Source organism: Callionymus lyra, chromosome 9 (genome assembly GCF_982586985.1).
Source record: "Callionymus lyra chromosome 9, fCalLyr1.hap1.1, whole genome shotgun sequence".
Taxonomy (NCBI): domain Eukaryota; kingdom Metazoa; phylum Chordata; class Actinopteri; order Syngnathiformes; family Callionymidae; genus Callionymus; species Callionymus lyra.
The window spans coordinates 17,517,501-17,575,867 of record NC_141826.1 but is presented as its reverse complement, the minus strand read 5'-3'; the positions used below and the strand labels follow the sequence as shown (position 1 = coordinate 17,575,867).

The 58,367-nt window shown below is 37.6% G+C and overlaps 2 protein-coding genes across 2 annotated transcripts; both read right to left on the bottom strand.

The window, feature by feature from the left end:
* Positions 1 to 2,543: 2,543 nt before the first annotated feature.
* Positions 2,544 to 15,743, bottom strand: kif3a (kinesin family member 3A). Its single transcript, XM_087798555.1, has 17 exons — positions 15,609 to 15,743; positions 13,045 to 13,315; positions 12,826 to 12,970; positions 11,897 to 11,981; positions 11,677 to 11,782; positions 11,032 to 11,171; positions 10,752 to 10,949; positions 10,495 to 10,669; positions 10,335 to 10,433; positions 7,374 to 7,530; positions 7,116 to 7,296; positions 5,883 to 5,993; positions 5,639 to 5,764; positions 4,670 to 4,723; positions 4,515 to 4,583; positions 4,296 to 4,426; positions 2,544 to 4,229 (listed from the first exon to the last, which is right to left on the bottom strand). The coding sequence occupies exons 1-17, from the start codon at positions 15,612 to 15,614 to the stop codon at positions 4,181 to 4,183; spliced, it is 2,103 nt and encodes a 700-aa protein (XP_087654681.1). The 5' UTR covers positions 15,615 to 15,743; the 3' UTR covers positions 2,544 to 4,180.
* Positions 15,744 to 15,957: 214 nt separating this feature from the next.
* sh3rf2 (SH3 domain containing ring finger 2) lies at positions 15,958 to 38,406 on the bottom strand. The gene is made up of 11 exons (XM_087799365.1): positions 38,258 to 38,406; positions 37,619 to 38,007; positions 32,936 to 33,145; positions 30,169 to 30,264; positions 28,507 to 28,911; positions 21,028 to 21,167; positions 20,747 to 20,917; positions 18,807 to 19,075; positions 18,450 to 18,736; positions 16,989 to 17,287; positions 15,958 to 16,918 (listed from the first exon to the last, which is right to left on the bottom strand). Exons 2-11 carry the CDS (start codon positions 37,964 to 37,966, stop codon positions 16,738 to 16,740), a joined length of 2,406 nt encoding a protein of 801 aa, XP_087655491.1. The 5' UTR covers positions 37,967 to 38,007; positions 38,258 to 38,406; the 3' UTR covers positions 15,958 to 16,737.
* Between the last annotated feature and the right edge of the window lie 19,961 nt (positions 38,407 to 58,367).

Genomic DNA, 58,367 nt, shown 5'->3' with positions numbered 1-58,367 from the left:
TTTACTTCACTTTATTACAACTTCATGGAAAAGACGAGAGTCAACTGAGGGGTTCTGTGCCATCTGTGGAAGTTCTCAGATAAGTGAAAGGTGCTGGTCAACATGAGTTGACTTCTTCCCACGTGTGTCATCGCTCTAACTGGGTAGAGGAAACTTTATGACTTAACCATCGCATCTGATAAAGCTTTTTTGTTTTGAGTCAAAGAATATCCCCTTATCTCTGAGAAAAAATACCCCGAAATAAACTATTAATAACCTGAACTTATTCCAGTCAACAAGAATGGAACTAGATAAGAGAATGTAAATGTGTTTAAATAAAACATATATATTAAGTTGAATTAGTGTTTTTTAACTCCCTCACTGTACTTTGTTGTTCTGTTTATTCTTTTTTTTAAATGTGCTCTGTACGTTTGATCTGATGTGTAGAATGGGGAACACATATCAACTATTGATAAGCTACTTATTTATATCTGTATTTACAGGAAACGTGCCACTTTTTAACAGTTGTAAAGTAACAACTCACTATTATTTACATTAGTTGTGTCAATATAAATTAAATGTATTCAATGAATTTGATATTATCGCCTCTTTTAAAGTGAAAAGATAAAATAAATATACTAGTATTAACAGAATCTATAGAACTATAGTAACAAAAAAGAGTTTAAAATGTGAATATTTATGCTGTAAATACTTGTAGATGAGTGTTTTACCATTAGTCGTAAATTGTAAAACATTGACTATGTTATAACAGTTGAAAGACTAAAAAGACTTTAGAATAGTGAATTACAATTACTATTTCTTATTTTTCAGTAATTATGATGCTATTACTCCTTCAAGAAACATCTTAAGATGTTTTTATTTGTTCAGGCTTTTCCTTGATTTTCTGGAACTCCTGTTGTGTTATCAGTTTTATCTTGACCTTTAAAGTATATACTTTATTGAATATTGTTTTGATTGTTAAACAGTTTGTGACCCTGGTCTGGAAAAGCGCTATATAAATAAAAATTACTTACTTTTCTTCTTAATCCTTTTTCTACTTTGTGGTTAATTATAAGCCAACAATTATTATTATTATATTAATGACTATATTTCTATTAACAAATTCAACCTGCATTAGTCTTAACTATGGAATTGTGCTGGTATTGATAAGACGGGGGACGCAGAGGAAAGTTTCAACCTCGAGATCAGATCTCTGCGGCTTACACGCCTATCTGACGCGTTTGTGGTCGTTGGTAATGTGAATAAAAAGAGTGGCATCACCACCTATGAACACAAAATCATCACTTTCTTTCACAAATTGAGAGCGTTGGCCATTTATCTTTCTTTGCACCATGACCAAGTGTACCTTTCTGAACCTCTCGCTGATGCTGATGCTGATGACCGCGTCGATACGCTCGGCGTCGTTGCCCTCGCCGCCGTCGACCCAAGACTTGTTAAGCCAAGTCATAGAAGAGGCGGAAAATGCGAACAAACATCAAGTAAGGATCAACTATTTGATATTTTATTTTAGTCGTTTCTAATATTGTTTTTGATTCAAACAGCTGGATGAGAAAGTCATGAAGGTGTACAACCAGACTGATCCATGCAAGGTTTGTTTTACTCAACCACCCCAAAAAAAATGTAAATGTTTCTAGACTTGACACAAAACCTCTTTGTTTCCACAGAAAGGCTTCTTCTGTCTGGCGGAGAAGGTCCTGAAAAAGGCGGTTTCCCCCAAAATTTCAACTCTCCTCCGTAAATTGGAAGTGTACAACGCGAAGGTGGATTTCAATTTTCATTCATTCTGACCCACTTTTCCTGTTCAAGCGTCTAATTTTCTAACTTTTGGTTTCCAAAAGGAAAATGGCGTCCGTCACGTCTGTCCTCGCTTCAACACCACTAGAACCATAAAACTGTCCAAGCTGGTCAAAGAGATCCACACCTGCGCCGTGATCGAACGGTCCGAGACCTCCAATAGTTAAAAGACTTTTTTTTATTTTTTTTAAATATTTTATTTCATAATTTATTTTAAATTGGTTATTTATTAGTCTTTTTCCAGTTTGCTTTGATTCAAATAAAATGTTATTCTTATATTGAATGTTACGACCTCCTTGTCTTTTAATGTTTGACTCATCAGTTGTTATTCAGCCACAACCACACCTAGTCGACATTTTAAAACGGTATAGAAACATTTACAGTCAAATAAACTGTTTATAACAGAGACTCTTATTAGCACCTGTAAATAAAAATAAAACAAAGAAGGTTCATAAATATTGAGGTAGGCAATTATATAGTTTATTCACCAATTTATTTTCTTTTTCTAATTTGCACTTCATGTTTTGAACCTCTGAATAAGATAAGATATTCAAATCAGTTTCTTTACATTCACACTTAATATAATCAGACAATCTTCGGATGTTTTTTCGGATCAAACTTGTTACATTTGAGTGTTTTCTTTTTTGCCCTAAAGGATGGATATATATTTTTTTTTAACTTGCTAGACTATATGAAATATGATCTTTTCTCATTCATTTGAACCCAGAACAGTCAAGAAATGGCAAATAAAGGTTTCAAATAATTTAATAAATAAAATATCCAGGGGGTTAGGTGCATGTAAATATCTGACAAACATGAGTCGGCCTCTACAAGAACCACTACGAAGTGAAATAACAAGCACAGAGAGTTTTTCGCATCATACTAAGGCATACAGTTTCTCGTTAGTGTTTCGACCTCAGAAAAGGAAACTCAAATGGCACTAAAGTAAAGGCGTTGGCATGCATGGTGTTCGGCCATGAGGGTGAAAGAAATGTCATGCTTGAAAATGTCAAAAGTTGAAAGGATTGAAGACTGAAATGTACGATAAGAGAAGATTGTTTGAGCTAAACCTGCTTAAACACAAAACATTTTAGACGTAAGTCTGTTTTAAATGTGTTAATCCACTTTTATTTATGATTTTTCTATTTCTATTGATTATAGTGTAACAGTCTGTGGAGAACTCTAGGTCCAAACTGAGTCAGAATGAGCAATTAACTTATCTTTATGGGAAAACGAAGCAGATGGTGCAGAGATAAGGGTTAAAGGTCATTGACGGACTTGATTAGAGTAGATTCAACCTCACTCGTTTGATTATAAAACAGCTCAAGTGTGGCTTGAACATGAATAAACTCTCCAAGATCAGCAATGTAAAGAGATATAATTGAAAAAAAATGATTGTTTACTTTGAATTTTTTCTCTTCATCTTCTTAAGAGTTGCTATGGCGACCACTGGAAATGTCACTTCTTCTGCATCCAATATGTCTCTGAACGAATCAGCCTGAGTTGAAAAGTAGAGTTCCTGCCCTAAAACTGGGGTGCCCCACACTTTTTTTCGGTTCCGCGAGCTACCTTTAAAATGACCAAGTGCAAAAGATCTACCTTCATCAGATTTGCTCGACTTAAGTTCAGTTTGAAAGAACCGATGATGTTCCTGTGACTCTTGTATTGAAGATTTGAAATGATCGTTCGTTATATTATAAAAACAAACTTTTAATACTTTCTCATTTTTTTTTGAATTGCGTGAAATGCCTGTCGGGAATTCTTGATCCATGTTAACTTTGCCGTGCGTACGCTGGAGGAGGGAGGAGCTCAGATTGGCTGCTTTGCATGTCAATCAAATCGTCAACCAATCAGTGCAATAACCATTTGATTGACACGCACAGCAGCCAATCTGAGCTCTTTTCCTCCATCATAATTTATCACACATGTCACATGAGCTACTGGGCACCCCTGCCCTAAAATGTGTGTTACACCTACAATCCTGTAGTCAAATCCATAAACCAGGGAAAGATAATGCGACTTAAGAACATTCCTCATTGACCTCTTTTGTGTTTACGGCGGATATTTTTAACATTTAACACTCAAATATTGACTTTTTCTTTCAAATATCTCAGGACGTTTAATCTAGTGGATTCAGATTTTATCACGTGATGCTGAAATGATGACCCCTCCCCGGGTTAGTAGACGTACAAACGTTGAAATGTTGGAAGAAATCTCCCACGAAAACCACTAACACAATATCTCGGTCCTATGACAGGTGCTCCCTTAACAACGGCGTCTCCACGTCGCCCTCGGCTGTACAGTGCGTTCACAGACATCTTATAAATAACCAGCGATGACATGACTGACTTTGTTCCAAACATCGGCGTCAAGAGCGACGGAGTCGTCACTGGAGGAGGGACTCGATCACAGCATCAGGCTTCGCTGATCTTTTCCTGTGACGACAACATTTTAATAGGATTGTGAAATAATAAAAATAAAGATAAAATGAGGGTTTTTACCTTCGGCCAGTCTTCGGTCGGCCACTTTTGCCACTTTTGGAAGACCTGGGCCTTTCTAGCTTCATCAGCGACTGTCGCATGCTCTCCTCGGTGTAGGCCAGGTATACGTGGGACAGATCCACCTCGAACGGCTAGAGGAGGAGAAACAAAACCACCACATAGGCTCACACTTCCAAACTTTAACTCTGAATACGTGAGCCCGGAATCAAGGAAACTCACGTCTTTTTCCTTCTTGTCCGGCGCCGGCGTCTGCTTCCTCATGTTGTTGCCGGTGTAGGCCACACATTTCTGAAGGGGAAACATCACCCAGATCACTTCAAACATGGGAAACCGATGGAATAGAACTTAAGAAACTCAATGAGAAGTTAGTTTACCAACTGCCATTCCCCGATGTCTTCATTCCAGTGCACATAATTGTCGATCATGTCCTGCAATGCAGCAGAAGTGAAGGTTTTTAACCAGCAACTGGAAACAATCCCCCACATTGATGATCATTTTCTTAATGACGCATTAACAAGTGGCCCAAAAAACTGCAGAACAACGTTTCAACGATCCCTCGTTTATTGCGGGATTATGGTTTTTATTTTTTAAATTCACAACTTTTATTTTAGCTTGCAAACCATTGACATCCCTGTCAACAACTCCCTCAGTAACGGTGACCCGAACAGCTCTCTAAATGCTTTGCCGCCCAGCCAACCCGATCACAGCCGTCGATGACTTTTGACATGGCAACATAATCGTAGGATTCAAATACAGTATCCACCGTCTCTAAATAGAGCAGTGTGTAGAAAGGCATCATGGGAGTTCACCGTTTTGTTGGCACCATAAGTAAGGTGGATGTGATATCAGGGCCACCAAATAATTTCTCATTTCTGTGTTGATGTTTATCAAGAGACTTTGCCCAAAAACTGTAAAATAAACAACTAAGAAATTACCTCTTAATTTAAAATGATTCGTCTTTAATTTTTTTAATCTACTCACTGACATTTCTATGCCCGACGTACGAATAAATATCACTCCACCTGCTTCAACCATGATGTAACACTAATAGACTAAGGGACTCATTCATTCCTCGTGCTATTACGATGTTTAATTCTGAGTTTGGAGGCAGGAGTGGAGTGAAAAGATGATTTTATTCCGTGTAAATTTTAGTACCTTTTTATTTGATCTATGTTCTTCATCTTTAGATCTAGATTGTGTCATCTTGCACTTTATTTTTATTGTTCGTGTTTCATGAATCTATCTATCTAGTGCCGTGTGCTGGAAAAACAATTTCCCGAAGGAGACCCCCTAGAGGGATCCATAAAGTTTATCCATCCATCCAAATAGGCGAGAAGTGAGACCTGATATTCTTTTGGGATGAAGTTGTCGATGATGAGCATCTGCAGCCTCAGATCTCTGCTCAGCTGTCGGATGTTCTCCAGAAGACCCTCGATCTCTCTGTGGTGCTCCTGCTGCAGATCAGCCATCTGAACAACAACCAATCATCCGTGAGACCCAGTTGATATTGAGGGTAACAGTAGTCAAAATGAACAACAAGAGTAATTCTCAGACACGGACAAGGTTTCAACTGTAGCTCGTTCTCACCTCGGATTTGGCCGCCATCAGCATGTTCCAAACCTTCTTCAGCTTCTTGGTCTTTCCTTGAGCTTCCTCCTGAAGGCTGGTGTACTTCTCTTCAATATCCAGTCGCTCTTGCTGTTAAAATGTTCAGCAGAATGCATTTTACTTTTGTGAAGAAACCGGTTTGAGTGTTGTAACTTATTTTCACTTACATTAGTTGATTTTTTCTTGATTAGTAACATTGTTGATTCTTAGCATTGATTAAAACCTGATTATTTGACATTATTGGTATTTTAGTTAAAACAGACGAAAAGGAATGAAATGTGTGATAATAATTGTGTTAGAAACCGGATGTTTTTTGACAGATAAAGACAGGATATAGTTTTCTGCGAAGCTGATTATGATCTAAATGTTTTTTACAGTAAATTAAATGGAAAGGAAGTGACTGAACCTCTTTATCATTATTTTTTTCTTATAAAAAGAAACTTTATTTTCCTCAAGTGACGCGCCTGCAAGCTTATTTTTAACGTAGTTTTTTCCACAAAGAGTGCTGTGGAATTGCTATTATTTTTTTAAATAATTGAATGAAAAATCTGAATATTTTCTAAATAAATAACATATATTTTTCACACATAGATTTAGACATTCTTATTCCAATAATTAAAATATTAAATATCTAAAATGAATGTTTTTAAATGTGTAGTCTTTTAAATTCAATATAAAGACGTCGGCGTAATGGTGCCAACATGATTGGCTAAAGGTTCGATCAAGTAGCTCGGTAATCTTTTGTAATGTCTGATGGCAACATTATACTATTATCTCAATAAAAAATTAAAAAGGCTATGAATTAAAAAATATTGAATTTAGAAAATGTTCATCAAAAAAATCATCTTTCAATGTTTAAATCATTGAATTCAATTATTAAAACAAAAACAATTAAATGCTCAACAATAATGTTATTTCCAAGGCCCAAAAAAACTAATGTTTTTGTGGTATCCCTTGTGTTATATCAGGGTCAAGGTGACCCGAAGGCCTGAAAAAACAAATGTGTTTATGGTATCCCTTGTGTTGTCTCTGTGTGGTCAAGGTGAACAACCTCCCTGGCTTCCAGAAATGCATATGCATTGGTGGAGGTTTTTCACCTTGACCCACAGACAACACAAGGGATACCACAAACACATTTGTCCTTCGGGTCACTTTAACCTTGAGATAACGCAAGGGTTAAATAAACGCCGTGATGTTGCGTCAAACTCTCACCTCTTTCTCCTCGAGCTCTCTGCGGAGCTGCTCCGCTCTCCGGCGCCGCTCTTCCAACTCACTGTTGGACTCCTGCAGGAGCTTCTCCTGCTCCTCGGCCTTCGCCAGGAGGTCCACTCCGCCCACGATCACCTTCTTCTCCAGGGCCGACAACTTATCCAGCAGCAGGTGATGCTCTTGTCTGGGAGGACGGATGAAGACCAGCAGAGATGAGTGATCGTTGCTTACAAACGTTCACACACACAGACGTGTCCTCACTGAGCTTTAAGAAGATCCTTCTCTCTTTTTTCCAGCTCGGCTCTCGCCTTGTTCCTCTCTTCTTCCTCCATGTCCAGCTTTGCCTCCAAGGCCTTTCTCTCCTCTTCAATCTTCGCCTGCATTTCCACCATCTTGTCGGGAGAAACCTTCTTTTTCCCTTCGAGGAGACAATTACAGTTGAAGCACAATCACTGAAAATGTACTTTACTTCTTAAGTATGGAAGTATATCAGTGTCTCTCAGAATATTGAATGGTTGAATTACACATTTGTTTACATTGAAATGTTGTTTCTGTAGCATTTCATTATTTTCTGGAATAGTTAGATATGAATTGACAGGTTTTAATTTGTTCTTGATTTTTTGTATAGTTGTTCCAAATAGAATATTTTCAAAATTAATGATTTAATTGATATACAATTTGTTTAATTAAAAAATATATATTTGATAAATTAAATATTTTTATATATATATATATGTAGCCTTTAGCTATTATACCAACATTTTTTAGACAAAAAAAAAGGCTAAGAATGAAATTAAAATATTCAACCTTTTAATCTACAAATTATTAAATTAAATTGTTTGAAAAATATTTAAATGCATAAAAAACGGTAGAAATTCAGAAACAAGTTTCCAAATTTGATATTAAATTCAATAGTGTGATGGCACTGAAACACTTCCATAGAGAACGACCTGAAAATAAAAACCATGAACTGATAAAAATTAATATTTTTAAGGATAGTTAGTAATTTCAGGGGTTTGGATTTATTAGCCTGTTAGTGAAGCGTCTGTCAATCATCGGGGTTAAGACAGGTTTGTTCGGGAACAATAACAATTATTAAAACATATGGTAGCGCTCGGCATGATTCATGGGTCTTTGTAGGGGGTCAGTCGGACCATGCAGATTCTCAGACCAACCTCTTTCCTCTTTAGTAATAGTTGGAAACACAATTGCATCAAGGAAAGAGAGGAAGGGGGGGAGGGGAGAGAAAAAGAGACAGAAGTAACTTATCACAGGAAACCCTGATATGACGTATATAACTTCCTACACACAGCCAGCGGAAGTTTCAGCTCATTGAAATTCAATTTACGTCATAATAATAATACAAATTATCATATTTATCAGAGCTTCTTGCTTTTATTTTCTTAAATTTAGCTGACATGAAGTTAAGGACTCATTTAGTTGGAGTTTTAGCTTCAAATGTCATACCAAAAGCAAAAATCATTTTCCAGTTAATGATGATCTATAAAAGACTGTTAGGTACAAACATTAAACACTATTTTCTACCTTGACACGAAGTGTTATATGTGTCCAAACGTGATTACAATCAAACATTAAACAAGCTAGAATTTAATAAAGACTAATACATGTTTGAGACAATGACACTTATAAATAAGACTGAAAAACCAGTTCAAATGGGTGGAATATGTGTTTGGCTTTAATGTTTGATAGAAGATTATACCACAGAGTGTTTTATTTTATTAACCCTTGTGTTATCTCAGGGTCACGGTGACCCGAAGGCCCAAATACAAATCGTTTTATAACTTGTGTTGCTTTAGGGTCAAGGTGAACAACCTGAACCACTGTATATGTATGTATGGAAACCTTGAGTCAGAGGCAACACACATAATAAGCAATAGAAAAACAGAACCAAGCGCCATAATCTTTACAGTATCTTTTTTTTAACAAATTTGTAATCCTCAATTTATGTTGTTGGTGAACCTGAAAGAATCATTAAAGAAAAACTTTCGTAACCAATGTATTTCAACCAAAATATTTTTTAAATTAGGGTCGATAAATGAAAAAATTATTTTAAATATTTTCTTCATTGCCAAAAAAACAGAATTATCCAATGATCATGTTGGACTTCAGAATATTCCTGCAGGGATACTACAAACACATTTGTTTTCAGTGGCCTCTTGAACCTGAGATAACACAAGGGAAAGAGAAACGTTGAAACCTATAAATGATGAAATGTCATGGTTTCTTAAATGTGGGGAAACTACCAAAAAACATGCGTCACGACTCACAGGTTCACTCACCGATTCTCATCACTCAAGGTGTGAAGCAGGAAAAAGTATTTTCTACCAACGCAGTCATGTTTACAAAAACTTGAATGTGTGACAGGTGACACTTGTTCACAATGGCCATCAACTGATTTCAGCATCAACCAGATTATTTGGAATCTACAGTGGCCCCTCGTTTATTGCAGGGCGTTGACGAAAAGGTAGTGACCACTTAATTTTGTAGACGTTTAATTTAACTACATTTGTTTCAAAATATTGATTTAAACTTGCCTAAACTAAACATTGCAATTGTGGCCCCTCTCAGTACGGATGACTTGAACACCTCTCCTTATGCTTTGCCGCCCAGCCAACCAATCACAGCTGTCGATTACTCTTGACAAAGGAACAGACCTAAAATGTAAATGCAGTGTTGTAGCTATTGATTCGTTGCCATCCGTTATAAGACCAGTTCGTAGAAAAGCATCATGGGAGATGTTTTTTAAGTAAGGTAGGTGCGGTAATTGATTGATTGATTGATTGATTGATTGATTGATATACCTTTATACACCTATTAGGATATACAGTACACATTTAAAAAAAAAAAAAAAAATTATAATGAAAACAGTCATAAGATAATAATAAATAACTACCAAGCAATAATGAATATAATTAAATGAACAACAATAAAAATAATAATGATTTATAAAACATTATAGATAATTCTAAATATCTGACAACAATAAACCTTTATATTTTTTAAATATATCACCTTTTTGTTACAGTTTTAACGTTGACAAGTTGCTTTGCTGTCGCTGACTGCAGCTTTCTACAATGTTAATGAATATTCTTAATCATAAAACATCAGGACCACAAAGGGTGACCCCTGAGGGACTATTTTACATCCATGTTAAAATGTAACCCACCAATTGAATGACCGCGTTAATAGTTACATATTCACCTCGTCTTCTCCTCCGTCCTTCTCCCGCTTCCCCTCCCTCTTCGTCGCCGTCGTCCACTTCTTCTGATCCGCTGGCGTCGGAGCCTGAGATCTCCTCGCCTGCAACAGCGTTCAAGTTCAGATCTAGTCGTAAGGAAGTGTCACGGGAGTTTCTCTTCACCTTCCTCGAGCTTCTTCTTCAAGTCCTCGATCTCCTTCTGAAACTGCCGCAGTAAAGCGTCTTTGGGATCCTCGTTGATTCTGGCCTTGTTCTTGATGTTCTTAGCCCGGTTAGCGTAGCGCAACGTGCTGATGGTCTCATCGTAGTTGTAGTCAGCGGGTCCTATATTTGCACACTGAGATCCACACGGATTTTAAAATCACTCCAAAATATTATTTTAAAGCGCAAGTCGTCAGATTGCATCGAATATATTTCACCATCATCGTCTTGGAGTTGCCTCCGAGCGAATCCTGCAGCAGTCGCGTGAGTTTGGAATTCCTGTAGGGCACGTGTTTGCTCTTGCCGTCCACCAGGGCGGAGATGACGTTGCCCAGCGTGGACAGTGAGAGATTGATCTTCGTCGCCTCCTTCAAACGCTGACCGGTCGCTCCCGTTTTGCCCTGCCTCTCAGATCCCTGATGACGCAGAGGAGGGATCGTGTGAGAAGCGGCAACTTCGTAGCGTCAAAAGAGATTCAGGAAATTATGCGGGACGTACCGCCAGATCGACCAGATGTAGCTTTCCCATGCGGACATGTTGGTTCCCGTCCACACCCTTCTCGCTGCACTCGATGGTGATGGTGAAGATGGCGTGGGAACGGGAGCTGTGTTCGTTCATGTTTGTAGCTCCGACTGAACCTAAAATACAACCAAACAAAATGAAATTTAAAACATGTTTTCTTGCCAAAACCATTGGTTTAAACAAATACAGTGGTACTTCATATACATATACATATATATATCTATATATATCTATATAGATATATATAGATATATATAGTGCAGAACATTTAAATATATCGTCACAAACTTCAACAACATCTTTAACACTATCACAAAACCTAGTATGGTGCCAACAAAACAGTGAACACCCATTCTCACGGCATTCAGTGACGGTTGATTGGTAGCTACATTTATATTTTTGAACTCTACGTCTATTTCGCCGAGTCAAAAGTGATCGAAAGAAGTGATTGGTTGGCATTATTAGCACTGAAAAGGGATGATACTGCATGTTAAATTTTCAAGATCAAGTCGATTTTTGTAGTTAAATAAAACAAGTGAAAAATGTAATGGTTACTACTCGGTGAATTTCATTTAATTCTAGGGGTTTTCTCTGCTTTATGAAGATCTTAAAAGAACCTACGGTTTTTGTGGCCCAGGGTCATGATCTTGTCCATGTCATCAGCGTTGTTCACCACATAACCAGAGAGGTCTTTGATATACACGCCAACGTCAGGTCGCTCTTTTACCTGCAAACCAAAAATATTGTAAACTACGGTCACAATCTTAAACTGCTAATATAATGAAAATCAAAGCTGTTACCATGTACATTCTCATTTACTGTACAAGTGATTTTTGTTTACCTCTAGCCTCTGCATTTGGTCCTTGCCCAACAAGTCTCGTACTTCTTCATTGTAAATCTCCAAATACGAAACACGAACCAGAAACCTGTGAAAGTACAAGAGCAGTATCAGTTTAAGAGAAGTTAAATTCATGATTTTTTAAATACAATTTAAGACTTTTTACCATATTTTTGAATTTACCCCTCACTTTACGCATCAATCTGTAAATTATTATTTTTATATAAAAAATATCACCCAATATTTTGATATTTTTAACCAACATCAAATGTTAGTTATCACATATTCACAATTTTTTAAGACTGAAACTTTGATTTAAGACTTTTATTGCCAATTAAAGCACTGTTTTTTAGATTCATGAATTCAATGCTCTTTAAGAGTTTAAAGGTTCACAAGAACCCTGCAGGAATATTCTAAAATCCAACTGGATCATTGGATGATTTTGTTTTGTTCGTTTTTTGGCAATGATGACAATATTTTATATTCTTTTTCCATTTATCAACCCTAATTTAAAATGTTTTTGGTTGAAATTCTTTGGTTACAAAAGTTTTTCAAAATTTACATTTATTTAAATAATAAAAATTGTTAAGATTATGGTGCTTGGTTCTGTTTTCCTATTGCTTGTTATGTGCGTTGTCTTGATTTCATTCTTTAATTTTGGTACTGACATATTATAACGCTGGCAATAAAAGTTTATGATTTTGATTAAGATGATAACAAGTATCTCTAGTAGTCCAAGATAAAATAAGTTAAAGTATTCCTTTATTCGTCCCACAGCGTTGACATTTGTGTTTGGAAAAACATTTTAAAAAAATAGAGAGAAAAAGCGGAAAAAAAAACAAAAAAAAACAGGAGTTTAAAAACAAAACAATAATAATAAACAGAAGTATAATCTTGACCACTCAACTGGCTGGAATGGGTCTTGAACTTACCTAGTATCACCCTCCGCCTTAGCAATGTGTCCAAAAATATGAGCAAAGGAGTTTGGGATTATCCCTCTGAGTTCCGGCACAGCTCTGACCCCCTCCATGGTGAACGTCTTGCCTGTACCGGTCTGTCCATAAGCAAAAATGGTACCTAAAGACAAATCATTATTAAAGACAAAACATATTTGACATGAAACCCCACAAAATAAATAATCATCTATTTACCATTATATCCCTCTAACACAGAGTTAACGATGGGCCGCGCTGTCAGATTGTAAACGTCCAGTTGTTTGCTGTCGGGTCCGAAAACCGTGTCGAATGTAAAGGTTTTCGGAGGCTCCTGTTGCGAGTCCAGTTTGTTGACGGTGATCGTTCCCCGGATCTCGTCCACGCTGACGGCCTGTTTGTGGCTGACCTTCTCTTTCTGATTGAGGGGCCGACATCGCACCACCACCTTGACATTGTCACTCACTTCCTGTCTCTCTTGCTTGTTGCTCTGCAAAAAACAGGACGTCGTGGAGTCAGTTATGGAGAGCCAACAATAATCTTTCTGTTCAGCTCTGTTACAACCAACTGTTAAAGGCAAAATGACTTCCATAGAGTGCATGAAGTACTTTATAATGACAATAAAAAGGAAGTGGGTTTTTTTGTGCAGCGTGTATATTGTCTTCAAATTACAGACCATTGTATTCAGAGTAAATTAAATGAAACATCTTCAATCATCTTTGATTCATCTCTTACAATAATTAATTTCCGTCACCAGCCCAAAAACCTCAATAAGTAGAGCATTATACAACTTGTTTTTGACATTGTAATTGTATGTGGTTACAGTAGAGATCTAATTGTGTTGCGGCTGCAGTAGCAAACTTGCGGTCCAGGCTTTACTTAGTAACGGCGTGTATTCTGATTACACGACTTGTCTAACAACGATGTAATCACTTTTTATACTGCATTTTGCATCCTCAGATTGTTTTCATCACAACGGAAATGTCATATCTACACTTAAAAACACAGAACAGCTCTGCACAAACTCTTCTACAAAAAAAAGACTGAAGAAAATTAACTTTAAACAATAAAGTACGTTTTTCTTTATGTTCAGTGTTGAGGCTTTAGTTGTCATAACAACAAAGAATATTTCTAGGAATGAGCCAAATATTGAAGAATGTGCTACTTTTCTTTTTTGTTTTTGTTTGGAGTTTATTTATATTGGGTATAATTGACACCAGAGTGTTATTCTAAAAATGTAATACCACTGTTTTTCTAATATTTGTTAAATGAGAAGAGATTTGTTTATTGAATTCAATAAAAGTCGGAATGATTACAGACACTAGTATTATCTTGATCTTTGAAGTATGTACTGTTTTGGGTATTGTTTTGATTGTTAAAGCGCTTTGTGACCCTGGGTTCGAAAAGCGCTATATAAATAAATATTACTTACTTACTTACTTACTAATGTATTTTTGGGGCTTTGGCAATTAAATTTCCTCAAGGGCCAAATAATGAATTGTGACTGTTATATGGGGCCAACAAGCCAAAAATAAGGAACAAAGAAACATTTTTTTGGATGGGGAAAAAATAAAATAAATAAAAGAACATTCTTAAATAAATCTTAGTCTTAATTGAATCATATACATTAATTAATATAGATTTATTTTACAATTCATTTCATTAAAGATTTTGAACAAATAGAAGAGGAAATTGAATGTTTAATTTATACGATTATTCATCAAATATGAAAAAACAATACCACTAAAGAGGAAAAGGAAAAGAAAAAATAAGACTTTAAACAGAGATCTTAGGTAGCCATCAGAAATGGTCCATTTTTCATTATTATTTTGACCTCATGCGGGCCACATAGGCGGAGTCAAAGGGCAGAGTGTGGCCCCAGGTCCGCACTCTGCCCAGGTCTGAATTGGATGAATGAATATATTTTTTATAAACACAACTTTGTTCTCAAGGAGGACAGGTCAATAGTCTTTTTCAGGAGTTAGGAATACGTATTAAACTGAGTTAGAAGCGCGGGAAAATCACTGATCCCATAAAACCCTCACACATCATCACATATCTAACCTTTTTATTATCACATTCAAGTTTTGTTTTAAAGTGACATCATTTTTAAAAATGTGTCTTATTTTTTGCAGGTTCTGAATATGGTCACCATAAATAAATAAAAATCATATTATATTCAATTATGAAATTCTTAAACCCAGTAATCCTACATTTGTAGAAATTAAGATTCATTTGGTTCATTGCATCGCTTCATTTACTTCTTAAATGTTTGCACCTTTGCAAAAAATTAAATATTGTTTGCTTTTTATTGACCACAATGTCTTTTTCGTACATTAACTGAAATATATATTTTTCGTGTTCAACAAATCATCCTGGAGAGAATAGAAGAGCTTAACGAATTATTATGACAATCGTTTAAATAAGGAACATGGTTAAATATACAGTATATATAAAATAAAGACACCTTTTCAAATTAGCCATCGGTCGCTATGTTTGGTTGCTAGGCAGGGGCTACACAAATGTTAGCATTGACCGGCTAGCGACAAGAAAATGACAAATGTATTCGATCCCATTTGTCGAAACCGACTTCGTTAAAGCAAACACCCTCACGGGTGAATGATAAAAAAGTCAAACCCGAACCGTGAACGTCGCCATTTCATGTGAACGAGCGATATCGGCGAAGCTAACCTGGCTAGCCACATAGCATCACATCACTGGCAGAAGGGAGTAACCCTTTAAAAAAACAACACGTATAGAACAACTGGCAACTGTCAACTTACCGGCATCTTAAGGCTACTGCGAGAAGCGTAAAGGAAACAGGAGATAGTATCTGAGAGTTTTGTTCATTTGATTTTTTCCTTTTTGCTATTAAAGGATGTTTGTCTCCATATCGTCGCTAGCCCGTCTGACTGAGGATGGGCGAGTGCGCATGCGTGGAAGAGATGGCGATGGAGGGATGCTGCAGTTAAAACATCAAGTTCCTCAGATCGAAGCATCTCTAAAGTAAGTAATATTTGTCTTAAAGAAATAAAAACCTGCTTGCAAAGAGGAAACATGGGCAGGGGAACGGCATTCAATTTTCAAATAATCCATGCATTTGTTTTTGTGACAAAAAAGGAAGCAAGGAAAGAAAATCCAGAAGATGTTTTATTTTTAATTTTTAAAATACAATATACATCCAGTGGCAATCACGACCAGTGCAATGACATAACACCCTATCATCATCATTCCGTGTCAAAGCATGGGCACGTTTGTTGTTCATTTTTTTTGTTGTGGTGGATTCAAAACACTTTTAAAATCATCTACTATAAAGAAGAAATTTACATTTTTTTCACGATGGTCCATTGTCTTTTTTTTAGACTAATTCAACCTTGGATTATTGCTTTTTAATTATTAATTCGACCCCAATGGAACCATTTTGTGCTCACAATAGACTCAATCATGTTTAAAATTCTCCAGATATAATAAGAAAATAAATAATCCACTGACGTTCTTAAAGTTTATTATGATTTCTGACACTTCTCCTCTGATAAATTAAGTATGTTCATGTAGGTCCTCATTCATCCAGGTCATGGAGATCCATGATGAATTAAGTTGACCCTGTGGAGTTCTGACAAAAGGCACTCACCTTGATGTGTAAAATTATGAACCGCGAACAGTCGTCCGTGGGAATCTTTGTGCAAAATCTCATCACATGTTTAATACATTTACATCGTCGGACAAAAAAAAACTCAAATGACTTCTTTAATGGACGGTTTGTTACAAACGCAGGGCACTTTCGAGTCCACAAACTTATTTTGATTATTAGTAGGAAACCAGAGTACCCTGAGGAAGCCCATACAAGCACGGAGAGGACTTTCCTCTCCATAAGTTACTTGGTATGTTGGCATCCATTGAACTTGAAAAATACTAGCTAAGCCTTTCTAATGCTTGAAGAACGTTACTGTGGAATAAACCAGTCTGTCCACTGCTCTCCTGAGTCACCAGACAACGTCCGTCAGGTCTCGGCCTGTGTACAAAGACCAGCTCTCCTTGGACCAGGCTGAGTTCAGAGTCCGTTTGGGCGAGATGCGTCTTGGCCACTCTGTGTCTGAGGAGGCAAAAAAAAAAAGAAGCAGATGTCAGATCAGCCTTTCTGTCGAGAGGCGACTCGAACATACCTGACTGGGCTGAACTGAGCCGACGCCGCCGACAGCAGTGGATGAGGAAACATTTTTTGGGAGTTTGAGTTAAGATCCGACAGGACGCTTTCCATACCCCTCCGGAAAATTGGGGCTTTTCCTTCTTTGAAGTTGATGCCCGGTCCGTCTCGCCCGAGGGTGAGTGACGGGGCCCACACTTCTAGAGAAGGGAGGGCGGAGTGACTGTTGAACTGAACCTGATTTCCCGACGACCAAGAAGAGGTTCGAAGGCGTGGAGTCGGCTCTTCGTCTGTCATGAACCTGACAGACTTGGTAGGCTGAGGAGGGACAAAAAAAAAGTATTGAATCTTAAGAGTGCAGTTTTGTTGTTTATTATTAGCCAAGAAAAAACATTCTAGTTTTGTGTCTTCTGGTCAATATCTTGAAAAAAACTGAAGCGTTTAACTAAATTCTAGGGACATCGAAAATGTAATCTGATGATATCGACTTTATCAATACATTAATAAATTCCGTCTATTCAAATGTACATTTATAGAATCACACATTCTGTAATGTATGTATCTGGTTAAATTTCAAAACAGCACAAATAATGTACAAAGAAAGAAATAATTGCCAAAAAAAAAACATGGAATGATTATGGAAAGGAATGTAGTAAATAATCTAAAGGCTTGGATTTATATGAAAAGCATGTACGAATCAAGCTGTGGAGGGATTTGAGGAAGAGTCTGCAGACATACATAAAACAAAGAAATAAAAGGTAATATTTATAAAAATATTTTATATTTGTACTTGTACTATTTGTAAGAACATGATAGTGTTGACCCTTATATTGCAATGTACTTGGTATGTGATATATTTACAGGAAGTATAAATTGGCATTTATGTGTAAATACCATGGCTTAGTATATAGATATATAATATACTACATCAGTTTATATTATATACCGTATATTATTTTATAAGGATAAGAATGTTGTACTTTTTTTTTATAATATCATGCTTACATCGCTACTTATGTTGCGTATATATGTTATGTAATGCTACAAGTGCTAATATACTATGCATTTATATGTATATATGGGTAGAAATATTTTATTATGTTTTGCGTCAAACTGTAGAATCGATTTTTTTAAAGCGTTTTAAGGGTTTTCCTTTTTGTATTTATATATATTTGAATATTGTATGAATGTTCAAAATACACTTAATAATTTATATTGAAATGAAGTAAAACAAAAGTCACAAAGAAAATCACAAATTTAACCTTTTTATTATGACATTAAAGTTTTCCTTTAAGTGCCATAATTCAAATAAAATAATTTGAAGTATTTTAGGCGATGCAGAATGGCTGCCTTGGTGCTTGGTTCTGTTTTTCTATTGCTTTTATGTTATCTTATTTCAATATTTTATGATATGTTTCTTTTGACACCACAAAAGAAACGCATTTAAGAACACAAACAAAAACTTTTACCAATAGATTACCCTGTCTGTGTTGTGTTTGTCCGGTCGGACGAGGATGGACTGCGGCCCGGTGGACTGATGTCTCTCACGATGATACACCGGCTCATGACTGAAGTCGCGCTCTTTCATCGCAGCGCCAGCAGGGCGCGCTACAGGCTCGCTCATCCAGCCCAGCGGTCTGCCAGGGTTCGACAACACGCTGAAGTTCTTCCTCCTCTGTGGCGCCGGAGAGTAACCGGACGCCTGGACAAAGTGCTGCGAGTTGGACGGACCATTCACGTTGGATGAATGGTTGTAGAAATTCGACGCTGGTGAATATTAAAGAAGACAAATGAGGGGGACTTTCTTTGTGACTTCGGGAAAAGGAAACAAACGTACCTTTGTGTGGGGCGAAGAGGCGCCTCACCGTGTCCCACCCCTGTGACCCCCCGTAGTAGGGTGTTTTTCCGCCGACGCCCGATGCCTGCTGGAACCCGTTGGGGGCGGAGGGTCCGTGTCCGGATGAGTGCGTGTTCCCGTCGCTGTTGACCCGGTCAAGAGCCAGGACCACGGCTGGATTCTTGGCAGTGTTGGGCTTCTTTCCAGCTGGCATGTTGTGCTGCGGGGACATGTTCGCCGCCTTGGTCTCCAGCAGTCTGGCTGATGTTCTGTGGAAGAAGTAGTTCAGTCACACACGAGAAGATTATTCTTGGTTAATGTTTCCCGCCTCAACAAACACATGAACATTAAATATGAAAAAAACATATTTTCAAATCCACTTTTCATATTGAATCCAAAAGGAACTCTTTATCTCACTCTTATCTGTCGCCTAATGCTACTTCAGAGCTACTACTTCGGGTCCCTCCATCACCCCGGACTAAGCAGTGAAGGATGAAGTTCAGCTTCATTAGAATTAAAGGGCAGGGAATATCACGTCCCTTTAATATGATGGACGAGGTTAGAGCTCCCTTTAGCTGATGATTTAGTTCCTCATCATCATCATCATCATCATCATCATCATCTTCCTGTCTATCATCACCTCCTCTGGCTCCCTTGCTCTTGCCGTCAGATTGCAGCAGATATTTTAACAGGATAGTTGATCGGCTTCCATCAGAATATTCACCTCAACACATCCTACACTCATTAAAGGTGTGAAGGCAGGATTTCGTCTTTTCCCATCATGCCCCTGACTCCTGCTTATTGATCGGAATCTGATGTAATTAAATTACCTCTGCTTCGGCAACGACACAAACAAACAAAAATAAAATGAATGTGAGAAAATAAATAAATATAATCACACAGATATATACACCCTTTCGATATTCAACAACACTATATTGATATTTAATTTTTAGTAAAAAGTGAAAATATTTGGCTTTCACATCCCATTTTATCATTATCTATATTAGGTATTTTTATTGGATTATATTGCAATTAATATTACCATTATTATTTACAATTAACATGCAAATATTAACAGCGTTTGTTCATTTTTGTCTTGCAATTACTTTTCCGGCCTCTAAATAGCAGCAGTCATTGTGTCCTCCAACGCTATCCTATCCCATATACGACTGAGAACAAGAGGATACAGTCAACTCCAGCAGCAGGGAAAAGGGTAAGGGGGCCAAAATGGGGGGCAAAATACCCACCATGAAAATTAAAACAGCTAAAATTTTTATTAAACAATATGCAATATGTTGTGAAATATTGTGATATATTGCAATATTTTGTACTATTTTGTAAGCGATTTGTGACCATGGACTTGACTCTTGATAAAGTAGTAACTTGTTTAATTCGCTTTGAAACAAAAATATTTCTAAACAACAGCTTTAAAAGCTACTTGAGTCGACTGTATCCGCTCGTCCTCAGTCATCGCCGAGATCTCGCAGGATTTTATTGCTTTTTTTTAGCTGCAGAAGACATTGCTGCCATCTAGCGGCTGGGGGGTATAATTGCAACACAAAAATGAACAAACGCAGTGAAAACTTGCATGTTAATTGTAAAAATAGAAAAGTAAATTAAAAAACGATTTATTTATTCATTTTAAACACACTTTATTGAACTGTAAACCATTAAAGAAGTATGGTAAAACAAATAAAGTTTGATTTGAAGCAAAAAAAAAACCAACTATTTATAATCACATCATTGCTGTCAAATATTGCTAAAGTATCGTGTAAAATAACGCGATTATATCAAGATATTGATATTTTCCACCTCTATTCTACGGCCCTTACATCCAAATAGAACCAGGTGACGTTGGTGTTCCATCATTAAGGGGTTAAGATCAGGGGGTGTTGTGCTTGAGCAAGAGTTCACGTTCAAGATTGAATCAGTTTTACCTGAGCACGGGGGTGATGAAGTTGCTGGGTAGAATCCCCACTTTGCCCGTCCTCAAGGACAACCCACGCAACCAGCCTTCCTTGAACATCCCGTACACGCCCACCATCTCGCCCTTCCTCAGCTCCAGCTCTTCCGGGCGCCGCGGCTTGTAGGAGTAGAGCACGGAACACCTGCCGAGGGTGTCGACCAGGTGACAGTTTAGAACACGCTCGACAAAAGGACGGCGCTGTGTTCACGCGTGTGGTTCATGTCTCCGGTATGATCTGATGGAATGACTCACACGCTGATTGAGAGCTGCTGCTGCTGCTGCTGCTGCTGAGCGGAGGCGGTTTTGCCGTCAGCCGATGCAGAAGACATTTGAGGGTTGAGCAGAGCCATAGAGATGTTGGGTGGAGTTGAGTTAGTCATCTTCTTCTCGCTCTGTTACGTGGAATACAAAAAGTGTTATTTTAGGAGGAAACAGTAGATTACAACAACTCACTATAAGAAATATATATATATATATTTTTTTTTAGAATAAATTGTTGGTTGAGAAGAAACAAAAGCATGGATTATAATAGTGTAGAGATTTTCATCAGTTGAAGGAAACATTTTTTGTTGCACTACAGACATGTCTTTGTCAAATACATCACCCTGGGGCCTCATGTACTAAAGGGTCGAACGTACAAAAAAACGCACGGACCTACCTTATCATGTCAAAGTCCATATGAATCAATAAGGAAAAGAGCGTTAATTGTTAAACGTTAATTAATTATTGACCGCTCAGATGCATGTCAGCCTCACTAGTCACGTTGAGATGTTATATTAACGATCAATATTGATCAAAAATGTACACGCACACAAGTGTTTGTAGTTACACGAGTGGATATTAAATTATTCACAAACTTATAAATATGTTCTCGTTCACCAAACTGATGATCTGTATTTATTAAGACAACATTGATAGTTTTTGCTGAATATTGTAATCCGCTATTTCATACTATTTAGAGAAAACGTAAAGGAATTATGAGCTTGTTTTTATAATATAACAAACAAAATTGTCAGCGTCTTTCTCGACAAGAGTCACAGACGTTCTTGTGAAACAACATCATGTCAGATTTATCAAAGTGAAGCTGCAGAAAAAAAGCAGCTAAAGTTTCCTTCATGTGATCACGTGATCAGAGAGATCTCCTTGAAAAACACTTGTATAAATACATCGTCACATGATTTGTTCATTTGTGATTTGTAAACATGGCGCTTTTATTTCATCAATAAGATTTCACAAGCGTGTTGCGCAGCTGCGCCACACATTCATATGAAGCTCAGACGACCAGACCATCTTTATTTCATCATCACTACTCAGTGTTTCAAGTTATTGTTGTCATTTCATTTATTCTTGTTAAACTCCATTTTAAGACCTTTCAAATAAGCCCCCGATTGTCTCTGTACATTAAATATTTGCATTAATAACCCTGAATGTAAAATATAAACATTTACACCGAAGCTCGTCTGTACTCATTTAAACTTCTTCTACTTTTTAAATGAGGTCCCAGGTTTCTCAGGCTCAGTTTGACAGACTGAACCAAGTCACCCGAGTACTGACTCAACCCCGGAACCTTATCATCAGGAGCAATAACCAGAGTTTCGTTTTTTTTCCCCCAGCCATTGTTTGATCCAGCAAACAATTGACTAAGTTGTTCAGCCTCAGGGGCTCAGTTTGATTAAACAAGCACTAATGCTGGCTGTCATGAGCAAAAATGTGATAAGAAACATCAGGTAATCTCGGAATAATTGAACCCAAGGGAATAAAGTACAGCAAAAATGATAAAGGACCCAAAATGGAACCTTGAGGGACTCCACACAACAGATCCACTGATTCAGACCTTATTTGATTGGCAGATACACTAAAACTGCAAGGTATGACGAGAACCACTGTAATACCCAGACAGTCCCACTTCATCCCTCAGTCTCCTCAGCAGGAGTTTGATAATTGCAATTTTATGTTTAAGTAAATCAAAGTGTGAACAGCTAATATGACTTTGTAGAAAAACATTTTTTAAATAAAACATCTTCCAGACAGCAAGAATAAATACAGCAGAAATTTAATTCGTTTTTCTTTTACACAGCCTGCTAATAAATACTGGTTCAGAAAAACAACATAAATAGAAACTAGGATGACACACTTCTGTGGTCCCGTGTTTTACTTGTTGGACACCAGATACATTTGTCGAGCAGCTAGTCGGTCCAACTGGGCTCTAAAACTGCAAACATATGGCAACAAGCTGAACGAGCTGCTGGGAAAAAAGGCTCTGGCTCTGGTATTGGAAGAGAGGAGGAGGTGATGGAGAGTAGGACCCGGGGATAGAACCCAGGGTTTCCTGATCAACCCTTCACACTTTCTCTGTCATGAGGGCAGATGAAGATAACCCTGGACAGGACAGAATACTTTTATATTGTATAATGACACGTGACATTCTGAGAAATAGTGATTATGATAGTCATCTCTGACACGGACACATGCATATGGACGGACACATGAAACCATACAAACACAAACATATTAACACACACAACTACACACAGATCTACACACACAGGAAACCACAAACCAAAAAGGGACAGTGGTTAAGATCCTGATGAAGACACTTTATTTATCTTTCTTCTGTCATGAAAGTTGTTTTATTTCATGTGATTATTGATTTTAAAAATAATTTTGAAAAAAAGAACGCACAACTGTACACCCCATGAACACACACAGGCAAACACATGGCTACAAATACACATGAACACACACATGATCACACACGGACACACATACACACATCAACACACACATGTCTGTCAATGGGATTAATAAAGTCTATGTAATCTAATGGACACACAAACACGTACACAAACACACACAAACTATCACATGAACACACAAACTAGGACAAACACATGGACACAGACACGCATGAAAACACACACTGACACATGATCACACACAAGGACACACATACACACACGTGTGTATCCATCAGAATTAATAAAGTCCATCTAATCTAATGGACACAATCAAACACAAGGACACAGATAAACATGTGAACACACTTGAACAAACACACGATCACACGCATTGACCCAAATACACACATGAACACAAACACATGGAAACACAGACACATGGTCATACAGACACACACACAGACAAACACAAAAATCACACATTTTCACATGATTTTGTTCAAAAGTTTTTTCCAAAAGATGATTTTGTAATCGTCTCCTTGGCAGAGGTATGTAACGTCCCAGTGATTTTTTGTGGCGGGATAACTAAGACCTCAGGGTCCTCCATCCAAAGAAGTTGCTGTAACATCTCACAGATCTTACATTTGTTTACACATATCATTTGACGAGGACTACAAAGCTCACATTTGTGTAACAGAGTTAACATGTGACGCATGTCAGTGTAGTCACCATGTGTTGAAGCTATACATCCGACATGATAAAGTGCATCATCTCCATCAAAGAACGTTCTTTTCTAAGCACCACTCAGGGAGTAAAACAAAGCTCCATCGGTCTCTACCGTGAGCCGCTTGTCTCCGGGACATACTTCACTTTCTTCCTCTTCTTACGCCTCACAGCTCTTCTTTGGATCGGAGAAGCCGTGCTGGTGATTCTTAAATATTCCGAGCGTCACGCTGGAGCGTGAACACTATGTAGGATTCACATGCTATAGAACAGGAAGCCCCTCGCCTCGGGCCATTATTACAGCTTTCAGGCTCTAGTCGAGTGGAAGCGCTGGTTATAGCTGCATGTTATCTGGACGTCACAGCTAAAAGCTACAACGGCTAATTTCATCCAGCTGTTGTCATAACAACTTCATTTTTGCCTTTTAAAAATAACACTAGAGGAGCAATGAGACGGTGAAAGACGGTGATTTAACATTAAAACAACATTTAGTTTGTTATCTTCTGGCACTTCCTGTCATGAGTCACCTGACCTTATTTGAATGGATTAATCACAAGCATCAACCAACTATTCTCTAATCTTTTCTTCACCAAAGTACCACAAAGTACTTCTTACATAAGTAAGTAAGTAAGTAATTTATATTTGTAGAGCGCTTTTCCACAGAAGGGTTTATAGTACTTCTACAGGGTTTACAATATTCGTCATTTACAAAGTAAATATAGTTTTGTTTTGTAGTACTACTCTGAAAGGGTTATTAATATGGAGCTAGCAAAGTAATAAGGTGGAGTATTACTATGGTGATTCACGAGTAATACTACGGTGACTCATGGAGTAATACTACGGTGACTCGCAGAGTATTACTACGGTGACTCGCGGAGTAATACTACGGTGACTCACGGAGTATCACTACGGTGACTTGCGGAGTATACTACAGTGACTTGTGGAGTATAACTACATTGACTCGCAGAGTATACTACGGTGACTCGCGGAGTATACTACGGTGACTCGCGGAGTATTACTATGGTGACTCGCGGAGTATTACAATGGTGACTCGCGGAGTATTACTATGATGACTCGCGGAGTATTACTATGGTGACTCGCGGAGTATTACTATGGTGACTCGCGTAGTAATACTACATTGACTCGCAGAGTATACTACGGTGACTCGCGGAGTATTACTACATTGACTCGCAGAGTATACTACGGTGACTCGCGGAGTATACTACGGTGACTCGCGGAGTATTACTATGGTGACTCGCGGAGTATTACTATGGTAACTCGCGTAGTAATACTACGGTGACTCGCAGAGCATTATTACGGTGACTCGTGGAGTAATACTTTGGTAACTCGCCATACTAGAAGGGCTTTACTCTAATGGGATTAGGAGGATGGAGTTTGATTGTAGACAGAACCCTCTAGTGGTTATAAAGCGAAACTGCGTGTCAAAGGTTACACAACGGTTTCAACCCTTGATAACACATATACTGTATATGTGTGTGTGTATATAGATATCTATATAGATAATCATATTTATTCATCTTTTTCGAAGGACATATGTTGCTAGTCCAGAAAAGAGCATATATGGTGATGAGTCAGAAATATTGAAGAAAATAAAGCATTGTGCTATAAAGAGAAAATCAGGATGTCTCTTGTGTTGAGTTTGATGAAGCACATGAGACATTTTTTATGATAAAATTTATATGCAATTATAAATAAATTTGCCATTTTAAGCTGTTCTATGAATGTAAAAATATTTTTTGCTGGTGACTTGGATCGTGTTTTTGCCCCTCGCATGATTAAGTTTGACATTTTGTTGTCGATGAGAGCCACAGCTGGTGGGCTGCGGGGGTCAGAGTTGAGATGAGCAGTGAAAAACTTCTTGCTCCTCAAGCATCAACTTCAAGTGTGCGGCGTCGTCCTCGCTCGCACGCCCACAGACGAACAAATGAGCGTTACCTGCTTAGTGAAGAGGAAGGAGTTTGAGGAAGGCTGGGGAGATGGAGGGCTCTGTTATGCAACACATTTCACCAGTGACTCATCATCAGCAACATGAGAGAGAGATAAGCAGACTCACGGAGGGACTCTCCAGCCCTCCCACTCCACATCAAACTCTCTTATCTCGCTCCCACTTCTTCTGCTGAATCAGTTTCTCACTCTTAATATTTCCTTTCATGTTTCGAGTTAAGTGAGCTTTAAGAAGAAGTCCTCCAGCAACAGCATCTTCAGACTCATCCATGTTTGTTCACACACTCTCCATGATCTGAGACGCATCGTAGAAAAATGTTAACTTGGACCACATGTGACCAAGAAGTGGACCATCATTAATCATTCTGCTTCCTTATCCGTCTAAAGACGCATTTTCCAACTTTTGTATATACTTGCTTTTATTTTGAAAGGATTTACTCATTAGATGAATAGAGGATGAGATTATTAATGTTTGGACAATTGAACCGTCCAGACACAAACATTATGGATTGATGAACGGGAGATAATCTTAAGAGTACACAGACATAAAGTTGATATTTCAGAAGAAGGTATGTGTGTGTGTGGTCCATGTAAACCACACCGATTATGAAGGCTCATAAATAAAGGAAGTAGGTCATCTTCTTTCCTTCACAGCCCACAGACGTATCAGTCCCAGCTGCTCGGTTACGTTATTGCAAAGTGTGGACCTTTATAATATAAAGTCACATAAATTCCTTTGCTTGAGTCTTTGTGGCCCTCATGAGTGTGAAATGTTTCTGACATTAATAACCAAACTATTGTGTTTACATTCTGTATTTCTGTGAGTAATTCTTGTCCTTCCAAATGTTCCTATTATTTCTACATTAATCCTTGAGAGCTCCTTGTGACAGTCATAGTATTTACTGCACACGTTTCAATTCAAACATATGGCAACAAGTCCTTTGATGTGGCCCGACATTGATACACTTAAATATCACAATATTTTAAAATAGAAATATACATAGGCTTTAAAACCATATATTTTATGGTTTATACTTCAATTAATTGTACATGAAATAAAATTATTGTTGTTTTCGTGCAAATATTCAAGGCATTTGTTTGTTTCGTCTTGAAATTAAACCTTTAGTCGCTAGATGGCAGCGTTCCTTACGTCCTAAGGGAGAATGAAATCCTGCAAGATACAGCCGATGACTGGGGACGAGAGGATACACTGATTACAGCAGCTTCTTAAGCTGATGTTTGGAAATATTTTGGTTTGAAAACAAATGAAAGCAGTTACGACTTCGTCAAGAGTCACGTGGTCTGTAAATACTACAACACCAGAGTCAAGTACTTGACAATACTACACATAGATCCTAGTTACTACAGTACCACAATTCAAGAAGTTACGTGTTGGATCCGTTAGACGATACACAGGATGGTTGGCTCAAACCAAAAGAAGATTAAAGTTCATGTTTATATGGTGACAAAAAAAAGTTCCCAGTGTTAAGGATGGAGGTTAAGGAAAATTGGCTAATCAATATCACCATTATACAAGTTGTATATTGTATATTATATAGTGATATTATATAATAACAGTTAAGACAAAAAAGGAATTTGTCCTCTTGTGTAATCAAGTTTTATTGGTCACCCAGTGTCCAGTAAAACTGACAGCACCTACCTAAAATAAAAGTTTTAAAAAATGACCTTGAGACTATTTAAGATTCAAACAATGCATTTTTCCTTTCACATATTTAGCAGATCGTGTTGTTTTCACGTAGTATTGTGTCCGTTTTTTCTTATATCCCGATACAAATAATCTGAAAAATAACCCAATTTTTACAAATCAATTAAAGTGGAATATGTCTCTGAATGTGTCACTCACACTACAAATAATAAAGACTATATGTCAAGAAATCACAAGCTTCAGTTAAAGTGTTTTTAAAGAAAGAAAGCGTAGCATCCACTACACAGCCAACACCTTTTTGTTCATTCCTGAAGCCCGACGTTATCCTCCTTCCAAAGACAACACCATTTGTCAGAAGGGCTTAAAAAGAAAAACACATCGCAACTCATGCCAAACACCTGCGTCTGATTACTCAACGAAGACTTTAGTGTCTAGACCCGAGATAAGAGCCGGTAAAATAAATCCTTGATGTCATAACTGGACAATAATAGTCTCCTGCAAACACTCGTCCAACATCCAACCGACGCTGTCATTTGTTTTTCTGGTAAAATAACTCTTAATAATGGACGTCAAGTGTACAAAAATAAAGTTTTAAAGAATGGTTCATACACTTATAATGAGTATTATATAATACAGTGAGTTTGAGTTTTTATTTTCCATTATAATTAGATTTTTAAACATTAAATTGTGGAGACTCACATGGGAATGGTGCCGCCGATGGTTGTCCGAGTGGCGTCGGGCTCGCTGCGAGTTCACTCTGGAGGGGAAAGAGTGTGACCGGCCAGCAGGGGGCAGCGAGAGCCGGTGAGCGGCGTGACCCTGGCGGTTGAAGCCGTTGACCACGTTGACGTTGCCGCCCTCACCTTTGGTCCCGCCGCGGGGTAGGTTGCCGCCTTGCTGCTGCTGCTGCTGCTTCCACTGACTGTAGAGGGGAAACGCATTGATAAAGGGGGTCTTCGACGACTCGTCCAGGACTCGGGAATGTTCGATGGCTCTCTTCGGCGCTTCCGAGATCTTTTCCTTGCCCCGGCTGGAGTGCAGGAGTCCGGCCGACTCGCTCCTCCGACTTTTACCCTCCAGTAGTTTAGCAGCCACTAGGTTTGGCTGAAACAGAGAGAAGAAGAAGGCGAGTAAAGATCCGCGGTGATCGGAATATATCCAAGCAGTCCGGAAAATCCGTGGTCGGGGGGATCCATCTAACACCTGGTGGATCTACCTGTTACCGGCATCTGCAGCCGACTCGACACGCCCACCCTTTCCTTCCCTTCTTCTCCCTTCGACACTACAACTTGTTGGGAGATAAGTAGCAGCCAACAGGCCGGGAAGGCTTCCCTGAACCCGGAGCAGCGGCGTTGGCAGGATAAATGCGTTTCACTCGCCACAGTGACGTGCCGTTATGCCACCCAGGCAGAGAAAGCATTACTGTGTCTTCACGCCTGGCTGCTCCACACGAGAGGAAGGGAGAAGAGAAGAGAAGAAGCAAAGAATAGAGGACGGAGGTAGACAACTGGAACTGTGTGGAGGCGTGGTTTGGGAGAAAGAAAAAACATGGATGAGGTGTAGGCGAGCGAAGGAGGAGGTGGAGGGAAAAAGTGAGTGGCAAAGGAAGGAGAGATAAAAGAGCAGAAAAAGATTGTGGTTAAAAAAAAAGAGAGAGTGATGAAGGGAGGAACAACTTATGACATATTTATCAACTTAAGATGTAAAACTGGGAGTAAACAACAGTTAACACTCAAGCATTTCTCAACCAATCCTGAAGTTCTTAATTATTTACGTTTTGTGTTATAGTCATTTTGTTTTTTTTACAAATAACCTTTTCTTACTTGCTTACTTTTCTGCAATTTTGAGTTTTTGGGTTCACTTTTTTCCCCATGTTTTCCCCTCAAATCTCAACATTTTGCCCTGAAGTTTTTTGGTGTATATACAGTATTAATAAATGCTCAACTTTTATGCTCAACTTTTTTTTTTACTGGTGGCATTTATATAATATATATATCTATATATATATAGATATATATAGATATATATACAGCACACTTTAAATATATGTAATCAAGCTGGTTTAGGTTAAAAAGTCTCAACAAAAGACAACAAAAACTAAATTGAAAAGTACCTTCTTTTTTTTAAAATAGAGAAAAAACAATAATAAATGTCGATTTAGAATGTATTTTTTAATAGAAATGTATCATAAAATGGAGGATGTTGTCTTCATTCCATCTATTAAAGGTTTTAAAACTGTTTAAATACACCATAAATACATACATTCAGGGGTTCATCCACCAACTGTACCTTTCAGAGCACGACGTCCATGAATAAAACGCTGTAAAGTCAAGAGTGAACTGAAGGAAGGAAGGATCTCACCTCTAAATACTGAAGAGGGCAAAGTCCACGCTTGTCCTCGAGCTTGGCTTCCACCCAGTGCTCGTCCACCCGCCTGACCAGCGAGACCACGTCTCCCTGTCGGACCGACACGTGTGACAAAAAGAAAGGTAAAAGTCAGAGGAAGAACTTGGTTTAAGAACAACGATCCGGCCCCGTCGGATGAACACTTAGTTCAGCCGAGCACTCCTCCCTCTCTTGCTTATTCGTGTCTCCGGGCCTCGCTCTAAAAAAAAGAAACCATTTGACCATCTGCATTTAGAAGAAGAGCTGAAGTGCGCTTTAATGGAGGGCCCCTTATATAACGCTCTCAGAAAAAAAAAACCTTCAGGGTCACTAAGAGAGGTCTTCGGCTCCACAAGTCTTCCAGACATCCAGGGAACAAGAAGTGACCACTGACTAATTTATGTCACTTCCCCTCAGACTCTTGTGTGTAATACAGGGAGGATAAATGTGGTGCCAGTCAAAAACACCCCCCCCCCCAAAAAAAAAGGGGGGACGTGTTGAAATCTAAATAAATTATTGAAGAAGCAACATATTTAAATAAGAAAAAAAAGGGTTATACAATTGGAGAAAGATGAGAGTTAAGCCAGAACCTCACACTAGCTTGTTTTATCAGTTATTTTAGGAGGTATTTTTAAACAAATTAAACATCATGCTACTTCCGACACCATTCGTCACAGAGTAATACGATGCTTTCAAAGTTGATCAAACAAGGGATTAAAATCTTTAAGCGGTCACTGTCATGGGCTGAACAAAATGTACGTTTACCAAAATATATTCAACATAAAGTATGAGTTTTCTTTTTATTCTTGGACGCTTCATTTATCATCAATATTTCAATGTTGTTGTTCTATTTATCAGTTCTATTCCTTATGTTAGCTTAACCCTTGTCTTAGCTCAGGGTCAAAGTGACCCAACGGCCAGAAAACAAATGTGTTACCACAAGGGATACCACAAACACATTTGTTTCCGGGCATTCGGGTCACCTTGACCCAGAGACAACAAAGGGAATAGCAAAGACGCATGTGTTTTCGGGCCTTCGGGTCACCTTAACCCAGAGACAACACAAGGGATACCACAAACACATGCGTTTTCGGGGCTTCGGGTCACCTTGACCCAGAGACAACACAAGAGAAACCACAAACACATGCATTTTCGGGGCTTTGGGTCACCTTGACCCAGAAACAACACAAGGGATACCAAAGACGCATGTGTTTTCGGGCCTTCGGGTCTCCTTGACCCAGAGACAACACAAGGGATACCACAAACACATGCGTTTTCGGGGCTTCGGGTCACCTTGACCCAGAAACAACACAAGGGATACCAAAGACGCTTGTGTTTTCGGGCCTTCGGGTCACCTTGACCCAGAGACAACACAAGGGATACCACAAACATGGTTGTTTTCGGGCCTTCGGTTCACCTTGACCCAGAGACAACACAAGGGATACCACAAACACATGCATTTTATTTGCAGCTAAAACCTACTTAATTTGAATTATTTCTTATTGGAATCCACCTAAAAGTTGATCCTAAACCTCGGAGCCACATGAAGGAGTCTTAAAACCGGGGCCTCAGCGATGTAGCTGTGACTGACGTGGGAATTATATCGTCTCTTAAAGGAAACTCTAACGAAAACTCATTGACGAGTCTTTAAAGAAAGGGTAAACGTGTGTGCGGTGGAGCACATACAACACGTGTGTGTGTCTCTAATGTACCTAATTAAAACTAGATCGGCCACTCAGGCATTAGAGTGGAATTACAGGTTTGCCCTTTCTATTACTCCATGGCTTATAAGGAGAGAGACAGAGAGAGGTGTAGCTCTGTCGGCTTATGGGGCTAATACATGAGGTCAAGGGTCGCGATAAAGGTCGACTTTGTTTGGGAATATGGTCCGTTTTAATAATCTTGATCCATTCAACCGAAAACACAATCCATTAGAGGCGTGTATTGGTAAGAATCTGGTGATATGATATATAATATGATGTATATACAGTGATACTGAAGTAACAAGGATATATTTGTAGTATTGTCGAGTACTTGACTCTGGTTTTGCAGTATTTACAGACCACATGACTCTTGACAAAGTCGTAACTGCTTTCATTTGTTTTGAAAACAAAATATGTTCAAACATCAGCTTAAAAAAATCTCACAGGATTTAATTGTTCCTTTAGCAGCGGAGGATGTTATGACTGCCGCCATCTAGTGGCCGAAAGTTTAATTGCAACAAAAAAATGATCAAAAGCGGTGACCATTTCAATTTAAATTATAAATAACGGAATTTAAACAGGGCTGTCGAAAATCAATACAGTATCATGAGTAAAAAAGGGAATTCAAAATAGCAATATTTGTATTCAGCAATATCTTCCTACAACCCTACCATGGCATTAGTCAGAATACCAGGATGACAAGTCCAGGCAATAAGGGAGGAGAAAATGAACTCATACGAAATAAATACAAAATAATAACATGTTAGGTAGCTGACACACCTGGAGAGAAGCTCGCAACTGAGGAGAGATTCAAGCAGACCATTTTTACCAGGTATACGACCATCCATGTGTCTTTTAGCAAAAGAAAACAAAAAAGCTTGTCGAATATTTTGATTTTTTTTCTTTCAAGGATTTGTCACTCTGCAGCTTTTTCTTCTTCCATCCTATACTGTGTGTTGTGCAAGCGAGTTCCTAAGCTACTGTAGCCCCTTCAATTCCATTAACATTATTTCAAAACTACAACAGTTAGAGAACTGTACCTTGAGGAACCTGAGGTAATATTCTCCGTCCTCCACGTTCATCTGCTCCGGGTGGAAGTCGCACACAGCCTTGCAGAGCGCCGGTTGCTGAAGCTGACTCATCAGCTGTCTGTGGTTCCAGTCGTCATCTGCCTCCTGGATCTGGGTAATAACAGCACCGTGGGCAGGAACCAGCTCTCCCGCCGGACTCCTCTCCGACCGGACTCGGACCTGAGAAGCAGAAGGAGGAACCGTCCATGACGTGTGAAGTTAAAAAGAATAAATCTTTATAATTCTTCAAATACACTCTTTTTAATGCAGTTTGACGGGCGTTGCTCGGTGACACCGTGTCGGGTCTGCGACTTATTAGGAGTTACATCATTTCCAACCTTTAAATATGATGACGGCTAGATTCACTTCAGGACATCCTTCCCATCATGCACCAGGGTTTAGAACCAATTGATGAATCCATAAACAATATAATGATTTTTTTAAATTGAATTAACAATAAAGTAGTTTGCAATATTCTTTTTTTTTTTAACCCTTGCAACACAAGGGATTAGGGGTGTAAGAAAATGTCGACATACATTTGTGTAGTATTTCTTTCAGCACAAAATGTATGTTTTGTTAGTTTATACACTATTCTGTCCAACCCCTGATATTAGCCTTTTTATTGTCCATATACTTAACAAGATTTATTCTATTTAATTATAACATTAACTTTTCAAAAACAGAGAATTCAGGAACAAGTTTGTATCTTAACATGTGTAAGAAAGTATTTTACATTCAACATATACATTTGGTTTTAATATAAAAAAGTCAGATAAAATAATTAATAAATAGACATTAAAGTAATTTCCCTAATGATCAATAAAGTTTTATTCATCTTTCTTTAAGATACAAAATTTGAGGATAATAAGCACGCAAAAAAAACAACCAAAAACAATACGCTGGAGAGTTTAATCTGATCTAAGGTGAATATATTTTTGATTGGTGGTGAGGTCAGAACTGCAGACTTTAAATGTTGTACTTCAAGAGAACACACTGGGTGGAGAACGATTAAACTTTTATTTCATAATTGAATATCATTAAATAATTCACAAACGCTTAAAATATAAAAAGTGAATAAATCAGTCTCTAATTCTACACAAATGTACATTAAGTCAAATGTCAACGGTAGATAAATAGAAGTTTGCAGATACACTATTCCAACACTAGGGTACGCCAGAAACACCATTTTTAAAAACTACAGATAGGGCATTTAACAACTGACAAAAGGTCAAATAAGAAGCAAGTTCGGTTTTGTTTATATTTTTTCTTAAAAAAACATTTAAATCATATATAATAGGAAAGTATTTTAATAAATAAAGAAGTTTGTGCAATAGTTTATCTATTTTGTTAAAAAATCCACAAAGGAAGAGACGGATCAGATGACAACAGAGACGGATTTAAAATGAATCTCGACAGAGAAAACTGTATAATACGACAGAAAGTTGAGAAGCAGTTTGCCTGGTTATTCCCTCGAAACTGACACCAGCATTGATTCATCCTGTCACAAGTAGAGTTGTGATTTATAGAAACACGCGGTAGAAACGACAGATGTTCAGCCATAGGATCTTGTTCGAGCAGAGGATTGACTGTATAAGGAGTCAAATTTGATGAACTGAACCTGATAATTAAAGTATCCACAGCTCACGATGCAAGAGAAAGAATAAAGATGTTGTGATGATTACGCAACTCCGTGTTACATGTAGCAGAAAGCCAGGCTTGTGAACTCTAGCTGACCTCAGATCAGGAAACAAGCCGACACTGTTCAGTTTCTTATGTATCGTTTTCCAATTGAAATAACGACTCACGCCATCGGCGGATCATACTCCGACTGTACGAGCGCTGCAGAATAAAATGCCTTCGGTTAAAAAAAAAAGAAGAGAAAACGTCTTCACTTTTGTTCTGTGGGAATCAGAGAATCACCCCGAGGACCCTGATCCACGTCCCTGTTCTCATGCGTCACAATGTGCTGTTGCTCATGTTTATGAAGTAAAAAACACCCACTGCTGAGTAATAAATGTATATTTCATAAAATGCGGAGGACTTGATTAATGCTACGTCACGGGAGACGCATACAGACACTAGTATACTAAACTGAAGATTGTGTATTTCTCAGTGACGATTGTATTTAATGATTCATTTATTAATATCACGACTGCATCTGAATATTGATGGGGTTTTTTCTGACCATTAGATTCATTATATTCAGTGACAATTAGGAAGAATATGAAAATAAATCTGACATTTCATAGTTTGATATATGACGAAATATAATTATAAATGATAGAGTAATTAGACACACATGGTGACAATGAAAACAAAGACAATTTTATCAAATAAAAACTTGAACACCGTGACACCACATACCTCAGCCAAGGAGCTCATAAAAGTTTATTAAAACACAATCAATTAAGAAAAATCAGCTTCATTAATTCAGGATTTGTGTTAAAGTTTCGAGGAAATAAATAAAATGTTTTTTTTAAGGCATACAGCCAACTTAATATAGTTACTTTTTATATTGTAATGTTTTGTATCTTGTTTTTAACGTATTTATCTTGTTTTCACGTCTCCATCCTGCTTTAAAACTGTAGCACTTTGAGATTTGTCGAAGAAATGTACAGCCAGTGAAGACTTTTAAGGATCGGAGAAATGTGAGTTCTTCTACTAGAGCGGGTCAGAATTCTCGCTGCAGAGTTTTGTATTAACTGCAGGCGAGACAGATCCTTCTTGTTTAGACACTAAAATAAAATGTTACAATATTCTAAACAAGAAGACACAAACACATGGAAGTAAGTTTAGAGATTTTTCTCAGTTAAAGGAAACAGTTTCTGGTCAGTTTTCTACAGTGTTGAACTAGAGGTCATGTCTTTATCAAAGTGAAATACAAATCAAATGGATTCTTATTATTATTATAAAGTTTTAACCAACAGGCTACCACTGACAAAACTTTAGAAATCTCATTTAGCAACCATAAAAAAATCTTCTACAGACACTAACCGATTTTGTCACTTTAGCCACATGGATGTTTTGTTTCAATGATTTGATGATGTGTTTTAGACACTAATCTTGTGTTTTATGTTTTTTCTCTGCACTAGTTCTGGATCCTTTAAACCCCCCTTGGATCCAGATGGTATGCCAGGAATGCACTGAAGAGAGATAACACTGGAATGCTTTGAATAACTATCATAAATGGATGGATTTACGAAGTTGGTACTTATTGAAGTAGTAGTTTTTAATGTTTACTAGAATTTAGAGAACATAAAGAAAATAGAGTTAGGTTGTAAATACTGTTCGCGATGAAACAAAAAACACATAGTTTTTTGGAAAGAAAAAGACGATGGTCTGTAAATATTTATATGTTAAATATTTGTTTTGTTTAGACAATATTTGTGAAGTTCTTGGAACTACAATGAAATTGACAATTTTGTGAGTAAACTATTCTGCACATGTTTAGTAAAGGCAAAAATTCCAGAACTAAATGAAATCAACACTATGGTGGAACTGTATAGAAATTTCAGGCGACGATTATTTGGCCCAAAATGATGACGGTTAGTATTATTTTTGTGTTTTTGGGCATCCTCAAGATGTTCAAAAAGTACTTTAACACACTCCAAATGTTCTGTTGCAAACTTGGATCATCATCTGATCCGTGCATCAGCGTATAGTTATTAAGTGTCTAGATCGGACTTTTTTCAAAAACCGGAATTGGCAAAAATCACGCAAGTATCACGATACAGGGGAAAACAATACGATACATAGTGACACTATAGTAACAAGTATATATATGTAGTATTGTCGAGTACTTGACTCTGGTGTTGCAGTATTTACAGACCACATGACTCTTGACGATTTGTTTTGAAACAAAAATATGTCTGAACATCAGCTTTAAAAGCTGCTTGAGTCGAGTGCATCCTCTCGTCCTCAGTCACTGTCAGGATCTCGCTGGACCCAATTGTTCCTTTGACCGCTGCCATTAATAGTTGCATGTCCAATATATATATAAATTATTTAATTTTAAATACGCCTTATTGAAATATAAACCATAAAATAACTACAATAACATTGATAAGAATAAAATGTGTAACATTATTTGCAAAAAAAAAACATTTTTTAAAATATGAATACAGTGTTGTTGAATAACTATAGTGTGGGGTTTTTTTTAAGCCCAGATCTCCTTCCATATGGACGCGTCTAAACAGGAGCAACTGAAATACCAGTATGAGTTCACCTGTCAGGTGCTGAGAGGAAAGACTTGTTTCGACACTGAAAAAATGAATAATATTAAACTGTATAGACTTTTCCTTACACCACCACTGTACCTCTATTGTTTTTTTTGTGTGAGTTTTTAACGTAATAACAATATTAAAAAAAATTATGTTGCAAAAAGTGTTAATTTGAATTAGAAAAGCCAACCTTTGTCCAACAAAAATGCAATAAAATATGAACTAAAATGGGAATATCTGTAATAATTAAATCCCAGTTGAAATGATTAAAAAATAGGGTTAAAATCTGATATATTGTGCGACTCCAGGTTAAGTTTCAAGATAAATAATCGGTCTCTAGACTAAACAAGAGGAACGACTGACACTAATCTGATGACAACAAGTTCACATGATGGCGATGACACTGGTATAAACACAACACGACCCCACTGACCTCACTGTGCCCCGGGTGTTGTTGTTGTTGACTCTCCAGCGCGCCTCCATACGGGACGCTATAGCGGGCGGCGTGGGCGTTCCTGCCGGACCCCGCCGGACCCTTCTGCATCCCTTCCAGGAGCCGCACCAGCAGGGCGTTCTCGGGGAGATCCTCCACGGTCCGGGCCCCGGGCACCGGGGCGTCGCACTCCGGGCACAGCAGCAGCTGGGCGTGAGCAGCCTGCTGGTGCTTCTGCAGGCAGGACAGGCAGAAGGTGTGCTGGCACGGCAGGACTTTGGAGGACACGTCCAGCGGGCGAAGACACAGGGGACACTCCAGCAGGGCCATCAGAGACAAGCCCTCCATGTCCACCCTGGGAATGTTGTGTTGATCCCCCCAAAAAAACACTGTGACACAATCACACACAATTAAACAACGAGTCACAGTAGAAACTGTTGTGGTATCAAAAAAAAACAAAACAAGGTAATCTCGCGAGAGTTAAGGGACAGTCAACTTCCAATACGTCACACAGCGCAACAGGTGAATCGGCGCAGGTGAAAACGTCACACAGACAAAAAACCTTCACGCGGACTCACACACAGACACACGCCGATGTTGACAGGACACGAAACGCGCGGTTATTTCTCAACGACTTACGCGCGTTTCCGCGGGAGAAGCCGGCGAACTTCGCTCAGGAAATGCGTGACTTCTTCACCGTGGCCGCCATGATGATGACGCAGCCGGGAACCCGCGGCGCGTGCATGCGTGCGTGCGCGACACCTGTGTTTCTTTTTTTTTTTCTTTTTTTTTTTGGGAAAGACGACGCGAGAAGTCCAGAAGAAAAGTTGTGACTGCGACAGACACGCCCATTCAACAGGAACTACGTCTGTTTTTTTTTAAACAAACACGAGCATTTTTGAGAAAATATAGTCAAAAGCGGTTAAAATATATATATTTATTTATTTATTAACATTTAAGTAATTTTCCCCTTCTTTATACGGAATCATTTGATAATATTTAGCTCCTTAATAACTTTAAATATCTATATATAATATAATGTATTTTTTAAATCATTTTTTTTAACATAGAAAAATGTAAATAAAGAAAACATTAAACTTCCATTACCATTTCATTGTCACTAGTGTTCAGTGGGATTTTAACGCAAATATATTATTGTTTTAAAGATGGTACATATTCCTTTGTTTATTTTATTGACTTTTTGAATAGTTAAATAGTATCCTATATCGTTTTAGATGATATTTGTATCTGTATTTTATATATATATCAAGACAGAGTATAAATGAATAATAAACACAAAATACTTGTTATTATTGATACAAAAAACAATTGATTGAAAGAAATTAAACTACTTAAAAGCACATTTTTTAAGTTTTACGTTTATTAGGCTTTTTTTCTAGGGATATTTATGAATAAGAAAAAGCATTGTCATTATTTGTAAATGCATAAAGTCAATGTTAAGTAATTATTATTCGTAATAATGATTCTAATAACACGTTTGAACATAAACTCGCTCTGGTTAAGGTTAAGACAATTCATGAGACTAAAATGTAAATAGTTACATAACATTATGTTGGATCTACTTATAACTATGAAGTAAAATATTTATCTTGAGATTCATAACCATAATAATAATATAAATAAAATAGATTAACGCGCATTTCTGACAGTACTATGTTTTATGGATATTATTGTTCCTTTTTTTAATCACGAGAACTACAGGGGAGTGAGTTCTGTTGCGTGACGTGGTCTCCCTCTGCTGGTGCGTTCAATGACCCTGCACTTCTGTATCTTTTTTTATTGGATGAGGGGAAACTCGAACACAAAATTAAAAACTAAATAAATAATATCCACAGGAGGCTTAAGCGACAGCCAAAATAAACAACAAACTCTCATTGTATTTCCATCTTTCTGACTAAATCATATCTTTTGCTCTGTACTGAGGGTTCAGGACATCCCTTTGAATTTTTTTTTAAAAACAGCCATGAATCTTTCATCTCCTTCTCCACGTCAGCAGAACTCTGGGAATTCTAAAAATGTCCAAGCGGCTTTTAGAGAGAGAGGAAGGGAGAGAGAGCGGCGGGAGCAGGGAGAGAGTCGCCATGACTTATTTACATGTTCATATCAGTGTTAAAACAAGCCTTTCCTCTCAGCGCCTGACAGAGGTGAACCCATGATGGTATTTCAGTTCCAGACCCTGTTCGGGACGCATCCCTACGGGGGAAGGTCTCGGCTCGACGGTCAGTCTGACCTTCCGCCGAGGTCAACGTTTGATGGGTGTTCTGCTCGGCGAGGGCCTCGGGAGGGAAGTCGCAGAATATGTCACAAGTTTCCAGCGTCAAGAAAAAAGCCTCCTTCATGTTTTATTTAAGAAATGCATCTTAGCTTCAAGAGCCATTGAACGTGTCTCAGCATTGTCTCGCCCACGTCCGTCTCCAGACAGGGTGTCAGTCAAATGGTATAATCCTGGAGGATTGAACCTCTATCATGGCGGCGTAATTAACTTTTTTTTTTCACCGGGAACTAATCCGGCACTTCAAGGTGCACAACGGCTCTCAGGTAATTATCAGGTGACGCGTTCGCTGGTGGAGGATACTGTGGTTTCACTGAAGTCACTTTCTCCCACAGTCAACAAAAGAAGGAAACAATGTCGTCCCTGTAGAACCGGACGGACCGGAACCTGGAAGCAGTTTCTGGTAGAAATGGTGTCGCGTGATTGGCTGAAAGTTCGATCAAGTAGCTCGGTTCTCTTGTGGAATCTTCTGGTGGCACGAGTTAACCAACATTTTTATATTGAATTAAAAAGAGCAGGAATTAAAAAGTGTTGACTTTAGAGCATTTATTTTTTAATTATTGGAATTAGAATAGCAAACCCTATGTGTAAAAATAAATCCATTCATTTAAATTTTAAAGATTTTGATTCAAAGAATAAACAATTATTTAATTAAAATACTCCCAAAAACCAACCAAAGAAATTATTCAATTCAATTATTCTATTTCCAAAAACATAAGCATGTAAAAAGAAATAATTACATAATTTATTTTTAAATCTTGGTGATTCAAATATCAATCTATATGTGTAATGTACAAAAACAAATTCAACCTTTTCAATATAGAAATTAATTGACTTCAACTATTGAAAAAAGAATGCTTAAATATTTACATTTATTTTAGTAATGATAGAAATTCGAATATTTAAAATAAAATAATTATCCGTTTAATAAACAAACTATTGATATCATTTTTTTTAATGAAAACAAATGTAACTTGTTTAATATATACATTTTTAAATTAAATTAGTCCCAACAAATAATACTTAAATAATGCATTTATAAAAACGTATTTTTGAATAACTGGAATTAAAATATAAAACTCATCATTTTTTTAAAATTATATTATACAACACAAAATATTTAATTATTAAATAAAAAGTTCAGCATTTCAACATGTAATGATTGAATGTTTTTTTTTAATTCAATGCTTAAAAAAACGTATTTCCAAAGAAAAAGTCAAAGTTTGAAATATTTAGCTTCAACCATTTCATATTCTGGTGGCACTGATTTAATTCCACAGAGGTCTCACCGGAAAGAAGCTAAAAAAAAAGAAAGAAAATGCAAAGCAGACGATGATTTTCTCTCCACTTGAAGCAACTTTAAGATTCTTCCACCCACAGTTTGTTCTGCTTCCTTCTCTGCTGCCAGATTCAATTTTGTAAATATTTTATATCCGATAAATAAATGAAAGACGCTCTTTTTTTTATCCTTCTCAGCTGCTCTTCCACCTACCAGTGCACAATCTTTATCACAGCCCTGACGTGGGTTTTTAGCTCTCCACCAAATGAGGCTTGGCTCAAGGGTTTCATCTATTTTTCAAAATCCTGTCACTTATTCTGCTGGTGACTAAAATAGATTCTCTCGATCGCGTCATAATGCGTTTGCTCATCGGCCAAACACAGACGGCAGCACTTGGGTTTTTTTTTTATACTCATAACAGTGTCAAAGAAGCTTTTTTTGGGGGAACAACATCAATTATTCTGTGTTCGGATGTTGAGCTTTTACTTTATAGAAGAAGGAAATGATGTTTGTGGGGAGAGTTCCACGTTGACTTCTTCGTTAAAATAGATTTTTGAGAATCAACTCTAAAAACTTTCGGATTCAAGCTCTGTCACCTGGTCGTACAGCGAGAAAAAAAAAACATATTCTATTCATTATCACTGCCTAAAAGGTGTATAATTTAGAAAAAGAAAACAGATTTTCTCTGAAATAACATTAGCGTGTGACTCTTGACTTGTGAAAATGAGTAAGACACAAACTCTGTAAACAAAACTTTTGTCTCAGAGTTATCATTCCAAATAAATAATGCTTAAACACAAACTCACACATTAGCACAAAGTCACTCAAATCTACGAGACACACAAACATAACACTATCGTCTGCATACAATCAAATATGCATCGCCGCATACACACAAATATATACTGGTCCAGCTTTTGCTGATTCAGCATTATGGTGAGATGTTTTTTTAATGCATTTAATTCTAGTTTTTTTGTATTTATAATTTTTTTTTTAATCAGAAGGTCGGTCCGTGAATACAATCCTGACATTCAACGGGTCCGTGGTACCAAAAAAGGTCGTGCACCCCTGGTCCCTACGACCTTCCTCACCGGGATTCAACCCTCGCTCTTAACGCCAGCATTCATCCTTCACTCCTCACTGACTCCTCAGACTTTAAGTTCCAACGTCTCTTAGCTCCCTTACAGCTGCGAGGTCTCGCTGGACACGATCATCAAAATCATCATCCCACTCCTGACTCCATTTGTCACTCAAGAATCCAGTGATGTGAGACCTGTGCTTCTAGAACATACTTAAAAATGGTCTTTTATAGCAGCGGTTAGTTTGTATTTGTTTTGATTTATAATTTAAATTGGCTATTTTATTTTAGTCCAGGTTCACTAAAATACAATCCCAAAGTATTTTTTCAATAGTTTTAATTTATGCCACTTCATGAACTTTTACCACAACTTCATGAATTATCGCTCAATTTCACAATGTGTTCTGTTTTTATTTGTTTTTCAAGTTTCATTCAATGATATATACACAATATATGTGTTAAAGCGATTCTATGCCATTTTTAGTCGAGTGACGCCAGTGGACTAAAGTGGTAGTGTTTAGCCCGATGGGAGACTACATTTCCCATGAGCACTCGATAACCGTTTAAGGATGGATACTGATGAGGTATCAGATTGTGTATAATGAAATATGATGTGTTATGACAAAAATATTAAGGTACCTAAAACTAACCAGAGCTGCTTTAATGCAACGCGTCAAAAGAAAGAAAAAAAAATGTGATCATTTCTTGTTTTTCGTATATTTTTATATTGTGAGTACGTATCACGATACAGGAGCCACAGTAAAATACATTTCGATTTATTACGATACTGTAGTAACAAGTATATATGTGTAGTATTGTCGAGTACTTGACTCTGGTGTTGCAGAATTTTCAGACCACATGACTCTTGACGAAGTCGTAACTGCTTTTGTTTGTTTTGAAACCAAAATATGTCCAAAAATCAGCTGCTGGAGTCAACTGTATCCTCTCGTCCTCAGTTATGCGCGGTGGTCATGCAGGATTTATTTGTTCCTTTAGCTGCGGAGGACATAATGACCGCTGCCATCCAGTGGCTAAAACTTCAATTGCAACTAAAAAGCGTTAAACTGCACAACTATGATAGAAATAAAACATGTTTTCATAGCCAAATGTATATATTGTTTATAAATGGATTCAGTGTTGTTGAATCACGATACTTCGTCGTGAAAATAAAATTGCGATATTGAAGTGTATTTGATATTTTCTCAAACTCCCGATCACCTACAGGAATAATCAGGGGAGACTTTAAATGACCATCCTACTTCTGACGCCAATTGTCACATGGAATGGAGAATACCTGTCCCGGTCAGACCTTAAAAAAACATGTCTCTACGCGACAAATGGTGTCAAGAGTAGCATTAACAACAGGAACAATAGGCTTTAAAGACAAAAAGTTGACACAAGAACAGATTTACAACTTTTCTTTGGAGTAATGTAATACCGCCCATCACCTCTTGGCGGCAAAACAAATCGTATCGTATTTGGGATCAATTTTAATGAGGAAGAAGGACACAGTAGTTAATCTTGTCCGATGGCAGTTTGCTCAGACACACACACCCCCCCCCCCCCCCCCCCCCACACACACACACACACACATTACTCACCCCGGCTATTTACAGCATCTTTGTGGAGCTTCAGGCCGTGAGCCGCGGCAGAAGGCCTGCTTCTGGTCATGTGACTTCACAACACACATCAAATTTGAGCGTAACGACAACATCTTAAACCCCCGCAGGACCTCAATAAAAAAAAAAACAATGACTCCACACTAACCGGAGTCAACCACTAACACCTGAGCCACTCGAGGTTCTTGAACCGAAGACTGAAGCCGTCCAGGAGTTGTTTTCGGGGTCGAACTAAAAGTAGAACACGTGAACCCTGAAGCCAGTTCACTTGCATCTACATTCGCCACTTTTCCTTCCACGCCACTCGCTCCCGAGAGACGCTGTTGTTGCAACGTTTTCCTTCCTCTCGCTCCAAGATTCTTGCCCTTGTTACCGAGCCCAGAGCCCAGCTCTCATGGCCGGCCCGGGACCGGACACCATCTGCTGTCGACGTGGACCTGAACGGAGCACAGAAGACTTGGTGACGCGTCTACCTTTTGTTTGTTCGAGCAGTAAAAATAGTTTGTTAGCTTGAAAATAACCCAACAAACAAGGATTTTTTTTAAATACCTTTTTTTCCCAACACTGGCAGGACTTCAGTTTCAGATGAAGATGGAAAAAATATCGACGAGCTGATGAGATTCTTTTGGAATTTGATCAGCTATAAAGGCGACGGAGGCAAAATGACTTTCTTTGCTGATGACACCAGACTGTTCGACTCAGTAATGTCGCTTAAAATACTTCTCTTTTGATCGCAAAACAGACAAAATCATTCAGGATGGGTGATGAAGGTGAGAAGAAGAATGTCTGGGCCTTCCTGTTGGAGCTGCTGCCCCCTCGACCCAATCCCGGATAAAGTGGAAGGCGATGAGATGAGACGAAATTCTTCTATTCTGAATGAAAAAGTGAGATTCAGCGTATGAGACGCCATGACTTGAAGGAATGAAGGAAGTTTTTAGAAATTATTTGATGATGAAATTTGGTTTCCCGGACTATAAATGAGAAAATATAATATTTTACTCCCACATACTACGATAAAAGAATTTTAGATAACAATGTGAAGAACCACACAGTGTGCGTTACATCCTTTGTAATTTTAGATATATATACAATCAAACCTTGGTTTTGCAGACAAAAATAGATGAGATGAGATTAGATTAGATTAGATTAGATCATATTAGACAGACTTTATTAATCCCACTACAGATCTCCTTCTGGAAATTGGTTTCTAGTTCACAGCAGATGATAGATTCATAAAAACAAGAAAAAAGTGCAGTTAAAAGAACAAAGTGCAAGAGATGACAAAGTGCAAATATAAAGAACTTAGATCAAAGGAAATAACGCAAAGAAAAGTTACATAATATTCTTAAAAAAATACTTTGATGAAGAGACTAAAGGTTGATTTTTGAACAAGTGCTGAACGAATGAATGTAGTAAACATATATTTTTAAAGAATAAAGTGTCTCTCTTGCAAATATTTAATGAAAGTCGGAAGGAAATGTTAAAAAATAAATTAGGGAATATTTTTAACATGACATTCACGGTGGAATGAACTCCCCAACGACTTCTGCGAAGCATAAAAAGTCTTCAGATCTTGGGCTGCAGATAAAATCTAAAAATAAAATCAAGTTATTTGTAGCACATCTGTAGTCGAGGCTGTTTGAGGAGTTTTTTATAAAAGCATTGATGTATTGAAAAGAACATTTTCGTAAATAAACTTCTTTAAATAGTGATGACAGGACAGACATTTGAATAACTTGATATGAGGAATTTTTACGCCTCCTGGAACTACGTTAAATATCGAATTAAATATCATGAGATGACATGCGGGGTCGGTTGATTTGGTGCCACTGGAGTCAGGATCGCTACACGTCCGTCATAACCGACTCGTTCACTGACCCAATCGTTCAAGCTGCGCCGGTTCTGTTGGCGTTAGAAGGTAATTACGAAGCGTGCGAGCGTCCAACACGGCTTCACAGACTCTGGACCTCGCTCGCTGCCTTTCACTGGACCAGCTGTCCGTCTTCCATTTTTAATCAGGCCCGGATTGGCAGGCGGTCCCTTGTCCAGACGCACCCTTAATGCACGAGTCACATATTTGTCCAGTCACGTTTACATTTATGGAGGATTTATGACTTCTACAGTAGTTTTGGTTCTTTGTTTTTTTTTTTTAAATGTTCAAAATGTTTTCACTTTTTTCACAAGAAGAAATCAATTTTTCTCGTTTAATAGAAAAATATAAAAAAAAAATGTTTTAATAAAAATTATTTTTAACAGATAAAATCAATGTTCTTTTTCATTTATTCTTTTAATTTATTGAAGACACTTTTTTTATTTTATTTTTTATTTTTACTTCAAGCAAAGAAAACTGTAAAAAAAAAACACTTTTATTTAAAAAAAATTAGATTGAAGTTATGTTTTTTTTTTATTGAATTACCTTTAATAGAACATATTTTGGACTCAATTTTCTTTTCATTTAATATTTTTTATTTGATTAAAAAAAGGTTTTTTGATGGAAGAAAATTTAAAAATAAATAAATAATATATATATTTACTTTTTTAAAATTGAAATTCCATTTTATACTTGAAGCAGCTTAGATTGTTTTTTTTATTTCTTTGGGTTAAAAGTTTTTATTTACTTTTATTTGTTATAAAAATATATATTTATTTGGATTAAATAACTTTTCTTTGGGTTGAAAACATTTTTTCTGGAATGAAGCAACTTTTGATTAAAATTCAAATTTTTGTTGAGTCACCTTTTTTTTAATGAAAAATATTTTCCATCTTTTTTTTTAACTAAATATATATTTTTGAAGAACCTTTTTGATTGAATTTTTTTTGTTAAAACAACTTATTTTGACAAAACATTTTTTTTTTTATTTTGAACTTTTCTATATATTATTTTATTGATGAAAACCTTAATTTTGTTATATATACTTTTTGGATACTTATTTTGAAGCATTATTTTTTTTTTTTATATATATTTTTTGATTGAATATATTTTTTGATTGAATAACAAGGAAACAAAACTACCTTCATGTGATCAATTCAAAACCGATCAACTACCAAAGGCCTGGATTATAATCTGATGAATCTTGAATGGACGGTGAAACCTGCAGGTACAGCACGAGTCAGACGTCCTCGTGAGAATCTCTCTGACAAAGACAACAATGGAAGACAATGGCTAATCTGTCGAGCTTCGCTCCCAATTTTTCCTGGGCTGTGACGGCGCCTCGAGAGATGTTTTGTAAATTCTAGAAAGCAGAAAGAATAAGATGATTACTGAGGCCTGCTGCGAGCGGCCGTGATGAAAGCGATTCATATCTGAGATGATTGGCTGAGTGTCTTTCACTCATCTCTGGTGTAACAAACCCCATCAGTCACTGCTTCTGATGTGCTATTGTGCACATAATTCCCATTCAGTAGAAAACCACGTGTCGCCCTGGATCAGGTCAGAGCGACTTGAAGAGACACATGCACTATTCTAAGTAAGTCAGTGCCATCAGATTATTAACATCATTTTGAATTGAAATGTTTTTTTTATGTGTTCATGTAACATATGTTTCAGGGGGAAAATGTCAATCAATACTTTAGGTTAGAAAACATTTTTGAAATATTTTCTAAATAAATGTTGTTGTTTTTTACACATAGAGTTGATGTTTTAAATCTAATAATGCAAAAAATAATGTTCGAAATTAAATATCTTTGAATTTGTAGCCTCTTAAATTCAATATAAAATGTTGGTATGGCCAAAACTTTATTCAAAAGGCAACCAATTAAAAGCTATTGAATTTACAAAATGTATTTTTTATTTTTTGGAATTAGAATGTCAACGTGTATGTGTCAAAATACGTATCGTTATTTTTTAAAACATATTGAAATTGACAGTGATCAAAAATTTTCAACTGTATTTGAATAGTTTTTAATTGAATCAAACCATTTCCTACTGTGTTTAAACATTTTTAAATACAATCAAACAATTTTCTACATTAATTAAACATTTTTAAAATGTTATCAAACTATTTTCAACTGTAATCAAACAGTACTTAAATTTAATAAAATAATTTTCAACTGTAATGGAACCGTTTTTAAATAAAATCAAACTATTTTCAACTGTAATCAAACAGATTTTAAATGTAATTAAACCACTTTCTACTGTATTTAAATCGTTTTTAAATATATCAAACCATTCTCTATTGTATTTAAATAGTTTTTAATTAAATCAAATCATTTCCTACTGTGTTTAAACATTTTTCAATAAAATCAAACAATTTTCTACATTAATTAAACATTTTCAAAATGTAATCAAACTATTTTCAACTGTAATCAAACAGTACTTAAATTTAATAAAAATAATTTTCAACTGTAATCGAACTTATTTCAAATAAAATCTAACTATTTTCAACTGTAATCAAACAGATTTTAAATGCAATTAAACCACTTTCTACTGTATTTAAATCGTTTTTAAATATATCAAACCATTCTCTATTGTATTTAAATAGTTTTTAATTAAATCAAAGCATTTTCTTTCGGGATCAAAACATTTTTTTTAAATAAAATCAAACCATTTTTAACTGTTATCAAACAATTTCAAAATGTAATCCAAAAAATTTGAATGTAATAAAACCCCTTTATTCTGTGTTTAAATGGTTTTTAATTAAATCAAACCTTTTTTTCATTGTTATCAACACACTTACAAATAAAATCTAACTATTTTCCACTTAAATTAAACCATTGAAAACCAAATAATTGAATCAAATGTGTAATAGGGGTATAAAGTCCATAATAGTTATAATATACATTTATTTTATTTCACAAATACTTTTTCTTTTAAATGTTTATATTTTTTAACTCAATTATTCAAAGAAAAAAGAATCAAACTCTTTTATTATAAAAGTTATTGAATTAAATCAACACAATGAAAAAAAAATTATATAAAAAAAATGTAAAGTTCAACATTTGAATATCATTGAATATTCCCTCTGAAATACTTCCGTACTATTCTGTCCTCGACTGTTGAGGAAACAGACAAAAACAGACGGAGATGTTAAAACATACGTCTCTCTATAAATACTCAGAGAAGTCACAGCCGAGAGTGTCAGCGGTGATTAAGGAAGACGCTGAATGTCATCTCCAGTCCGGATCACGACTAGTTATTCCGTGGATGTATATAAGTATGTGTCGTGCCACGAGAAACCCAGAAATGTCAGCAGTTCCCCGAGAGGTTTCTGCTGCAGCTGCAGGCGCTCGCTCTCCTCACACTGTGTGACGAGCTTTAAAAATGCACATCAAAACTTAGACTGAGCAGAAAAAAAAGGTCTTGAACTTCAGAGTCAATGTTTGGTTTCGTTCACAGGAGAAAGATCAGGTTTCAGCTTTGTTTTCTAGCCATTTGGTATTTTAAAGAAAACCATGTGAAGCTACTATAATATATTTTATTTGACTCTTTTCTTCCTTAAGTTTCCTTCCCCCCTCTGGAAATTTCAACATAAGTTTTGATTTAAGTGTGTCTTAAATAGATGTTGGACTCTATTGTATCATCAGTATGTTTGTACAAAACTCTCTTTTCATTGAAATATTGACATTAGAAAATGATCGTAAGCCCCGCCCACTGAAAACACTGTTTTTCTGGAGATTAAATCTTGTTCACCGTAACCTTACTCTGCTGTGATAGGTCAAACATCAAGGTTTATCACCACAAGTCATCAATCGGAGAAGTCTCCACCTGCGAGGGACTCATTGTATAAACAAAGCAGGCCGTGATTAGAGCTGGCTGGAGGAGGAGTGAAGCCGTTACTACGTCATAATGGATTCTCGTAACCTCTCATTCACCCAGATTTCTGACTAACTTTAGTAAGTAATATGTTTAAAACATGGTTATGATGAGAGACTTACTTCATCTTAGAGAGAAAGACTTCAACATTTGAAACATGAGAGTCAGGAGAGTTGGGTTTTCACATTAGTGGCTGTTTATTAAATTTGTGTTTCATTTCAGCCCAGGATGCACTTTTAAGTCCATGATGATTTTATATGTTGTGTGACATTTAATCCTGTAGCTTGTGGTCAACTGATGGGATTTTCGAATCACGCAGAATAAAGTGCGTGGATATAAATCGGAATAACAATCTGGATTATCTGGCAACATGATCTAATGAAACTTTAAGATCAGATATTTTTTGATGGATCGAAGGGGGTGAAATTTTATCGAAGAGAACCTAAACTGGTTTGTGTTTTTTGTTTTGTTTTTATTTTGTTTGTATCTTACTGTAACAATCGTACAATTTTCAAATGCAAACTTTTTTTTTTAATTCAACATCAATTTTTAAATGTAATCAAACCATTTAAAACTGTTGAAGATGCTTTTATTAAAAAGAAAAAAAATCTGATTATAAATAAATACAGTTAACAAAATAGATTTATAGATGACAAACCTGACAAATGTGGAGAATCAAAAGCAACACAATTAAATAAATATAAACACCATTGAACAATTCTCATTAATTAAATACAACTGAAATTAAATCTAGATGTGTGTTATTGAATGTTTCACTAAAGTATTTAAAATATACCTTTAATTTATGTAAAATGAATGTATTGAATCCGTCAAAACAACCTTTTGTCTTAACCCCTTTGAAAAGATTTGAAGATGGAACAGTGCCATCTAGCGGTAGGAGGTCATCACTTCACCTCTCACTGTTAGGCATTTTCTAGGAGTTGTAGTTTACAATTTGGGTTGTCGAAAGTATCGCAACTCAAAGAATGGTGTACTGGGATACAATAATCATTCTTAAAAGTATCGACGCCATCTTATTGTTTATTTTAATTATTTATTTGTTGGACTACCTCAGACCTGAAACTTGCTATCGTAGTTACAGTCTAATTTAATTATAAAAATAAATAAAAATAAGTGTTTCTGTAAATTGTTACACATTGTAACAGAGGTTAATTTTGCATTAATTATTTTAAATTTGGGGGTCTTTTTTATCCTCTCAAGTATTGAAACGTGAAAGCTGTGAATTAAAACATGTAAGTATCTTGTCAACCTTATTGCAAACTTTATTTTATACCAAAGCCTTTTAGAATCTAGATACACAAATGTCGCCCCCGGGCCTCAGGGTTGGAGATGATCCTAAACATGAACTCTACTATGACTTTTTTTTTAAAAAAGTTTCTTACTCTTGAATTGATCACACAACGATGTTGTTTTCCTCCCGCAGGTCTGATCCCGGTTCAGACGGCATCGTCGTCTACTTTATCTAAAGTTAATCACGCGCTGGAGCGAACTGTCACCCGAACCGTGAATTCATTCATCATCACGAACGCACACGATCCCACACAGTCAGCCTAAAAAACTTTCCTCTGTCCCGTTTTTTAGATTGAAAAAAAAAAAACAACCTTCCAGATGTTGATATTTCACTGAAAACGAGGCGATACAAATGACACGGAGACCCAAAGAGAGTGGAGGAGATTAAAGCGCCGATGGTATCGAGGCTAAGCTGTGTGAGGACACACACACACACACACACTCTCGACGACGGACCTGGAAGGACTTCACAATCTTCATAAAGAAATTAATAGCTCTGTAATTTCAGCTCTTGTTCTGGCTCGGCAGCCTGCCGAGGGTTGATTCAGCCCCACAATCGGAATCAATCCCAATCACCGGGGGGGGGGGGGCGTTTAGGGTCCTTGGGATTATTTTTGAATTTGTTGCCATGGTGACCATTCCAACGGGGGCACAGAAGTGTAGAGAAGGATTAGATGGTGATGTCAGACATCTGTGTCAAATCCTTCTCTGGCTCATTCCAGCCATTTGTCGTGCGCTCGGGTGACAGACGACGGTCGGGAATCCTTCAACCTCGATGTGATGAGTTTCCAACTCTTATTTTCTGTGGCTGATCTTTCCTGCTCTTATGCGAGCGTCTCTTCACCCTCCTCGACGTCTGAGCGACCTCCGCCTCGGCGAGAGTATTCTCTGCTGTTGAGGCTGAATAATGGCTGAAAAGTACGGCGCTAAATGAGAGTCCGGAGCCAAGGATCAGAGTAATCTGGCCTTTGTTTCTGAGCGGTGACGTGGGCCAATAGAGATTAATGAGTGCAGGGCTCGGGCTCGTTCAGGACTGTGGAGGGAAAGCATCTGGTCCACTCTTGTGATTCTTTCTTTTTTTTTCTCTTCTACAGCAACAGCCATTTATAACAAGCCCTTCATCATTACACACCATTAACCTTTAAACACTTTGATGAATGAAAACGTGATGAACTGAAACTTCTGTATGAGGATGAAGAATATGTGACTTAAATCACTTAAAAAAAAAACAAATTTTTCACATTATATAACACACATATAACCCATCACTGGCATAAATCCCTTTTATTTGTGTCCTTTAATTTGACCACAGAATGGCAGAAGCTGAGTTAGCATTTATAACAATCAGTTTAACGTGCACTTTACATTACAGTTTAATATAATCTCTATCTATCTATCTATCTATCTATCTATCTATCTATCTATCTATCTATCTATCTATCTATCTATCTATCTATCTATCTATCTATCTATCTATCTATCTATCTATCCATCTATCCATCTATCCATCAATCCATCCATCCATCCATCCATCCATCCATCCATCCATCCATCCATCCATCCATCCATCCATCCATCCATCCATCCATCCATCCATCCATCCATCCATCCATCAAGCCGTCCGTCCGTCTGTCTGTCTGTCTGTCTGTCTTTCTGTCTCTCTGTCTCTCTCTCTTTCCCTCCCTCCCTCCCTCCATCCATCCATAATCTTTCGATCTGTTCATTCATCTAATCGTCCATATGTCTATCCATCCAGCCATACTACATCCATCCATCCATCTATCTTTCTATCCTTTCATTTATCTATTTGTACATCAGATTATCTTCCATTCACACAGCCATTTGTCCATCTATTAATCTGTCCATCACTTTATCCATCAGTTTGTTCGTCAGTCCATCCATTCAACTAACCATCGACCCATAAATCTATCTTTAATTTGTTAATTTCTGTTATCCTTTATAAAACATCAATGCATCCATCCATCCATCCATCCATCCATCCATCCATCCATCCATCCATCCATCCATCCATCCATCCATCCATCCATCCATCCATCCATCCATCCATCCATCCATCCATCAAGCCGTCCGTCCGTCTGTCTGTCTGTCTGTCTGTCTTTCTGTCTCTCTGTCTCTCTCTCTTTCCCTCCCTCCCTCCCTCCATCCATCCATAATCTTTCGATCTGTTCATTCATCTAATCGTCCATATGTCTATCCATCCAGCCATACTACATCCATCCATCCATCTATCTTTCTATCCTTTCATTTATCTATTTGTACATCAGATTATCTTCCATTCACACAGCCATTTGTCCATCTATTAATCTGTCCATCACTTTATCCATCAGTTTGTTCGTCAGTCCATCCATTCAACTAACCATCGACCCATAAATCTATCTTTAATTTGTTAATTTCTGTTATCCTTTATAAAACATCAATGCATCCATCCATCCATCCATCCATCCATCCATCCATCCATCCATCCATCCATCCATCCATCCATCCATCCATCCATCCATCCATCTATCCATCCATCCATCCATCCATCCATCCATCCATCGAAAGTGTATAGTGGGCGTGTTTGGATTTCCTGGAAAGATTTGGTGGTGGAGTCAGGATTGCAGACTGCTTCGTTTGCTTTCCAGCCTACATGCCTCTGTGTGGAAGCCAATCGTGTACATTAGGTGCACTTTTGATAATCCCACGGAGGACAGTGGGTCAGATGATGTGGATGAAACATCCCGGCCATCTGTGAGCCACATTTAATCTGAAGAGGGATTATTCACAATTTCCTTGTTGGCGAGATAAGAGTTTCTGAACACGGACGACTCACCCCCCCTCTTCGTAATGAATAGTTCCCCTTCGTACCTTGTAGTCCTGCTGTAAAGGTGAAGATAGACAAGATGTTTATTGTGTAGAAGCCGCTGAATGATCGTAGATGACGACTTTCATTCCCCTCCTCCATTCTTGAAAGACAGCAGATTACCTCTGGCAACAGATTAGACTCAAAGAAACGTGATACTGCTTTTTCCAGCGCTTTCATTTTCAAGGGAATTTCTCTATGTAAACTAATGTTTGTTTACCAAAAGAAAACCTCCCGGTCCACGCAGAGTCCGTACAGTAATTTCCCGTCAACCAGCCGTCAGCCGCAGAATCTCCCTCTGGCCCTTGTTAGAAAGAATTAATTGAATAAATCTAGCTGGAAGAATTTACATTAAGGTTAAGAAATCATCTCCTGGAGCTGTTTGAAGATGTTTTGAATCTGACTGGCACGTTCATCTGAGATGTTCCTATGCTAATATTGGAGGGAAAACAACATTGGGGCCGAATGAGGGAAGAATATAGAAAAAGAAAGTCGCGGGACTAACAGGAAGAACTTATACCTGGAAACATTGCCGAGACAGAAACATCTGCTTCATAATACATGTGTGATTAACTTAGTTTCACTTTTCTTTACCCTGGAAAAAAAGACTAATTTTATCTTTTAAACTCTTTTGATGGTTAACGTTGACTAGCGTGAGAAAATATCAACACACTGATATACCGTCATTTTATTTATCGATATTCAATGTACTTTCTTTATAGTTTGTATTTCAAAAAGTGTGTTTAATATAAATAAGTAGATTTCTTTAAATTACAATTAACATGAAAATATTCACAGTGTCTTTTGTAAATTAACTTCCTGCCACTAGATGGCAGCAGTCATTGCGTCAATGAAATCCTGCGAGATCCCGATGACGACTGAGGACGAGAGGATACACTCGACTCCAGCAGATTTTAGAGCTGACGTTTGGACATATTTTGCTTTCAAAACAAATGAAAGCAGTTACGACTTCAAGAGTCATGTGGTCTGTAAATTCTGCAACACCAGAGTCAAGTACTCAACTAATACTACAAATATATACTTGTTACTAAAGTATCACAATATATCATAGAGTTGCTCTGTATCGTGGTGCGTATCATATTGACAGATTCTTGAAAATACACCACAATACTTTTGAGATCGACTTTTTGGTAAAAGTATTTAGACTCTATTCGGCCACATGAAGTGCAAACGTGGCCCTATGTAGCCCCCAGGCCTCAAGTTCAACATAGGTTTCAATTCACTATCGTAGCAGTCGATGGTTTAAGAAGATTCTACGTGCTAGCATCTCATCTGATAGTTTAATCAGACTCCAAGACTTTAAATCCAAATGACCTTTTCACTGAAGTGGATAAATCATCCAGAAGTCTGACAGATTGTGTGTTTGGCACACACTAGTGTGTCGTGATGATCTCATTTTAAAATAAGAGCAGGTGCAGTTGGGTGGAAAGAGCCATTTGAGAAATATGTTTTGGATCCTCGGTCAACATTTAGCAGCTCACGATGAGCAGACGTGTCGTTGAGAGAAAAACATGCCGTTCGAGATGGCACTTAGAGAGCGCAGCCCTCTGCCAAGACAGCTTCCAAATGCTTCCATTCCATTTTGAAGTTGTTTGATTAAGGTAGTGTGTGATGAATCCATACAAACTTTGTGTACCCGAGCTCGTGATCAGATGAACCCCTAAAGTGTTATCTAGATGGATGGATGGATGGATGGATGGATGGATGGATGGATGGATGGATGGATGGATGGATGGCTGGATGGATGGATGGATGGATGGACGGATGGACGGATGGACGGATGGACGGATGGATGGTTGGACGGACGGACGGACGGACGGATGGATGGATGGATGGATGGATGGATGGATGTATGGATGGATGGATGGATGGTTGGACGGATGGTTGGACGGATGGATGGACGGATGGACGGATGGACGGATGGATGGACGGATGGATGGATGGATGGATGAATGGTTGGACGGACGGACGGACGGACGGACGGACGGACGGACGGACGGACGGATGGACGGATGGACGGATGGATGGATGGATGGATGGATGGACGGATGGATGATGGATGATGGATGATGGATGATGGATGATGGATGATGGATGATGGATGGATGGATGGTTGGACGGACGGACGGACGGACGGACGGACGGACGGACGGACGGATGGATGGATGGATGGATGGATGGATGGATGGATGGATGGATGGATGGATGGATGGATGGATGGATGGATCTCCTTCAGGAAATTGGGTATCTTAATTGGAAATCTATTTTAACCCTTGATAATAATGTAAATAATGATCAGTTATATTATTGTTCTAAATAAAATCTCAAGGGAAAATAAATGTTCATAAAAATGAAGGAGAATAAAAGGAATATAAATATAAATAATCTAGGGGTCAAGGTGACCCGCAGGCCCCAAAACAAATGTGTTTGTGGTATCCCTTTTGTTGTCTCTGGTCTAAATAAAATCTCGAGGGAAAATTAATGTTCAGGAAAATTACAGAGAGTCAAAGGAATGTAAAGGAACTTAAGAAAGATTTATTTAAAGAAAATACAATAATAAATACAAAATAAACAAAAAAAAAATACTCTGACCTCACGAGGGCCACACAAATACAGTCAAAGGGCCGCACACACAATAAATAACAGAACATATAACAGAATGATCTTATTACAGTTTTACTATAGAAAGAAAAACAGGTCCCTGTCAATCAAAATAAGGTGCAGTGGCAAAGTAAGACTTACTGGCAGAAACCTCGAGCAGAACAGGACTTCTCCTTGGACTTTTAAATGGAAACAATTGAGAGTCAGAATCTCTATTGTTACTTCGATCTAGTGATCATTGGGACAATCGAAAACTTTTTTGATTTTAAAAGAATATGACATTGCGAGAAAGAGCAGAAAACGCCGGGGTCGTAACAACTGGGACGCTCCGATGCCACAGGGAAGTGAATCTTCAGAAACTTGCGTAATTAATTATTGAGCAAAACTGACAATTCACGTGTTTAATTATCCTCGGCACGAGTCAGTCTTCGTCCAGGCCTTCAAGGTGTCGAAGAAAAGTGGCTACAAAGTTAAGGAGGCAACAAATTAAGTTAATGGTCGCGGCAGAATGAGGTCAGCGCGTCCTCGTCCATTCACCTTTAACATCAACACTTTACAGATTACGCTGTTGTATCCCGGCTCGGGTGACAAGTCGGTGTGTCGTCTTCCTCATCGCAGAGCACCTTGATTTATCGCCGCCGCCGCCTTGCTCAACGGCACAGTCCACTGACCGTCAGCCACTTCCATGGCGTCGCACCGCTGATGAGCAGCCCTGGGAGCTGATTTACGAGCTCGGGGATTTCCGGGTCCGAACGGCTTAATTGAGCCTCTATATTCTCCCGAGCGGTCCTTGAGCAAGGGATGAGGTAATGAGGGGGAAAAACGACAGGAACAAGACACTTGTCTGGTAAATCAGGGAGCTCCGAGTGCACCTGAAGAAGAGCCGTGGAGCGTCAAGTTCACTTCGCTGACCTCGTGACGAGCTTCGACCAGAGTCGACTCCCGGACTTTTTTATTTATTTTTTTAATGCCTTGTTTCCGACTCTAGTGTCCGCAACCTGGAGATGTTTTTTGCCTCATTAGGAGATTTTGCACCTGCATCCACGACTGTTTCTCCGGGGCTGGAACGAGGTTCCTTGTGGGAATACCCAGGAATGCGTTGACAGTGGTTGTGTGAGTGTGTTCACCGGAAGATGAACGAGTGTCTGCGATTCCTTTCACTGGCGCCAGTGGAAGCGAGGGAAGAGAGGAGGCCTGGCGCCGGAGAGAGAGAGAGAGAGAGAGAGAGAGAGTTGGATGGAGGAGGAAGAGTGGAAGGAAACGCCTGCCAAACTATTGACTGACACTTGTCACTTCTGTGCAGTTGTTGTCGCTCATCGTCTCCGTCAGCAACACAAGTTGAAATTAAAAACACCAGAAAAGTTTGCGCATTTTTTAACATGCATTAAAATAAAAAAGTTTTAATTAGAGATGATGTTAGAAAATCAGGGCCACTTGAACATTTGTTTGTATTGCCAAAAAAGGTCCATTTTTTTAAGTTATGGGAAACCACTTTTTGTCAAATTCATCAAATTTAAGGATTAATTCATAAAACCTTTAGTACAGGATGTTAGTATCTTATACATATTTATCGTCTAATAGGATAGTTTTGTTAGGATGATTAACAACATCCGTCAGATCCATACACACCTGTCACGACTCCACAACCAACAGGAAAAAATAAAATAAAACTTTTTGAACTTCACGTACACCAACATTTTTTTGAACTGTGCTTCAGAAAAGTTATTTTCTACGTCCTGGTTTAAAAATCCATTGTCAGTTTGTAGTAGTTTACGTGGAAATACATGCGTACATTTACTAATTTTACATGAATTATACACTTAGGGATATGTCAAGAACGTGATGAGTACATTTTAAGTGTTTTATAAACGACGGTAAAAACTCCTTCTTACTGTACTTAAGTTAAGTGAACAAGGAACCGCATTTAGATGA

Coding starts and splice junctions, on each gene's coding strand:
- kif3a (XM_087798555.1), bottom strand. Junction 7,531..10,334: donor AGGACGGAGGAGAAGACGAG/GTGAATATGTAA, acceptor GTCTCCTCGAAG/GGAAAAAGAAGGTTTCTCCC. Junction 4,584..4,669: donor ACATCGGGGAATGGCAGTTG/GTAAACTAACTT, acceptor TTTCCCCTTCAG/AAATGTGTGGCCTACACCGG.
- sh3rf2 (XM_087799365.1), bottom strand. CDS start 37,966: ATGGAGGGCTTGTCTCTGATGGCCCTGCTGGAGTGTCCCCTGTGTCTT. Junction 17,288..18,449: donor ACAAACACAACACAGACAGG/GTAATCTATTGG, acceptor GTCCCTCCTCAG/CCTACCAAGTCTGTCAGGTT. Junction 16,919..16,988: donor GCTCAGTTCAGCCCAGTCAG/GTATGTTCGAGT, acceptor TTGCCTCCTCAG/ACACAGAGTGGCCAAGACGC.